Raw genomic sequence first — 61294 nt, 5'->3', positions numbered from 1 at the left:
AAAATATCTTGTAAAAATTTGTTGTTATCCTGGAATTATTGAATTGCCTTTTAGCATTGCCAGTGAGGAATATGTATCTTATATATAGGGGTATATTTGTGTGACATAATACATTGTGAACATAAACAGAGGGCTAATTGGTTGAAACCAATCAAATGGTAAACAATCTTTGATTTAGTTCTCTCTTTTTGTCCAAAAGAATGAAGAATCAGGTTGCCCAGATTATCCAATTAGTTGACCTTTGACTAATCAAGAAATGGACCCCACATATCTTAACACTGTTTTCATGCTCTTGATTCTTTGCATGTGCCATAAATATATCGTTATATATATCCTTATTGTGTTATAAATGGTTATTTCCTGTATCAAAAAAAAAAAAAAATGGTTATTTCCTTTTTGTAGGGGAAATTAAATGTGCCCAGGAATATCAATAATAATAAACAAGGATAATATTCAGCAATGCGAATGAAATATTCCACAAACTTTCAAGGTGCATTTCACTTGGCAGCATCTTTGTGAGTTTAGGTGGTCATTTTGGAAGGGAGGAGAATAATACTTAGTATATATGTATTTAAATTTTAGATAGTTTCAGAGAAACAAAAATGTGGAATGAGAAGTAACTTTATGCGTGGGATTGAATTATTCTAGCATATATATACGTATAATAAATAATTAAAGATGATGAAGAGCTCTCAATGCTTGGTTTCTAACTATCATACATAGGAGCAATTAAGAAGAGCACAATAATAGAACGACATTCCTTGGCAATAAAACTATCAGATCCCAAACTAATCACCTATTTGCCATCCCTATATAGAGCAACAGAAATAAAAGAGTTCACAATCATTAATTACCAACAATTTATTAAAATAGTAAGTTAGGATTGATGTAATGTCATTTTTACATAACACCACTGATAAAGTTTTTATTGTTTACTAACCATAACATATTACCTCAATAATTTAACATTTTTTGTATCACTTCACTTATTGTATGCATAAACGTATTTTACTTTTCACCCCCAAAAGTCTCTTCCCCATTTTATAATTTCATTGGGTAATATGCAAAACTGACCCTTTAAGTTTCTTCAGATTTCATTTCAGTCCTCTAACTTTATTTTTGTTCATATTAGTCCTCTAACTTTCATGTTTATTCAATTAATTAAGGTTTTTCTATCAACTTTTGTTATATGTTGTGGTTAATTTTTCAATTTTATAAAATTTTCTTCAAAATTTTTTAATTAAAAAAATTCATTAATGATTGAAAAATATTTTCCATTTTTTTTTTCAAAAAATTTTAACAAAAGTTAATGAAAAGGCTTTAATTGAATAAATTTGAAACTTAGAGGACTGAAATAAATGAAAGCAAAATTAGATGACTGAAATGAAATTTGAAGAAAGTTAGAGGACCAGTTTTACATTTTAGCCAATTCTATTTCTTCAACTTTTTTATTTCTTTCTTTTCTTTTAAGTTGCTAAATATTTTTAAATAACAATTTTCAGACTAGAGATTGGACTAATTTGATATATCTTGGAAAAAAATTCCAACTATTCTCAACAAAAGTATTAATTATGATATACTAGAAAAAATAAGTTGAATTAGAGATGACAATTTTACCCTGCCCTGCTTAACCCGCCCCTCCCCACTTTGCCCCGCACGGGTTTTACCTACCTCATAAAAGTGATAGGGTGGGGATGGGGCAAGATTTTAGCCCCGCATCACGGAGCTAGGCAGGGATGGGTTTAGACTTTTTTGACTCACCCTGCCCCACCCCTCCCAGTCCCCATCCCGCCCGCGTTGCTAGGGGTTATAATTGTGAATTCTTCATACCTTAAAACTCTACTATTTAAACAAACATATCAATGTGTTATACTATGAGAGTTTTTTTTTTTTTTTGGTGATTGTCTTGTTAAATGCTTGGATATATTATTCAATTTTTTTCTAAAAATTTATTTGATTTGATGAGATAATTTTAGTTGTAATTTTAAGTATATTTTTATTAATGAAATAGGTTTCATTAAAAAAAAATTGTACTAAGTGTTGGGCAAATTAACAAAAAGTAGAGTTTTACAAGGTGGAGCAAGGCTTCGCGGGGTCCCAAGGGTGGGGATGGGGTGAAAAAGTTTTCTCCATCATGCTAGGCGGGGCCAGGCGGGAATGGGGCAAGACAAAACCATGCGGGGTAGAAACAAAGACCTCATCCTTCGGCCCCCGCTCCGCCTTATTGTCATCCCTAAGCTGAATAACCAATAAGAGTATACTGCAATGTACATGGACTAGTATAATAAGTGATGATATCCTAGATAAAATTAAAACTTCACACAAATGCGGCTAGGAGATAATAGGTCGCATGTTTTACTGATGAATCCAACGAAATTAAAATCTTCCGAAAACCAAACCGCTTGAAACTTAAGCTAAAAATTAAGAAAACTATTAAAAAATTTGTCATCATGGCATTTATGTGTTTTCAATAAGATTGTTGGTGTAAAGGGTTAGTTGTTAAATCAATTATATATAAATCCTTGGGAAAATAAAATCAGCCTTGATTGCAGAATCCTCTACGAAAATTAGCTATTTTCATGTTTGTCGTAAAGATAACTTTTAACTCACAACTTTGTTAAATATATCCCACCATACCTTTCAACTATAATTCAAGCTGATTGTTTCTCAACAAAAAAAAAAAAAATCTTAATAGAATTTAAAGCTTCTCAAAAAAAAGTGGGCAAATAAAATTAACTGAAAATGTAATGTCAAAAATAGACGAGGTCAGAGGTAGAAGCTGGGAAAGAAAGAGAGGAACACAAGCAAAATAGGGTAAAAGAAGGGGGGGAAGAAATCATGTAAGAAATGTAAGCCGGTAACCAACTTAAAATGTTTAGGAAGAATATGGAAACATAATCAATATGCTTGCCTACGCAGTGAGAGAGAAACATTTAGGTTTTTAAAATGTGAGTTGGGTATGACTCTTGATACGAGGAGAAAATTTTTGATGTTAGGTTTATCTAATATTGGCCTTTGCTTCTATTACACTCCATTTACTGTTTTGACCATAGATTTTCCTTTCTTTGGCATGGTGCACACCACGTTTGTTTCTTCACAAAATTCATCCACATTTCCAAGTAGTTTGATAGAATTCCGAGTCATTATATTTAGGCATTCCTAACTCACTTGGTTTCTAAATCAATAAAATTGGCTTCTTCATTTTCTCCTATGATATTTGAAACATCTTTACTCTTGAATTTTCCCCTCAGATATTTGAAACAATGACTCCGGCTCTGAAGAGGACAAAGAATTAACAAGTGATTTTAAAATGGGGTGTGGGAGTGAAGAACGGGATTAGACAAAATACATGTAAAGATAAGAACCCTCACATTCCAATCTTTAATTTTTTTTTTTTTTTTAAACAATAACATTAGGAGTAAAGTATGAGTCGGATCATAAATGAGTTGGGGACATAATTTTTTATTTATGTATAAATCAAATACCTATTACTCACCAAACTCATTTAATTTAATAAGCCATCTATTTAACCCAAAATGACCCAAATACCATCTTGACCTTCAAAATGACCAAAATGCCCCTGCACTTCCAAGATTTCTAATCAAGGTTGGCAATCATATTATTGGCATTTGAACTTCTATGAGAGATTTTGTGTGGGACAAGCACACACATGTTACTGGACAATTGCATGTTCTTAGATAAAAATTTGAATACTTAACCTTTAATGGCCGGCATTATTACTTGGAAAACGTTTTTTATTTTATTTTTTTGGATGGAACCTGGATAACATAATCTTTTTTTCTTTTTTTTTTTGATAATCACCTGGATAACATGATCAAAGTATGGTGGTGTGACTCCTTTTTATTTTATTTTTTATTTTTTTTATTGTCGAACTTCTACTTTCTTCTTTAGCCTAGAGTCGGTCCAGTGCACAATCTGCATCTCTCTAGTAAGGGACACAAAATTAGAACCAAGTAAAATTAGCCAAATCCATGAAATAAAAACTAAATCAAAATCTGTGGAATACAAAAGCAATTCATGAATGACGGCTGTATTCCTATCCATTCATCTACCATACATGCTTATTTTCACCAATTAAAACTATCTAAGACCACTCAATGCTTCAGATTCGAAATAAGTCTAGAAAATTCATCTGAAATTCAACCTGAAGTGAAATAATAAACAAGGACACAATTGAATGGTGGAAATTGGTGTAGTCTAAAGTAATCTCAATTCCAAGTATAGCACGAAGTGCAAAACAAATCCTAAAGAAACTAAGCAATAGCAAAGCTGTTTTGTAGAAAAGTCTACCCAATGCCTTCTAATTTCATACACCTATTATATAGGTCTAGAATTAACTTCAAGTTAGTCAAATTAGCGGGAGTTTTAGTTCTTAGTTACAACCAAATTTGTAACCAAATTTTATCCACTTATTTATAGTAATTGTGTAGTAGATTTCAGTCAACTTTTAAACATGACTTACACCATTATATCTAAGTAATTTTAAAAGTCTTAAGTGTAAGTCAGACTAAAGTATCTATCAAACAGTAAAAAGATTAAGGTATTCAGTTACACAAGCCCTAGAAATAAAATGTCAATTAACAAATTAGCATAAACCTGACCTACACAATGAAAGATAGCCAAATTTTAAAAGGGACTTACTAGAAAAAAAATGACAAAGGGCAATTTTTTTTTTTTTCCAAGAATCTACAAAACTCTTCACCATACCTAACTTAGCCGCCTCGCAAATGAGTTTTCTCTTGCATTACCAAATCCCCCCTTTGCCTTCGTTCACACAAGAAATTATAGCAAAAACCTCTTCTTCTTTTTTTCTTTTTTTTTTGTTGAAAACCCTAAACCCAAAATTATCGAAAACCCTAATTTAGAACCAAGGAATTGGTTGCATTACATGAGAAATCTGATGCAAAGATAGAAGACCCATAGTTCATGTTGCACTTTAATTTAGAACTCCACCCAAGAATTGGGTGACTTACCTGAGAAATATTATACGAAGATTGAAGACCATAGTTCGTGTTGCACTCTAATATGACATTTGACAAGTTACGAAAAGTGAGGAAGGGAGATGAATAGATATGTTTGGCGGTTGAGAAAATGAAAGAAAATCATCAAATTTAGAGTAATATTTTGATGTCAGGGAAAGAGTGAGCGCACAAATGCTTTGTGGTTTAGAACTTTGAAATTTTTTTTTAATATTTTAATTTTAGATTTTTTTGTGGTTTAGAACTTTGAATTTTTTTTTAATATTTTAATTTTAGATGGGTATCCACAAGGTATTAGTGGATTTATCTATTAAAACTCATTTAATTAGATTATCCAATGAGTCTTTACTTATTTAACCCAAATGTTTAATTTAGTTGAGTCAAAACTTGCATAAATTAGGTGGGTTGTGGGTGGATTAATGAGTTTGGTTAAAAATTGCAACCCTAGAAGTCACAAAACTAGTAGAAAAGTGGAGAAACAAAAAGCCAAAATATGAGTTAATTGTAGATATCCACGAGAATTACAAGGGAAATTTGTATTTGTAGTGTACATCCTAAACTTCAAAACATTGTATCCAAGATCCTAGATTATCCTAATTAACCACAAAATTAAGATGAAGAATGATGTTGAACTAACCATGCGTGACAATTATCATACTACAAGGACCAAAAACTACAAGGGATAAATATTAGATTTCTGACATGCAACTTTAAAGTCTAAATGATGTAACAACTATCTAACAACTAACTACCTGACCATCTGTAATTAACTATACGTCTCCTACCTGTTTCTCTTTTCATAGTATAATTCTTATTTTAACTTTCCAAAGCAATATTCACAGTAAATTTAGTACTAATTCTCAATGATCAACCATACAAATAATTAAGCATGTATGTCCCATTGTCACATCGTGAAACTGAAGGCTCAAAAGTAACACCACTTTCAGCGGCCTGGCCTAGCCTAGCCGCTTTATATACTAGAAATCAGAACGTCAGAACTTCCTCACTTTTCAACTGCAAACAAGGGTATGAGAACTTGAAGATATGCACATGTTAAATAATATTTACTACAAGCAGTTTTTTATACATGAAAGCCACTTCATTTAGAATGGAACTTGCTGCTGACAGAATCATAGGTTGGAACGTAAATAACTGCAAAACATGATAGAAGAATTAAGAAAACAATCACCACTGAATGAATAATACCCTATTAAATAAAACAAAGGGAAAATTACACTTTGCCCACCAACACCTTGTTTAACTGTGATTTCAAAAATGACACTTTACCCACCTAAAATTAGTTCCGTTTGTTTTCCGTTACCGATGTTAAAAACATAGGTAAATTTGTATTTTTGTTACCTTTTTATGTTTCTCTCATCTTAAAACATAAAAAACTAAAAAATCAAAAGGAAAAGAAGATCAAAAAACTAGGTTTAGTAAAAATTAAAATCTAACTTTTACATTTTTTTGTCATGTATCAACTTTTAGATCTTCTATTTTAACACATTAAAAATTGAAATTATGCATTTCAAGGTGAGTACGAAAATGATGACTCTCTCTCAAGACTACTCGCTGTCTTGTGCTCCAAGATTTGACTGTAGGAAGACTTGATTTGAATCATGATTTCAATTTTAAAATCATTGTATCTACAATTAAAAGAATATATATATATATATATATATATATATATATATATATATATATATATTTTTGCAAGAGGAGGCGGTTTACAAACTTTTCATAAACACCCCATGGCATAAATGCCCCAGTTCTGGAATACCTTGATTTCAAAGGTTATCTTGTTGAACATGTTTTGTTGGAAAATCTGTCCAACTTAGTTGAAGCTGTTGTCGATGTTGAACCAAATTTAATATTAATTGATGATATAGAAGATCATGGTAATAGTATGTGTAAGTGCACAATTGCACCTGGCCCCAAGAACAGTTACGGGCCCAGGCCCAATGAGCCTTAAACAATATGAATTTGTAGAGTGTGGGCTTGAAACCCAGGTTAGAAGTATGTGGGGATTAAATGACAAACTAAGGATTTCGAATATTTGGAAACAATAAGGAATATTGTAAATTGGCCTCCTCGGAGGTAAGCCGAGAGCTGTTCTTATATTATATCCCTTTCTTAGTCTTTTCTTTCTTTTTAGGTTACAAAAAGTCCTCCTCTTTTCTATTCCAGGTTTCTCCTTAAATACTCCTCTTTTGAACACTTTGTACACGTGTTGCCCCACCTCCCCCTTAGCCTAGATATTTCCCTTCTCAGTGCCTTTGAATAGTAACCAGAAGTTTCTCTTCTACGTTCGGGTGTCACTTCCCATAAATGCGGCGGGGTGGTAGGTGCGGGGTTTTTAATGTGGAGGTAGCGGCCTTTATCTTTGACATTTCTTCAACAGGATTATGCAGGGGCGTTCTAGGGTTCACCCTTTTAACCATTGGCCTTAACCATGTCATCCCCTAATCTTTACTATGAAATCCCGAGTTCTTCAATGTTCATCCGAGGATAAGGTCACCCTCGAGGCTGGATCCTCGGATCCTCGGCGTATGCGGCCGGCCCATAGTACTAACAATTTCTAAACCCGGGATCGGGTCGGCCTTTCTTAACACGGCCAAAAGGCCCACGTTCCCATCAGGATCTTTTTGCCCCCCACAATAGCCCCTCAAAACTCTAATTTTCAACGTCCGAGGAGAAAAATAGGGTTTTGATCCGACGAGAACCTACTCCAATCATTTTGTGAGTAATGGCACGTGTGGAAATCGTTTCGCGTCCCAGAAAATGCCATTTGGCGGTTTTATTTTGAACGACGCGCGTATTTAATACTGCCAGTTACACTTTGTCCCTCACGTTCAACGGTGAGATGGGCATCCAACGGCCTTCATTACTCCACGAAATTTTAGGCGGGACAAATATAATTTCGAGGCCGCCTTTTCGCACGTCGTGACGCTTCGGGAACCTGCGCCTTCATTTAATTCCTCAGGGATCAATCCCATCAAAACACCAACAATCATCATTTACCAGCAGAAAACCGTGGAAATCTGTACCTTCAACTTTGTAAGTTCTTGCTCTCTCTATTCTTAACCCTTTCTCCTCGGATACAGTCTTCGGCTGTCTTCGTAAACACTCTCCCCTTTAGAGTTTATCATTTCGTTCTTTTCCAATGGGTAAGTTTAAGTGTCTAGTTGATACCGCCGCTGGGATGGAAGGCTTTAGGGCCAAATACCGTATTCCCAGCAATGTAGGACTAAAATCTTGCGCGAACGGGCCGTGGCCGGTTATAGGAAATAGTGAGAGGTTATCATTCCTATGATAGCCTTTCTAGAGGGTGGGATGACCCTTCCAATGAAACTGTAACTAGGGAGTACCTTCGCAACCACGGTTGTGTCCCGATCAATGCCTCGAACGTTTTTAGAGTTCTAGGTAGTGTAGATGCTCTAAACGAGCGAGATGGGTTTAAACCTCACATGGCACGATGTCGTGTTCCTATATGAGTCCCATAAACTTTCTAAAGTAGGTTATTACATTAAATCTCGGTCCGGCACCGTTAGGCTAATCTCACATGCCCAAATCAAACAAAGGCATGAAGGACGACTACTTGATCGTGTGCGGGAAGCGGCATGACGGCTTCCACGCCGGTTGAGTGGGGGGATCCAGTGCGACGCCGTAGGATTAATCTCCCCACGAGCACAACTTCTCCTAACACACACACGAAATGCGTATTCGTACTTACTTAAATTTGTTAAACATCTATGTAAATCGACCAAGTTTGTTTGTTTTGACGTCTTTTTTGCGGATAAGCAACACGTGCGTCCTCGTCGAGTCAGCTGTAACATCGCGGATCTAAATCGGGTACTTCGCTCCGAGGTGTTCGTTAGTGAAGACCTACAACTCCGGGCTGCTCACCTTATTCTTGGGTACACCCCCTTTCCAAAGACTTCCGGGGAGATAGAGAACGCCATAATTGCGAGCGACCGAAGACGAAAGAGGATAAACGTAGCTCGGCCCCACTTTTGGACGACCGTGACCTCCGGACGCTCCTAACACCATTTTGTACAACCGGCCGATAGCGGCGAGTCCCCCTCGCCGTGCACTCACAAGCAGCTGTCATTCCGGAAGAACGGGTGTCTTCTTCACACACTTGACGACGAGATAGACCAATTCCATCTCGATGACACCGAGAGACCTCGCGGGAACCGGTTTGTGGTACTTTCGAAGCGAGGAGGAAGAAGCCACCGAGGCCTACGGAATTGCGGGGGTTTGTGGTTGCCCTTCCGAAGACGAATTAGAAGAAGACATGGGAAGAATGGAGGGGTCTCCTCACCAATAGGGGCGCTAAGGTTGCGAGAAAAAAACGGGGACGTCCCGAAGTTCCCCCAACTTTACCTCCTCCTCCTCCTCGGTGAGCCAGCGCCGGCCAGGAGGATCCCGAAGAAGAGGAAGGGGATAATGAGGGGACGATTAATAAAGACCCCGAAACCACGCCGACAACTCCCCGCGGCCCGGCGGCGAAGCTGGACAAGGGCAAGGGTAGAGCCGTTCGGTTAAAATCGGGGAAATCGGGGACGAGGTGAAGTGCGCCGAGCACCGACCACGGTCCCCGATTGGGCGGGACCCGGCGCTCCCATCTCTGCCGATCCGGTATAAGGGCGGTTCAACAAGGCCATGCCCACCACAGGCCGGAGTCCTAGAACGCCCTCTCTGCCCAAGGGACATGGAGACCTTGGAAAAAATGGGCCGGCCACAACTATTCCTCTCCCTAAAAAGAGACTTAGCGGTAAGTGTTTCTCCTTTTAACAATATTTATAAGTAAGTTTGTTTCTTATTATTCCTAACTCCATCATACTTTACTACGAGCTATTCGGAGGTCTTCGTAGGCGAGAAGTTTATTGAAGACACTCGGAAAATAGCCGGGGCGAGAGCTCGAAATCGGGATGGGGCGAAGTCCTTGGGCACGGCCACTTGCTGCGAATGAGAAGTTGACCTCGGAGGTCGTCGAGGAGAGAGAAAAATGAGGTCGAGTCAAACTTGAAGACCATGAAGACCCGGATAGAAGGACGGCGCAAGCTCCTTCATGAAAGAGATGAAGAACTCTCCCCGAAGCTCGAAAGGGAGTGCTCGGATGCGAAGAAGCAGCGGCTCGATGAAGGAAGAAGCCGGCTCCTTCCAACTCTCTTGGCGCCAAGCGAGGGCAAGTTTCGATGAAGGGGTAGCGGCCACGAGAGGAGCGGCGACGAGAGGAGTTCGCGGCTTTATGCGTGAATCTGTCAAAAAGTATGGGGGGAAGCTTTAAACGTAGCAGGAGTTCCCCAATCTTCGGATTTGAGGAAGTCCGAGAATGTTTGGCTTCCCCTAGAAATACAGGAGATTGAAGAGGCTCCTGCTGCTACTCCTATCCCCGAGACAACTCCTCTTGCTCTACCTCCGGTGGTCCCACAGCAAATTCCTGATCCTACAGAACCTTCTGGTTCCAATAAAGAAAAGGAAGGAGGAGTGGATGCAGAGGACTTGAACCAGACAGTGGAACCCAACGTCCTTCCAACAAAGACAGCGGATAAAGGAAAGCAGGTTATGACTCCTTTTGAGTTGGAGTTGAGAAAGACCGAGGGCACTAGTACCTCTCAGCAAGATCCTCCTCCAACAGCTTAGGACTTAGCTTAGGGCTTCTCTTTATCCATTTTTTTTTTTTTGAATTATATATTGTAATGCATACTCAACTGATTAATGAAGACCGATTTCGTTTACTTTTCACTTGGATTGTATCTGTTTTTACTTTATTCTTTTTGTACTTATTACAAAAGTTTCCCATTAAGTCATATCAAAAATTTCTCAGAGTATAAAAATCTAACTCCAAGGATTGCACAATCATAACTTCCACATAATCATGCGTATATTATTAAAGATTTAATACAAGGTGACATGGTTAATTCATTTGAACAATGCCTCGATTAAGAAGAAGAGGCCTCGCTAAGAAGAAGAGAGGCCTCATATAACGATTAAACCCTTGTAATGCGTAGCTGTTTCTAGTAAGATGTAAGATCCAGAGGACCATTCCTTACACAATCAGAAGTTAACTTTACGATCCGAGTTAATAAACAGTAACGTATTAACATCCAGACACAATCAGAAGTTAACTTTAATCAAAGTCGTAGTCCGAAGATAAATATTAAGCAATCTTTCGTTTAATTCTTAAAAATTGTAAGCTTGTAAATGTTAATTTTCCCAAAGTAGGAGGTCGAGGACCCGCATAACTAAGGTTGTTTAACAAATGATAAGACATCAATTTCCACAAGGTTTGTGGTCAGAGGTACACTTAACCAAGTTGTTTGATTCTTTAGAACAATAACTTCAAATGTTAATTTTCCCAAAGTAGGAGGTCCGAGGACCCGGCATAACTAAGGTTCATTTAACAAATGATAAGACATCAATTTCCACAAGGTTTGTGGTCCGAGTACACTTAACCAAGTTCTGTTTTGATTCTTTAGAACAATAACTTCAAATGTTAATTTTCCCAAAGTAGGAGGTCAGGACCCGGCATATAAGGTTACGTTTGCTTTAACAAATGATAAGACATCAATTTCCACAAGGTTTGTGGTCCGAGAATCACTTAACAGCAAGTTCTGTTTGATTCTTTAGAACAATAACTTCAAATGTTAATTTTCCCAAAGTAGGAGGTCCGAGGACGGCATAACTAAGGTTCGTTTAACAAATGATAAGAGATCAATTTCCACAAGGTTTGTGGTCCGGGGACTGCACTTAACCAAGTTTTGTTTGATTCTTTAGAACAATAACTTCAAATGTTAATTTTCCCAAAGTAGAGGAGGTCGAGGAATAGGCATAACTAAGGTTGTTTAACAAATGATAAGACATCAATTTTCATAAGGTTTGTGGTCGAGGACTGCACTTAACCAAGTTTAAATTTGTTTGATTCTTAAAATTGATAATTGCGAGCGTCAGAGCTACTCATAACTTTGAAATACAAACTGACAAAAGCTCATTTCATTAATAATAATACCTTCTAAGATTACTTACATTCCATGGACGTGGAACAATTCGTTCGTCTAGATCAGCTAGCCTATATGACCCTATGCACACTGCGGAAACAATGCGATAGGGGCCTTCCAGTTAGGTCTAGCTTACCCCGTGCGGGTTCTTAGAAGTGCCTACAACTTTCCTTAATACAAGATCACCAGTGCAAGTGGCCTCAGCTTCACGTGGGCATCATATCCTCGTTTTAGCTTCTGCTGATAATAAGCCAATTGGACCATAGCTGCCTCACGCCGTTCCTCAAGTAAATCAAGATCTTTCTCTAGAAGTCCCTGGTTATTCTCTGGGCTAAAAGAACTTGTCTTTAAAGTAGGAAAACCAGATTCTAGCGGTATCACCGCCTCGGCTCCATAAGTCATAGAGAATGGCGTCTCTCCAGGTGGACTGCGCGGTGTGGTCGATATGTCCACAGGACATGAGGGAGCTCTTCTGCCCGTCGCCTTTCGCATCGTCCAACCTCTTCTTGAGCCCGTTAACTATGACCTTGTTAGCGCCTCGGCTTGTCCATTTCCTTGAGGGTAAGCGGGGTGGAATATACGTTTATGATACCCATATCACCACGATACTTCCTAAAAGCCCTACTATCGAGCTGGACACCATTATCGAGAGATGAGTGTGTGTGGTATTCGAATACGGTGACTATATTTTTCCATATAAATTTCTTGGAATCAATATCTCGTATATTGGCTAAGGGCTCGGCTTCAACCCATTTAGTGAAGTAGTCGTTTCCCACGAGCGACCACCTTTTGTTGCCGGCGGCTCTCGGAAATGGCCCTACAATGTCCAAGCCCCATTGTGCGAAAGGCCAGAGGCTGGAAAGAGGGTTAAGAACCCCTCAGGTTGGTGGATATTAGGGGCGAACCTGCGACATTGATCACATTTTCTGGCATAGTCCGAGCCTCCTCTGCATATTGGGCCACCAATAGCACGAGTCGGGGGCTCTATGGGCTAAGGACGCTTCCCCGAGTGTGGCTCCCACAAATTCCCTCATGCAATTCCTCCAACAATGCTTCTGTTGATTCGGGGTGTACACACACAGCAAGTACGGTCTGAAAAGGATCGTTTGTATAGCTTGTGGTCCTCGGACGACGAGAAACGCGGCGCCTTTCGACGTAACTTTTACGCTTCGGCCTTGGCTTCGGGAAGAATGTCATTTTTAAGAAAAGATATGATCGAATCCATCCAACTAGGACCCGAGCCTTATTAGATGGATGCGAGGTGCGTCGACGATTACAAGAAGGTTCTACCAAATCTGAACGAGGATAACCCTTGAGTAAACCAGCGAGGATGTTGCCAACGTAGCCAAGGAATGCTGCATGAGTGTTTCCACTCCTAGAAACGTGAGCTAAGGCAAAGGAGTCAAATTCGGCTGCGGCGTTTGACACAGGCCAAATATTCACACGTGCAGGGGTCTCTAGCCTCCATGGTTCCCATGACACCGGCCGACCACTGGCCGAGTCCGAGAACACGTGGATTTCCTTGCCACCCATCTTATGTACCATTTGCATGCCTACCAAGGCGCTTCATACTCGGCCTCGTTATTAGTAGCCGAGAAGGCCAATCTCGAAGATTTTCGAAGACAATTCCTTCGGGGGACATTAGAACAAGTCCAACACCGAGACACTTTTTGATTAGCGGCCCCGTCCACATAAACTCTCCAAACCGAGGCGATACGTACGTGATCACACCAGGCGATTTTTCACCCATGTGTGCTTCTTTTGAAGTTTCTTCTAACAATGGTTCGGTAAACTGCGCACCAAATCGGCGAGGACTGTCCCTTCCGATGTGCGAGGCATGTATTTAACATCAAAGGCTCCAAAATGGTTCCCCATTTTGCCACCTGCCCGAGTAATCGGCACTACGCAACACGGCCTTAAAGAGGCAATGGGTCAAAACAACCACGGTATGAGATTGGAAATAATGAGGAAGTTTGCGCGTGGCGTGGACTACGGCCCGGAAGTGCTTTTTCCAAGGGCGGATAGCGCACCTCGGCCTCGTTCAAGGACTTACTAACGTAGTAGATCGGTCTCTGTACCCCGCTTTCATTCCTTATAAGGACTAAGCTCACGCGTGAATAGCCACGGCCGGATAAGCGAATAAAACCTCGTCCACTTCGGGGCGAGATAAAATAGATGAGAAAGATATTGCTTAAGTTGTTGGAAAGCTAATTCGCGAGTCCTCGGTCCATTGAAACCCTTTCCACTTGTGCAACAAGCTGAAAGAAAGGACGACACCGATCAGTGACCGAGAAATAAATCTATTCAACGACGGCAATCATTCCGAGTCAATTTACGAATCTCTTTTGGGTTCCTAGGCGAGTGCAAATTACGAATAGCCTTAACTTGCCTTTGGGTTTACCTCATTGCCCCTATGAGTAATCATAAATCCCAAGAACTTCCCGGATCCTACGCCAAAAGAACACTTGGAGGCGTTAAGGCGCAATTTATACTTCCTTAGTATGCGGAAGGTGTCGGCCGGATACGTCATGTGTGTGAAGGTCTTGTCTTACTCTTCACCACCATATCATCCACGTACACTTCGATGGTTTTCCCCGATTCTTTGTTCAAACATTCGGGTCATCATTCTTTGATAAGTAGCCCAAGCATTTTTTAATCCAAATGGCATGACCTTATAATGATAGTTCCGGTTGGAGTAATGAAAGCGGTCTTCTCCACGATCCTCCCAACGCCGAGGGAATTTGGTGGTAACCTGGAAGGCGTCCAGAAACTCATCAGAGGATGTCCAACGATAGCATCTACCGGTTGATCAATCCGTGGCATTGGGAACGAATCTTTAGGACGGGCCTTGTTCGGATCGGTAAAGTCCACACATACTCTCCACTTGCCGTTCTTCTTCTTAACAACAACGGTATGAGCCAACCATTCGGGGTAGAAAACCTCTTTGATAGCCCCCGCCCTTTTGAGTTTAAGAACCTCTTCCTTCACGACGAGAATGTTCTCGGGAAGATCGCCGAAGGTGTTGCCTCCTCGGAACAATGGCGAGGATTGACGTTTAAACGATGACAAATAAAGTTCGAATCTACGCTGGAGCCTCATGGGGTCCCACGCAAAAACATCTAAATTATCTTTCGAAATTTCAACAACTCCATCTTCTCTTGGTGTGGCAAAAGTATGCCCGACTTGGAAAAACCTCACTGGATCATGTTATTACAAACTTCTCTAACTCCTCACAAATAGCCTCGTCTCCTGTCATCGCTCCGAGGTGCCTCCGGAGACATGGTAATTGCTATGACTCACGGATGGGCAAGGTTGATGACTCAATTTCGTGACGAAGCACCGCGACGGATATGCATTGCCTAGCCACTACCAGCAGCTGAGGATTTCCTCGACATGCTCCCAGAATTTCACCTTAACATGTAAGATAGAGGAGACGGCTCCCAGGCGTGCAACCATGGCAGCGAGGATGGTGTATATGGAGAGTACGCGTCAACCACAATGAAATCTACCTCAACCGTTTCGGTGCGGATTGAACGGGTAAACGGATCTGTCCTTCGGCATAACGGCCCTTCCTTCGAAGCTTATAAGTGGGGAGTCATAAGGGGTTAAATTTTCCAACTCCAATCTTAGCCCTTTAAATAGACCGAGGTACATGATATGCACGCATTGCCACGATCTATCATCACCCTTCTCACATCATAGTTCCCTATTACGAGGGTAACCACAAAGAGCATCGTCATGGGCTGGATAGTCCACACCTTATCCTCCTCGGAGAAACCCAGAGACGAGTAAAGTGCTCTTTAATCTCTTCGGCCTGCTACCCGCGTCCTCGGCCTAACGGATGGAAAACCGCCATAACCCTAGTGGGACTGTTGGTCCTACCGGGTGCGACGAAGATAACATTAATTGTTCCCAATGCGGCGAGATGAAGCTGTTCCTCGATTGTTTGAACCAACTTGACTGCACCGGTGGGGCTGACACAATCTTTAACTTTCCCTCACGGAGGCTTTCTAGATGGTTCCACGGTCGACGGTTCTCGGTAGTGTGGCCCACATCTGATGGTGCGAGGAAAAGGTTTTGATTTCTTCTAGCGAGGGTCCCCTGCCATCTTGCGGAGCCATCGAAGAAGGGCTCTTTACGAACTTTTCTAATAGCGATGCCTTGGTTCTCGGAACACGATATTCTGACTGAGGTCTTCTTGAGCCGGATTGTCAAGTAATCCCTCCTCGGCTTGTTGTGATATCTGTCAGCACGAAATCCCTTCTCTCTAATGGGATAACCTTCTCCTTTCCTTTCTCCTTCTGTGGTCTTCCTCTACCCTCTTATATTCATCAATACGATCCATAAGACGGCGTACACGCGGACGGGCTTTTTCGTCAAAGACTTTCTCGGGTCGTGATCGATAGGGGAGGCCCGCCTTAAAGGTATTAAGCGCCACCTCGTAAAGTCGCCGTCTATTTCATTAAACATCTCCGGTATCGTCGGAGTATGCTTTCGGTGTCTCCCCTTCCTTCATGACCATGGATAGCAACGAGTCCAATAGCGGGGACTGCGCTACACGTAATGAACCGCGAAGCAAATGCCCCAGTTAGCTCCCAAATGACCCTACGGATCCCGATTTGAGACCGATTAAACCATCTCATAGCCACGAGGTCCCAGCTGGAGGGGAAGACTTTACACATCAAAGTCTCGTTGTGAAGTGCCTGCCATCCTTTGGTTGAAGTGACTCACATGCTCCACGGATCGATCGGCCATTATAGATGGTAAAGGTGGGTGGGGTGAACCTCTGGGAAGCCTCCCCTCTCAATCCTCCGTGAAAACGGAGATTTAGAAGTTGGTGCAACGCCACTACTCATGGTATCGTTGCCTAAGCCCCTAGAACGAAGCTTCTACGTACGCGGGTTGGCGGGGTCGTCCTCCTCGCGGAGGATGTTGCGGCGGGTGGGGAACATGACCTTGAGCCTGCCCCGACTCCTTTATCCTTCTGCGAGGAAGAACTAGACGAGGACGGGGAAACCTTACGCTTCGCGCGGCGTCTTCCTCTTCAAACGATTGATTTCCCTGCATGGATTTAGAACCCTCGCCGTAATGGGTAGTGCTACCCCCTGTTGAGTATGGCACAGCCCACAGGGTATTCGTATGGACGCTTCCCTCACGATCCCTACGATGTTCAAGACGTTGGAAATGATCTTCGGTTGTGATCCTTGTGACTCACTGCATGGTGAGAGCCTAAACTGCCATAATATCCCTACCTCTTCTAGACTAGATTTCCCACGGACGGCGCCAATTGTAAGTGCACAATTGCACCTGGCCCCGAAACGATTACGGGCCAGCCCGATGAGCCTTAAACAATATGAATTTGTAGAGTGTGGGCTTGAAACCAGGGTTAGAAGTATGTGGGGATTAAATGACAAACTAAGGATTTCGAATATTTGGAAACAATAAGGAATATTGTAAATTGGCCTCCTCGGAGGTAAGCGGAAAATTTGTTCTTATATTATATCCCTTTCTTAGTCTTTTCTTTCTTTTTAGGTTACAAAAAGTCCTCCTCTTTTCTATTCCGGGTTTCTCCTTAAATACTCCTCTTTGAACACTTTGTACACGTGTTGCCCCACCTCCCTCCCTGCTTTAGATATTTCCCTTCTCGGTTATTGCCTTTGAATAGTAACCGAAGTTTCTCTTTTCTTGTTCGGTGTCACTTCCAGCCATAAATGCGACCGGGGTGGTAGGTGCGGGGTTTTTAATGTGGAGGTAGCGGCCTTTATCTTTGACATTTCTTCAACAGGTGCTTACGGGGCGTTCGAGGGTGCCCCCCTTTTAACCCGTGGCCTTAACCATGTCATCCCCTAATCTTTACTATGAAATCCCGAGTTCTTCAATGTTCATCAGGATAAGGTCACCCTCGCGGATCCTCGGATCCTCGGCGTATGGGCCGACCCATAGTACTAACAATTTCTAAACCCAGGATCAGGTCGGCGTTCCTTAACACGGCCCAAAAGGCCCACGTTCCCATCAGGATCTTTTTGCCCCCCACAGTATGTGCAACCTCATCAAAGCACTCTGTCATATTGAACGGCTGCGTTTGTCCAGAAATACAATAATGGTAAAGCAGGTTTTTTCATTTTCTATTATTAAATTACTGAAAAGTTCTTCTTGGACGAGCAATATTGTTGTTGTGACTTGTGATTGTTATGTTGTGGTGCAGTGCCTCTGCAATGCTTTTGAATTTGATCCTCCCATGTTTCATGATTTGTCCTTTTTAAAGGTTGAGGGTTCTTACATGTGCCATGTGCTAATGCTCTTTCTTCAACAGGCTCCTAATCTTGCAATACTTGTCTTTGTTAAGGTATCTTATGTTCAAATGATGAGATCTAAAAGTTGATACATGAAAAAAAAAAATGTAAAAGTTAAGTTTTAATTTTTACAAAACTTAGCTTTTTGATCTTCTTTTCCCTTGATTTTTTAGTTTTTTATGTTTTGAGAAGAGAGAGAGATAAAAGGGTAACAAAAGTACAAATTTACCCCTGTTTTTAATAGAGGTAGGTGATGGGAGACAAATGGAGCTAACCTCAAGTGAGTAAAGTGCCACCCACAAGTAGGTAAAATGTTTTTTTGGACAAACCACAGGTGGACAAAGTGTAATTTCCCCTAAAATAAAATAAAGAGGGTTCTCATTGGTGAAAAGAAAAAATACCATCTCCATATGATGCCATTGTAAGCGGGGAAGAAAGAAGCTTTTGGGCAACTGAAGTAATATCCTTCACAGTAATTTCATCAACAGCTTTCATGAAATGATCCACAGGTTTCCTAAGGAATGAAAAACATACATCTTAAGAAAAAAAATATTATATCACACCTCTTTAAGATGCATGGAAATGAAAACAAAAAAGCAAGATATTATTCATACCAAAAAAAAAAGAAATAATAGGTTATAATAGAGGTCAAACTGAAAAACACTTAGGTTCTCCAAATGACTTGTATGTAGAGAAATAAGAATGATGTGGGCAGGTACATGATTAAGTAAACTAAAAAAGCCCAATCAGAGAAGACATTCTGCCTTCAGCAAGTGAAGAAGTCCCCAAGCATAACAGTAACAAATTTCACTTGTATCTTTAGGGTGTGTTTGGTTGGGGTGAAAACAGGGAGAATCGAAAATAGGGAGAGGAAAATAAGGTGGAAAATATTGTTTTCTACTGTTTGGTTGAGGAAAGAAAATCGGAGAGATAGAAAATAGGGGAGAGAATTTTCCCTCCCAGGCCCACTTTTTTTATCCTCCCAAATTGGGAGGAAAATGAGGAAAAAGTGATAAGAAATGCATTTTACACAAATACCCCCACTTTATTACACTCACCTACCCCTCTTACTTTCCCACTAATATGTAATAAGGACATAATAGTCAATTTATATAAATTACATTTTCTATCCTCTCCTTTTTCTCTCCAACCAAACAAAAAAGTTTTCCACCCTCCAACCAAACACACAAGGGAAAACCAAATTTTTTCTATCCTCCCACTACTTTTCCATCCTCCCACTTTTCTACTCCTCCAACCAAACGGACTCTTAATGAATCTCAAATAGGGTGCTAAAGCCTGAAAAGAAGGATAAAATCAGGCTCCATTGGTGGGCATTTGCAGGGGTGCTTCAGCTTTATTAGCTTTTTGTACAAGGGAAGAATTCCCCTTCAAACCATTTTAGAGTACAGTCTCTCCAACCCACTACAGGACGATTTATATGATCACGTACATGTAATTTCAATTAATTAAAGTCTAGAAAAAAATCTAGGATAAAATTGATCATTTATGACACCAGATTCTGTAACATTGCAGTCCTAGAATGAACTTTCCAAATCCACTAAATGTCAAATAGTTCTTTTCTTCAGGAGGGTGGGTGTTTAAACTCTTAACCATGTACTATGACAAAGGGGTTGCCATCATAATCCTAACAAGCATCTTATATGCATTTAAGGCAATTAAAGTAACCTTCACGGTCCTAAGATGGTTCCTCAGATTGTAATGTTTATATGTGCTTCATACCTAATTCTAGAATGATCAATGTAGTGATATTCCAGTTAACTAAATGCATACTTTCCCTATACTGTGTTTTTACACCTACAAACCAACATCTCATTTCTGTGGTACAAAATAAGAAATAAAAAATGTGCACAATTCCAACTAAACCCTCTAAACTTTTTCTTTTTACATGAGGGTAAAACCACCATAATTCACATCAACCAACTAAATCTCCACCTAGTAACACAAACATATTGAGAGCACCCAATCGGCATGCAGAAAATGAAAATATAAAAGAGATATCCTTGTGCACTGCACGGCATAAACAAATGAGAATAAAGTGGATTAATGCATATAAAGATGTCTACAAGTTCCTGGACGGTCATGAGTCAGGCCTTACCTCTCACCAGAAGTCAAAATTTGTCTACCTATATCTTCTGATGCACATATCTACAAAAGACACTTCACAAGTAAGCATATGAGTTATAAAAAATAAATAACATACATATGGAAAATATATAGCATACTCTTGACTCCAAATTTATTAGGATGTCAGACTTTGTTGACTGTTTAGCACGACCCAGCTGTACCTGGTCAACTGAAACAAGAGAGGGGAATAACATGTCAGAAACAGGATTCAAGATTACATGCGATGATAAAAAAACAATGCTAGGCAACATAAAGGTGCAGCAGCAACCTTCTCCAGGTGTTGCAACTGCAATAAGCTCCTTAGCCACTATATCAATGGCTTTTGACACAAATTTGGAACCCTGAATTCAGAAACATTAACTCTTTAAAGACGCGACAATATATACAAATAGGATCCACAGATAGGAACATCACCAGCCAAGCATTGTACCCTCGAAATAATGATGTCAAACTTTGAGAAACTTCACCATTCTAAACACTTGCCAAAAAATAAAGAAGTCCTTCCGCATAACCATTGCAGGCAAAGGCCCAAGGGCTACAGTATCTTTACACAAACTAACAGAGAAGAGGGCTATAGTATTATAAAAATTTCTCATAGATCACAACAGACTAATAGCATAACATAACAGCTTGTAATCTTGATGGGCCACTTAACCATGCCAGAGAAGGAAAAAGGCTTGCATTCATACAATTTTGTCTGTAAAGAAGGGAGAAAGGGGAGGGGAGCAAAAACTTCACTCAATGTAATCACACCTATGCAACCCGTGTTCCAAGATAGATTAGACACCTTCATTTATGGTATTGTCAAACACCACAGCTTTCCAGAGTACTGATTGATCATCAGACTTGCACAATTCTGATAAGCATTTCCCCTCTTGAGTCCAAAGCATAAAAACTTAGCATCGATTGGCCCATCCTAAATCATCTTAAGTGCCTATTCCTTCCTAATCAGCATGGAATCGACCTCAAGAATGAATTGAACCCTTGATTATTTAATTTAACACTATAAAAACAGGATTTAAATATAATATTTACAATGCCATGTGCTTTCCACCCAAAGTGACAAGGTTTGTGCAATAAAAACGATCTTTTAAATATATCAAGAACTATAATTTGCAGGTCTACCAAAATGATAGGTTAGAAAAGACACTTACAGTGGTAGCTTGGACGCCAAATATACCACTATTTTTGTAGATGCTGCTGAATGCAGAAATTGACTGAAATTTTGGGTGCTCATTCAAAACATGAGTGTCTGCTCACCATATAAGTATATATTTAGATGCCAAAATTACAAGAGGTTAAAAAAAAAGGATAAACAAATGCATCAAGGATCTAGATGCAGAAAATTACTCAGAAAATAGAGAAAACTAAATCATTTTTATATTTGATAAGGAAGCTTTGGCCCGAGGGGGGAATGGGAGATTTAAAATAGTGACCTCTGCTTTATAAGGAGTGGTCCCAGCTGATTGTACTACCCTTGGAGAAGAAAACTTATAAATATATCTACTAAAAATCTTAGAACCCATAACTTTGAATGCATTATGAGGTTTCAAGCTCAGTTGCATAGCTGTCAGAGGTAATTAAGAACAACTTACAAAGGCGTGAATACATCCCTTTTCCTGGTCCACCAGCTGAGAAGCATCCACCACCTCCCATTAGTGCCTATAGTAAAGTTAGATTTACTATCACAACCCATTAAAATGATCGTGAGCAAAAGAACATGAAAATAAATATTGAGGAACCAAGTAGATAACATATTCCCAAAAAAAAAGGTAAGTTACACACGACTTACACACACGCATGATGGGTTTTGAACCTACAACCTCACCCTTAGTCTTATTCTTACAAAGGGAGGAGGTGTCATTTGAGCTAGAGCTAATTGTCCATTCCTGAGAATATTTCAGTTTTTAACCACAGAAAGTTACTAGAAATTAGAAAAACTCAAAATCCACACCTCAAGCACAGTTAAAATTACAGCCTCCTTCTCCTTATGCCAGCCACCAGGGAGTTCAAATGCAAGAGCAAAATGGGTTCTCTGATCATGCAAGGGAACATCAGTGTTAACATAATGCTAGATAGACAGCAAAGACAGGAGAGAAAAACTTAAACAGAACATTTACAATACACACCCCAGATTTACTTTGACAACGATAATCACCTCCAGTATAAACAGATTTTGGCTCCTCGGTACAAGAGACACTAGGTAGATCAGACAAAAGTGGTTCTGCAACAGATAACAGTTCATCATTTTCAACACCAGTAGCTGCAAGTACCAACCGAGGAGCAGTATAATTGTCCTGAAATTGTTAAAGAAAACCCAAGTTTAATACAGATGATTCAATAACTAGGCCAATAAATTTGTATAAATTTTAGACTTACAGAAACAAATTCCTCCAGAATTGTACTATTCAGTCTATAGAATACAGACTCTGAGGCTAAAATTGGATTAGCCAGGGCACCAGAATATCCAGCAGAATAAATTGCATCCAAAAGCAATTTTTTAGGGTTTTTAGAAGTTTCGCTAGTCTCAGCTTTCAGCTTCTGAAGCTGCAGAATGTAGATTGGACTCAGTAATTCTAATATATTCCGCACATTACAGACATGCTAGCCAATGCACAGCCTGATGAAAAAAATTTACCTCTTCATTGACCTCCCAATCCAGGAAAACAGGATTCCTCACACTGTCAATAAGAAGCTCTACCATTTCAGGAACATAAGTCTTTAAAGCATTAAAGGTGTAACTCATCTGCTCCTTAGAAGATGAGGCTTCCACATTGCCACCAATAGCCTCCACTTCACGCACAACACGCAAGTGGCTCCTGTTTCTTGTGCTCTTAAAGGCCATACGCCGTAGCAGGTCTGTGGCCCCAATTGATGCCGGTGTCTCATAGTTTGAACCACAATCAACATATAACCCAATTGAGGCTGTAGGATTCTGGTCAACCAACATAACCAACAGCAATCCTGATAAATAATTAAAATTTGAATCCATAATACATCAAGAAAGAATAACTCCTACACCCATACTCACTGCCGATGTTTCAGAAGCGATCTTGACACCATTTGGGAGAGTAGTAATCTTGGTTTTACTTGGTTCAACGTAATCTGGCAATGGTGGAGGGAGCGTGACACCTGCAAGTGGGAAGTCCAGAGGAGGTAAAGACTTTGATCCTCCCCCCGTCAGCCAGCCAAAGAGAGCCCCTGAAGCAGAGGATGGATTTGTGGCAACCGCACTAGAACTTGCAAATCTGGCCAATGCCCCATTGCACGTTTGACCCTAATCATGGTTTAATCACAGTACAGAGCATGACGCAATTCCATTCTATCAGACAGCCCATATATAAATATAATAAAGATTATGTGGGAAAATAAATAACCCCACTCCATCGGCTAAATTACCACCAAAAAGACAATACAAGCAAATTTAATCAAAATCAACACAGTAGCATCATATAGCGACACAGGTTTGTTTGTTTGTTTGTTTTAGCTTAAAATACCAATTTAATTTGTGTGTAAATACATGTAGGTTGTTGTAATATGTAAGTGATCCTACTTCAGTGATAGAAGAAAGAAAAGTGATTAAAAGAAAGAAGAAACTGAGATTTAATTAATGGCTAGCTCAAGCCACTATTTAGAAACAGGAGGATTCCTAGATCGTTAAACAGAGTAATTTACTGGATAAAAAAAGCTCGCTCGATCAGCACAGCACTCAAAAGAGGATTTTATGATCAGTCTCTACTCTCTAACAGCTAGTAGTAGCCAAAGTCACCTTTCAACTCTGCCTTCTCTAAGCCAAAGGTAACTATTTATATTTATTATTTAGAACTAGTCATCCATATTCAGTTATTTACAGATTTTTTTTTTAAGCTTGTAAATTTTTTTAGCACACTATTAAAGAGAAAGTCTCAGGCTTCTCTAGGATTAAAATCCAAACTTAGGTGATTTGCCTAGAACCCATTAGCAAAGCTCTATTGAAGCCTGGCTCTAAGTAAGTATACTTCGATTTCTTGTTTTCCATTGATTCCCAAAAGCACTAAAAGTTGCAATATTTCACAGAAATTAAAATTATCATGTTTTCGATTATTAGATAAACAAAGTTCTAATCTTTTCTTGCAAAAATTAAAACAAAACCCTGGTCTCTGAAAATTCAACCTGAACTCCAATTTTGTTTCCATAAAACCATTTTTGAGATTGATATTATTAGGAAAACCAAGTTTTTTAAATTAAAAAAAAAAAAAAAAAAAACCATTTTCGTGATGAGATCTAAAACTAAGTAATGAAGGAAATCGAAAGACAAGCAGCGAATTTTGGGAGGGTGGGGAATGAGAGATGAGAATCCAAGGCAAGGGTGTTGTTGGGAAGGAGCATACCTTGAGAGACCTGAGCCTGAGGCGTGAGGCTGCGGCTCTGTACATGATTGGTGGGAGACTTCTACTCTACGACTCGCCTACAATTACAAGTGCCTGGTTGGTCTCTGTAGTCTGTACTGTTTCTGTCTGTGCAGATGTTGTCACTTTGTCCTTTGTGAATGTGGGGGACCACACACGTTTGGGGTTTGAACTTTGAAGAAGCACCTGCCATTCTTACACTATTCACATCAAAGTTGTAAGAGTATTCACAGCCACACTGCCGTCTTCTGTATGTAATATACCAGATTGCTTGGTCCGATAATAACGTTATTTGTATTGGTTAAAAATATGTGCGTATAAAAAAATATATATAATATTATTTAAAAACTGAAAAACACATGTGTTAAATGAAATTCTAGTTATCAAGTCTTGTATCTTAAAAAAATTTACAATTGTGCTCATTTCATCCATTTCATAGTGGTGTTAAACTAGCCTTTTAACACTCATTGAGCATTCACATCTGCCATCTTTGTACTATTCTATTTTATTATCTCAAAAAATTATTTTATGAATTATACCATACCACATTACAACACCCAATATCTTAACTTTTATTTTTCTATTCAAATCATTAAAATAATATATACTACCCAATAAAATAATGTAATCCAATTTCTCTCTCAATAAATAATATATATTACCCAATAAAAAATAAAATTTAAGTTTGCAATGGGAGAACAGTGACTTCTATATGTTGAAATCCACTGTAGCACTATTGTTAACAAGTACAAGATCGGGTAATGAGGTTGTTTTATGCTTCGATGCTAAAATTCCCCTATATATACCATTTACATTGCCCAATGTGAATGCTCAACACCCATAAACACCCAACATCGATTGTATTGTGCTCAAGCTAAAAAATTTGACCAACTTGTGATAGGGAATTGTTATCAATATTAAATTAGTTTCTCTCTCTCCATTCTCTCACTCTCTCCTCTATCACTTCCTCCCCTCTCTTGCCTCTCTCAAAAAAATGGTGATAAATGGCTTAGGGCATTCACAACAGAAATATTTAAATAGCTCTTAACATCCCAAACACTAAAGAAACGCATTTTATTGGTGGTGCCAAAGCTAAAAACTTTTAGCAACATGCTATAGTAACCTGCTAGTAATATTAGGCCACTTTAGCAAGTTGCTACAATTTTAATTATTAATTTCTCTCTCTCTCTCTCTCTCTCTCTCTCTCTCTCTCTCTCTCTTAGTCTCTTCTCTCTCCTCTCTCCTCTTGTACTCTATGACTCTCTGTTGGGGCCTTTTGCGTGTTTGGGTGATGGCCCTTCTACCGTACTAAGGTCTGTGAGTCTGGAGTGAGGGAGTTGGAACTGGCCTAATTTGGGTTGCACTGTGCCAGCTTGTGCACGAGTTGGGCTCACCCAATGTCAAGACAAGCTGTTAGAGGCACTACAAAATGAATGCAAGACGTAGTCGTGACAAGATAACTGTTACAGTAGAAACAACAAAAATATGATACGACAGAGTGTTATAGCTAAAAAAAGGCATAGTATGAAACTAACACCGTAAGCAAAATAAATAGAGTTATAGTAGAATAACTTTAGCAAGTTGCTACTATTTTAATTATTAATTTCTTCTCTCTCTCTCTCTCTCTCTCTCTCTCTCTCTCTCTCTCTCTCTCTCTCTCTCTCTCTCGTGGCTCTCTCTTTCTCAATCTCTCTCTCTCCTCTATTACTCTATGACTCTCTATGGGGGCCTTTTGCATGTTTGGGCTTTGGCCCTTCTACCATACTAAGGTTTGTGAGTCTGGAGTGAGGGAGTTGGAATTGGCCTAGTTTGGGTTGCATTGTAGGCCAGCTTGTGCACGAGTTGGGCTGACCCAATGTCAAGACAAACTATTAAGGGCACTACAGATTGAATGCAAGATGTAGTCGTGGTAGGATAGCTGTTACAACAAAAACAATAGAAATACGCTACGGTAGAGTGTTATAGTTAAAAAAAAGGCACAGTAGGAAATTAACACCATAAGCAAAATAAAAAGAGTTATAGTAGAATAACTGAAACAACAAATAGGAATGAAAGGGAAATACTACAGCTAAACATGTAATACTAAAACAAAACAAGTAATGTCAATATTGTCAACATAAACTGAAAGGGGATTGTCACAGGACGTCCAGTGATGCAATGAGAATAGCGACGTCCTCCCTAACTTACTTCATCTTTACCTCTTATTCTCCCTATAGGCATGCTGACTGTTATTCCTGCCATGTCGGCCCATTGGGTTTGCTACCTCTTTTCTTAGGCTTTCTCGACCCACTTACTTCGTCTTTACCTCTTATTCTTTCCATAGGTCTGCTAGCTATTATTATTGCCATGTTGGCCCATTGGGTTTACAAACTTGCTTTTACCATTTTTTTTCATTTCCCTTATTGTTGGGCTTCTTCTACTATTGGGCCTTTCATAACAAAAAATGGGCATCAACACTCTCCATCTCTCTCCACCTTATCCTTCTCTCTCTATTCCTCCTCTCTTCACCACCTCTTCGCCACCGATCCCCACCTCTCTCTCTCAGTCTCTTCTCTTTCCTCTATCTCTCCATCTCTTTGCTTCATTCCTCTCTCTCTCTATTCCTCCTCTCACCACCACTTCATTGTTGCATACCTTCAAGGCCATCATGGTAGTAAGTCCATCTTTTTTCTCTCTCTGCTGTGACAATCGGGATTGAGATCAAAATTTGGAACTGTGTCGGTTGTGATTAGGTTTTTGTTTTATGTGTGTTCATATGGGTTTGAAGGTTATGGGTATGGTGGTGGTGGTGGTTGATTTTGGCCATGGGTTTCATGGATTTTGGCTGTGGTGGTTGATTTTGGCTGTGTGTTACATGGATTTTGGTTGTTGTGGTGATGGTGGTTGATTTGGCTATGATTGTGGATTTCATGGGTTTGGCTATGGCGGTGGGTTGTGGTAGTGATGTTAGGTTGGTGGTGGCGGTGGCTGGTGGAGATGGGTTGTCTTTTTTTTTTTTTTTTTCTTTCTTCTTTTTCCTGCAATGGGCTGTGGCTGCCACAGTGGTGGTTATGGCTGGTTGCTATATGTTTTTGTGGTGGTTTTTTTATTTTATTTTAATGAGTTTTTTTTTTTAGATTATTTTAAATGAAGTGGTAAAAAAAATAGATTATTTGATGTGGGTGTATTGTAAAAGTAAGATGTTAGAATAGATAAAGTAACTTTTTGAGTTGCTAAAAGTGATGTGACTGCTCTTAGAAATTGGTATGCGGCATGGGTATGCAGTAGGGGTTGAGATCAACATTGGCATTTTGTATTCGTGGATTGGGGTTGTTTTAGCATCTGAGTTTGGTGGAGATTGTTATTTGGTGGGTTGTGTTGGAGATTGTTGTTTGGTGGGTTACTAGGTTTCGAGTGTCGTTTGGTGGAGATGGTGGTGGTGGGAGTGGGTTGCGGTTGTGGCTGGTGGTGGCAGTGGATTATGGTTGTGGCTGGTGGTGGCATAATTATCAAAATGTGAATTGTATCGTGAATCGATTTTTTATTTTTATTTTTTGTATCATATATCATAAGATAAACAAACACCTAATAAAATTTGATAGGGAACTGATTTAGCCTATCTTCGAGTCGTCCATACAGGTCGTCCATAACCCACCTACCACCGTAAACACCCTCAGAAACTTGCCTACAATTACCTCGTCCAGGGAAGAAGAGCTCTGGACGAGGTAAGCACCACCAGAGTGATGCACTCGTCTAGAGTGCCGACAGCCTTGTCTTGAAGGAACTTGCCCGTTAGACGAAACAGCCCCTGCGCGTGCCAAAGCACACCCAACTAAGGAACTCCAGGACGAGGGTATCGTACTTAGGAAAATCTCTAAATAAGGCGTGATAATCCCTTATCCCACGCATAACCGCCAGGTATCCATTGTGGTACAGAAGCATAACTTCCAAACGGTTATTCAAGTTACGTTTGATTTCTACCTCTCCTTGAATCCAGGAGAAGTTCCAATTTTGATAACTGCCTATAGGAACACTATATAAAGGTTGTTTCAGACAAGGCCAAGGTATGTTCATTTTACTCCCAAAAAGTTGGAACTCAGATAACATAGAGAGAAAAACTAACTTTGCCATCGGAGGTTTTGACGGCAGCCCCGGCCGCCTTTGATTCGCTTTTCTTTCTTTTTCAGCCGCAGAGAGAACCAAGAGTCCTTTGAAGTCCGAAGCATCCAAACCACCGATCTTCTTTGCATCATCAGCTTGGCGCCGTCCGTGGGAATAAACACTACTCGGTCCCTTTTGGTTCAATCGTGTTCTCGTTGTAAAAAGTTGTTCTATCCCGTACAAAAGGCCGAATGGTTCGAATAAGATCAAGGGCTACCACCAAGCCACTGTGAGAGTAGGATGCATCCAGCAATCCCCTTCGCGATCGTAGATCAAGACTCGTAATGCAACCGCCTTCTATTCAAGACATACAATCCATGGCTGCCGCTTATGCGGCGTAACCGACACGTCGTAGAACCGGGAGTTGAATAGGGAGATCAACCTCGGAGGCGCGTCAAGAAGGGCACATGGAGAGAAGGGCCCCCAAGTCGGGGAAGGAGAGAGGGGAAAATGTAGAGTCCGAAGATCAAACAAGGGTACCGCTTCAAGAAGGGTGCCGCACTTGGAGAAAGAGATGGACCGGATGAGAAAGGCCATGGATGAAATGAGGGAAAACATGAGGCGAGCGAACCCTAAAGGATGATATGGTTCACCGAACGAACTCCCCCTTCATGCTCCTCCATCAACAAATACCCTTTACCCTTGAAATTCAAAATGCCTTCTTTAGACTCATATGATGGAAATCGCGATCTTGCGATCACATTGCAACTTTCAAGACGACCATGCACCCGCAGGGGGGTCCCGTACGAGATCATGTGCAGAAGCTTTTCCCACCACACTCAAGGGACCGGCCGCGAGCGTGGTTCAAGAAGATTCCCCTAAACTTAAGGGGGATCATTTAAAGAATCGAGTAAGCTGTTTGTCAACAACTTCATTGGAGGACACAATCATAAACGTTCCTCCTCTAGCCTCGACTATAGAGCAAGGGGACAATGAGAGTTTGCGATCTTTTATCACCCGGTTTAACAGAGAAGCCTTAACGGTGGACGAGATGGATGACAAGCTATCCGGCCGCTTTCCACAACGGGGTCAATTCGACTTGTTCATTCATAAGCTCTACGAGTAGGAACCACGTACTATGGCCGAGCTTGTCCATTCGGCCCAAAATTTTATGAATGCCGAAGACGCTATCATAGCCAAGAAAAGAAAAGGGCGAGCGCTCGGAAGCTGGGCCACCATCGTTATCGGACTGTGGACCTCGTCCAAAGAAAGTTCGGGTAGACGAGAGAGGAAAGATAAGGATGGTAAGAAGGCCGCTCCTCCGCGAGGAATCGCAATACACGCCCCCGACTATGCCATTGCAGAGCAGTGTTCTTATGCGCATCAAGAATGATCGGGCCTCCTTGAAGTGGCGGAAAATGAAGGGAGACCCCAACAAGCGTAATAGGAGCAAGGCCGCCGTTTTCACAAGGACCGTGGGCATGATATGGACGAGTGCTTCGACTTGAAGCGCAGGATAGAAAATCTCATTAGACACGGAAAATCGAGGAACTTCCTTGGACGAGACCGTAGAGATGAGAAAATGAAGGCCAAGGTGGAAGAGTCATCACGCCCCCACTAGGAGAGATAAGGGTAATTGTAGGAGGAAACTCGACGGCGCCTCGTCCAAGTCAAGGAAGACATACCCTGAAGGTGGTGCAGAATATCCAACCGTTGTACCGGACGACCTCCAGGACGAGGAGGTAGACCAACAAAGTTACGTTCACGGACGAGGAGGCAGGACGAGTTCACCACCCACATGATGACGCAATAGTCATCACCCTACTCATCTTTGACTATACGACCAGGAGGGTATTGATAGACAATGGCAGCTCTGTAAACATTCTCTACTACCCAGCATTCCAACAAATGAGGCTAGGACGAGATCAACTTCGACCAGTGAACTCGCCGTTGGTAGGATTCGGAGGAATGAAGGTGCAACCTGTGGGCACCATCACATTGCCAGTGGGCGTCGAAACGTATCCGCAGCAGATAACCAAGGAGGTAAATTTCTTGGTTGTTGATTGTGCATCGTCATATAATGCAATTATTGGAAGGCCAACTCTGAATAGCTGGAAAGTGGTAACCTCTACCTACCACCTATCCGTCAAATTCCCAACCGAGCACGGAGTAGGCCAGGTACAAGGAGACCAGCTGGCCGCCAGAGAATGCTACTTAGCTATGTTGGCCATGGACGAGCACATGCAGGTGATGAGTATAGACGGAAGAAGGGTCGTGGCCGAGCCCACTAAAGCATTAGAGGACGTCCCACTGGACGATAACCAGCCCGAGAAGTCTACTAGAGTTGGGGCGAGCATGGAAGAGGGGGCAAAGCACGCTTTGATTCGGTTTCTGAAGAAAAACCTCGATGTCTTTGCATGGAGTCATGAGGACATGCCTGGCATTGATCCGAGCGTCATTACCCATAGCCTGAACGTGTGTCCCTATTCGAAACCAGTGCGTCAGAAGAGAAGAGTTTTTGCTCCCGAGCGGGACAATGCCATTAAGGAAGAGGTGCAGAAGTTGGTTGCCGCGAAGTTCATCCAAGAAGTTCACTACCCAAACTGGTTGGCGAACGTAGTTATGGTCAAGAAAGCCAGTGGCAAGTGGCGGATGTGCGTGGACTTCACTGATCTAAACAAAGCTTGCCCTAAGGATAGCTACCCATTGCCGCGCATTGACCAGTTAGTGGACTCGACGGCAGGTCACAGGATACTTAGCTTCATGGACGCTTTCTCAGGGTATAACCAGATCTAGATGAATGAAGCAGATCAGGAGAAGACCTCATTCGTCACGAGCCAAGGGTTGTATTGCTACAAGGTAATGCCCTTCGGTTTGAAGAACGCAGGGGCGACCTACCAAAGGCTGGTTAACCATATGTTCAATCCTTAAATCGGGCGAAATGTGGAGGTTTATGTGGACGACATGCTGGTGAAGAGCCAGGACGAGGATAAACATCTGGACGACCTTCAAGAGACTTTTGATACGTTGTGACGGTACCATATGAAATTAAATTCGAGCAAGTGTGCTTTCGGGGTTTCATCGGGTAAGTTCTTGGGATTTATGGTATCGCACAGGGGAATTGAGGCGAATCCGGATAAGATCCAAGCAATACTGAACATGGAGCCACCGAAAAATATCAAGGAAGTCCAGTCTCTTATTGGACGAGTCGCCGCCCTCAACAGGTTTGTATCAAAAGCTACTGACAAATGTTTACCATTCTTTAAAGTCCTTAGGAAGGCTTTTGAACGGACGGACGAGTGTCAAAAGGCCTTCCAGGACTTGAAGACGTATCTAATGACGGCACCACTGTTGAGTCCGTCTGTACCTGGGGAAGAGTTGTACTTGTACTTGGCAGTATCCCCACACGCAGTAAGCTTAGCGTTAGTCAGAGAAGAGGGGAAAGTCCAGAAGCCGGTCTATTACACAAGCCACGCGATGAGAGGGGCAGAAGGACGATATCCGATGATGGAGAAACTAGCCTTCTCATTAATCATGGCTTCCAGGAAGCTGAGACATTATTTTCAGGCACACGTCATCAACGTCCTAACATACCATCCTATAAAAAAGGCGATGAGCAAGTTGGAAGCTGCTGGACGGCTAGTACAGTGGGCCGTTGAGCTTAGCGAGTTTGATGTCAGGTACCTCCCAAAGAGCACGATAAAGGCGCAGGCGTTGGTAGATTTCATTGCAGAATTTACCCCTAGTCAGGACGACCTGAACAAGGACGAAGGAAATGAAATGTGGGTGGTTAATGTAGACGGATCGTCCACACTGTATGCAGGAGGGATTGGAATTGTACTGAAGTCCCCTGAGGGCGACAAGCTGGAGTATGCGGCCCGTCTGCAGTATCCAACTACCAACAACGAGGCTGAGTACGAGGCTCTACTCAAGGGGTTGGAATTAGCCAAGTCTTTAGGGGCGGAGTCATTAACAATCAGAGGAGACTCTCAACTGGTCATTAACCAAGTAAATGGGATGTGTGATGTCAAGGAGGATCGAATGAAGAAGTACCTCAACAAAGTGAAACGCCTTGCCCAAAAATTTTCAGCCATAAGTTTTATTCAACTTCCCAAGGAGGAGAATGCGGAAGCAGACGCCTTGGCGAAAGCCGCCTCGGCAGGGGTCATAGACGAGTTCGGCGACATCCATTACATGCCGAGCATAGACATCCCTGACATACAGCAGATAGGAGGAGGAGAGAATTGGATGAGTCCGATAATAATTTACCTCAAGGATGGAGGCTTCCAGAGGACAAGGATGAAGCGAGAAAGTTAAGGGTCAGGTCGGCCAAGTATGTCCTCATTAATGAGGTGTTGTACAAGCGAGGCTTTTCCCAACCCTACTTAAGATGCTTGGCTCCTAACGAGTCAAACTATGTTCTAAAGGAAGTTCATGAAGGATCGTGTGGAAATCATTCAGGGGCAAGGTCCCTTGTCCATAAGGTCATCCGTGCCGGCTACTATTGGCTAACAATGCAGGCAGACGCTAAAGCCTATGTCAAGGTATGTGACCAATGCCAGCGTTATAGCAATGTGCCTAGACAGCCGTCAGAATACCAAACCCCAATGACGGCCCTATGGCCCTTCGCACAGTGGGGCCTGGATATCCTAGGTCCTTTCCCCGTAGGAATCCGGCAGATGAAGTTTTTGGTGGTAGGAATAGATTACTTTACCAAGTGGGTAGAAGCCGAGCCTCTTACAGCAATCACTCAGCAGAACGTGAAAAATTTTATATGGAAGAATATCCTATGCAGGTTCGGAGTACCCAGGGTATTAGTATCTGACAACGGACGTCAATTTGACAACGCACCCTTCAAGGACTTTTGCAATCATTTTGGGATCAAGAATCACTATTCTTCACCCTCCCATCCATAGGCAAATGGGCAAGCAGAAGTAGCAAACCGATCCCTGCTGAAAATCATCAAGACTCGGCTTGAGGGGGCAAAGGGATATGGCCGTACGAGCTACCGGGTGTTCTTTGGGCCTATAGGACGATCGTACGAACTCCGACAGAGAGACCCCTTTAAACTAGCCTATGGGAGTGAAGCTGTCATACCACGGAGGTCCATATGGCAAGTCACCGAGTGATGGAGTACCGGGGGAGAAAGACAACGGGGAACAACTTCGCCTTGACCTCGATCTTATTGATGAGGTAAGAATGGATGCGGAGCAAAGGACGGCAAGGTACAAAAATCTCATGGCCAGACAACATGATGCCATGGTGAAACTCAGACGGTTCGGTGTGGGGGACCTTGTCCTCAAAAGGGTCTCCTTGGCAACCGGTGAACCCAGCTCATGGAAAACTCGGGACCCACCGGGAAGGACCTACAGGGGTCATCAATCGCAAAAGGCGGGGTCCTACTACCTAGAAGCTCACGGACGGGCGGAAGCTGAGCATCCTTGGAACGTGGAACATCCGCGAAGGTACTATCGGTGATGACGAGGGCAAGGGAAGTCAGTGGCAAAATTACAGTCGTGATTTGCGTGTTTGCTTATGTTTATTTTTGCTTTTACTACTGTTATGGTGTGTTATGAATAAAAGTGCACTAGTTCTTAAACTTTTGCACTACTTACAGACTAACTTATGAAAGACGATGCTATGTACTTGAGTATCTTAATAAGACACTAGCTTATAAGCATGTGCCAAGTTTGTGAACAATGTTCATGTAATAATATGGTTTGGATTTCTTATGTATTTGAATTCCAGTTTCCCTGATAATACCCACGGACGAGGCAAAAGCCTTGGACAAGTAAAATCTCTGGACGAAGACAAACTCGTCTAAGCTTTCCTTAAAAAAAGAATGAGGATAAAGCAAAGAAAAAAAAAAAGGGCCAAGGCATGCTCGTCCAAGCTTTCCCTAAAAAAGAATGAGGATAAAGCAAAGAAATAATGCTAAGGCATGCTCGTCCAAGCTTTCCTTAAAAAAGAATGAGGATAAAGCAAAGAAAAAATGCTAAGGCATGCTCGTCCAAGCTTTCCTTAGCCAGGGCCTACTCGTCTAAGAAGGAAAGTAGGCATTAACACATGCATTCCAACGACGAGCATATGGTCGAGACGATTGTGAACTCGCGAAAGTACTAGTAATCGCCTAAAGAGTAGGCAAAATGATCATCATCGTCCTAAGCTAGTCGTCCATAAGGGCATCATGTAAACAACCACCCAACACTTAGGAACATTGCTTAAAAGGCAATTGAATAAGAAAATGATACACACACTCGTCCATGGAACAACAATAATGATAAGCGAAGATAAACATTCATTAAACAATAAAGGGTGAACGACCACCATCCAAAAACCCTTAAGAAATAAGCCTTGAAAGGCACTGTTTATAAACCCGTCAAAAGTACTCCAGACGAGACAAATGTACTCTTATACATTTAAAAAAAAAAAAAAAAAAAAGAGACAGGAAGAAAACACTTGAACAAATAATAAAAATCTTCAAATAACAGGCATCAAGCATTAGGGTCGTCTTCAGCGGGCTTGGTCGAGGCATCGTCTTCAACATTGACGTCTTCAGAGCTAGTCTGAAGAAAAGAACTGGAAGCACCTCCTAGTTGAAGGACGATGGGGCTGAAATCAACTTCTGGAAACTTTTCTTTTGCCTCCATGCGAAAATCCTCAAATCCAGCTGCATAGTTGGCGTCCAGAAGGTCAGTGAATGGCTTCGAAGCCTTGAATTCGTCCACAGCTTCGTCCTTAGCCCTCACAAGGGAGTTGCTTAGCTCGTCGATTTTCCTTTGAAAGTGGTCAAGACGAGAGTCTTTCTCCACTACGTCGGCCTTCAGCTCCTCGACGAGGTTGAGCAAACCCTTGGCCTCGTCCTTAGCCTTGGCAGCCGTCTCAGCCCAACCCTTGCAATCGTCCTTGACCTCCTGGATCCTCCTCTCCAACGACGGCGTCCCGTCTAAATTTCGGCTTCAGTAGCCTGCCTGGACGCAGCTATAAACTTGGACATGGCCTGCACAAGCAAATAAAAGTTTTTGTATTAAGCAAAGTCGACACGCATAAAAGCAAAACTAGTGACGAGAATAAATTCATATCACTTACCTTGAAAAGATCGTGAACACCTGAGTGTTCAAAATCTTTTAAGGACATGTTATAGCAGGCAGCCACGTCCTCGTCAGACACTGCTTGTTGAAACCTCTCCCAAGCCAAGCCCTCACTCTCAAGGAGGTTAGGCACAACTTCAACGGGAGGCTGGGACGAGGTAGGAACATTGGTTTTGGACGGAGGAGGATGAACAGGCTCAGACGACTCCACATCGACGATCTGGACGGACGGCGAATGAGGAGGAAGAACAGGGACAGCGGGAGAGACGACCCCAGGCTTGGACGATTTCCTGTGCTTGGCTCTCTGGCTGGGGAGGTTTTCAAGGTTGATAGCCTTTGACAGGCTTCTCTTATCACCGGCAGCAGGACGAGCCCTTGCCTCGGAGTCTTGCTTAGCAACCTCGTCCGCGACTCCCTTGCCCTTGTTTTCCTTCATAGTAGCCATCCCTAAAACAAATAACAATAATAACAGGTATGGGTGAATAAGTTAACAAATCTGTCTAAGACGACAAAAATAAGAAAATAATAAAAAAGAGAAATTCAAGACGAGAACTCACGTCGACGAACTGTGATTTCGTGGGCTAATGCTTCCGGAGAGGGCTCTGGGCCAAGTCCCCAAGTCGCAAGACGCTGCAGGGTGACCAAAGAGTGGAAGTCCCTCTCTGGGTGAAGACGAGCCTTCTAAACGCGTCCTAGATAGAACTTGTTCAACGAGGGCCTTCTAACACCTGCAATAAAGATGAGGAGTTTAACATAGAAAGATGTATAATAAAGGTAATGTTACGGTAGTGGTAAGCATACCTTCAGAACGAAGGTTCCCTATGTCTCCTGTATAGGGGGGAAACGAATCCCTGCTCAACTCAATAGGGCGTCCTGCCCAAAAGCCGGAGACGAAGAAGAACTCCGTCTTCTAGCTCTTATCTGATGTAACCAGAGATTTAATAATCCTACAATATTTTCTCCTGGCTGTGAACTGATAGAAGCCACGAGATTGACTAATTTCAGAGGGTTTATAGCAAAAAAGGAATTCGTCCACAGTAAGAGGACAATCCCCTTCAAAAACCTCTCTCCACAAAACTTGCATAGAAACGACTAGCATCCATGCATTAGGATTCAGCTGACATAAACCTAAACCTAACCTACTAAGTAACTCCCTAGCAAAAGCATTAAGAGGCAGCCTAAGACCCCCTAGAAGATAGGCTTCATAAACCCCAATGCCAAAGTGAGGTTGGCAACACCACTCACCACGGACGACTAATCTAGGATTTAGCTCGTCTGGGATTTGGTACCAGCTTATAAGGGACGCTAACTTCCTCTCGTCTGTCTTGGCCGGAACCCTACGGCGCAGAGCATGGTCTCAACCTCGTCCATTCCAAAGGTGGGCGAGGGCGCGCCAGAGGACCAGCCCCGCACCCTGCACCCGGACCCTCTACCCTCGTCCTAAGTTCTTCCCGGAAAACTTCTAAGGGAACCCCGGGAACCCGTAAACATACTCGTCTGTGGTATTGCCACTGCTCCTACTGTCACTACTAGAACCACTATAGCTAGTTGTGTTACGATATTCATCTATCTCCCTATCAACACTGTTGCTAGACGAAGAAAAACTTTCGGACATTTTGGAAATATAAGGGAAACCTAAAGACAAGCGTAGAGAAAATACTTGGCTCTAGACGAAAGAAACTAGGGACGCTGGAATACTCCTAGACGAGGCGATGGACGAGAGATGTCAAACGAGAGAATTCGAAAAATGGAGAGGGTAGGGGAGGAAATCCACTATTTATAGGTGTTGAAAAGTAAAACCCAGAACGAAATGACCAATCAAGAAGAACCACGTGGCAACCTCCTCGAAAACCCAAATCGACGCAACGGTTAACCCAGGTGAGTAATGACACGTGACATAATCTGGGGCTTTGGAACCTCGTCCTCTGCCTTGAGACACGTGGAATAATACGTTGAAACGAGTCCAGAAACCAAAGAGCTTTGGACGACCTTAGAACAAGGGGCAACTGATAGGGAACTGATTTAGCCTATCTTCGAGTCGTCCATACAGGTCGTCCATAACCCACCTACCACTGTAAACACCCTCAGAAACTTGCCTACAATTACCTCGTCCAGGGAAGAAGAGCTCTGGACGAGGTAAGCACCACCAGAGTGATGCACTCGTCTAGAGTGCCGACAGCCTCGTCTTGAAGGAACTTGCCCGTTAGACGAAACAGCCCCTGCGCGTACCAAAGCACACCCAACTAAGGAACTCCAGGACGAGGGTATCGTACTTAGGAAAATCTCTAAATAAGGCGTGATAATCCCTTATCCCACGCATAACCGCCAGGTATCCATTGTGGTACAGAAGCATAACTTCCAAACGGTTATTCAAGTTACGTTTGATTTCTACCTCTCCTTGAATCCAGGAGAAGTTCCAATTTTGATAACTGCCTATAGGAACACTATATAAAGGTTGTTTTAGACAAGGCCAAGGTATGTTCATTTTACTCCCAAAAAGTTGGAACTCAGATAACATAGAGAGAAAAACTAACTTTGCCATCGGAGGGTTTTTGGCCGGCAGCCCCGGTCGCCTTTGATTCGCTTTTCTTTCTTTTTCAGGCCGCAGAGAGAACCAGTAGTCCTTTGAAGTCCGAAGCATCCAGCCTACTGATCTTCTTTGCATCATCAAAATTAAATTTTTTTTTTATAGATATACATATATAAAAGGTATATTAATTATATACAAAACCCTAATCGGGTATGGTCGAAAAGTTTACTTTTTGATCCGATCATTAGATTGTGTTGAATTTTGGATCGTCTCGTAAGACATATTTTTCCCTTCAAAATAATAGTTTACAAGCCAAAATTGAAGTTAAAGCAGGTGAGATATCACAAAAATACCGAAACTCTAATAAAATCTTCATTGTATTTTTCAAGAAAGCTGGTAGTTTTTTACTCGACTTTGCGTAATAAACTATACCGATTGGGCAAGAACTAGGGCAAACGGGCTAGACCATCTTGAATTACAAGGTCTTAGCTAATTTTCACCAAAATGGCTCGATGATATCAGCTTCGAATTAAAATATATGAATTTTTCAAGAAAAGACTTTCAAATTTTTTTGGTTTTGCATCACCTCCCTTCCGAGTGCGGTATCTTGACAACCATAGCTCTAAATTGAAATGAGGACAGGACCATTGGAAATTAGACATCTAGAGCTTTCTGTGCATATGTAATTCAAAGAAAACGGAGCTCGAGAAGGCCTCCAAATAGCCGCACAAAGATTGGGCCAGAAATCAGAAAAAGACAAAAATTGTTGACAAGGTGAATGACATGGTGAATAAGAAGGGAGGCTAGCATTGGTGTATCAAGATACACTAATGCTAGTTACCTGTTTTTTAGGAGGCTAGCACTAATGTATCTTGATACACTAATGCTAGCCCCCCATTTTTCACCTTTTCCTATAAATACCACCTCCCCCCCCCCCCCCCCAAAGTTTTGTGGAAAATCATGAAGAAAATAGGAGAAGAAGAGTGGAAAAAATAGAGAAATAGAGAGAAAAAGTAAGGGAAAAGCAGAAAAAAAAAAAAAAAAAAGGTGAAGAAATTTTGGAAAAATAGCCTTAGAAAAATATAAAAAAATTCTCTCTCTCTCTAAGAAACCATACACTGAAAAACCTCACATTGTTGTAGTTTTTGTGGGTATGATTTTGGGATGGGTTTAGTTCTTTAATAGCAAAACTCAATCCTCCCTTTTTACTATATTGTAATCATCTTTTCATATATATATATATATATATATATATATAATCTTTCCTTTACTTTGTTGTGTAAATAGTTGCTTTATTTTACTATGTTCTTGTATATTTTATGCTTGCTTCTAACCCCTTTCTTTTAATGCTTTTCATATTAATGTTGGATATTATATTTGTATTGTTCATCTTAGATGGGTATTGGACCATCATCCTAGGCCATGAATGGGAAGTACCCTTAGAGGGAAGAAATCTCATCTCACCTACGCATCTAGGATTTTATTTATTACTTTTACATAATTTGTCATCCCATTTATTTTCTTCCACTCACCCTCTCCATTTTACACTTCCTTGTCATCCCTTTACTTTCCTAGCACATCCCCAACCCCCTTTTAATTTTATTACTCCTAAACATATATATATATATATATATATATATATATATATATATATATATATATATATATATATATATATATCTAGACACCTAAAATCTTCTATTATCCTCTTTAAATGGTGTTTAAACCCCCATTAGGGCACAATATAGTTATGTCTCATAAGAGTGGTGATGGCTTAAGAATTCTCACTTCTTGATGTTGAAGGACCCATAAGGCTTGAAAGGGATTAAACTCTATTTAGGGAGGAAAAAAAAAAAAACGTTTTAACCAACTTTACAATACTCCAAGCTTTTACTTTTATGTCATTTACATTCCAAGTTTTTACTTTTTGTCATTTACATTCCAAGTTTTTACATTTCAAGTCTTTATTTTTCTTACAATTTAAATTCCAAATCTTTACATTTCAAGTTCTTTACTTTTCAAGCTTTATTTTTCTGCACATTATCTTGTTGTTGTCTCTTTCTCTTTTACTTGTTGATAATGTGCCATAAAGAAAATGCTTGGGTATGCATCTCCCCAATACCCCTATTCTAAGAAAATGTTTTTTTTTTTTGGTTTTAAATCTCTTTCCACCCCTTTCTAAAAATAAAGTCTTTTTTAAAAAGGTTTTTTTAGAAAATGCTTTTTGTCTTTTAAAAATTTTCAAAACAAAATCTTTTCTTTATGTTTATCCCTCCTCTAAAAAAAAGTTTCACAAATTTTTTTTAAAAGGAAACCCAAAACCCTAGAAAGAAACACTCATGTTTCAAATGTTTTTTTTTTAATTTAAAAAAAAAAGGTATATTCCAAATATTTCTCTTCAAAATCTTTTTCAAAGGGGCTTTTAAAAATAATAATCTTTTTTTAGGGGGAACCAAAATTTCAAAACTATAAAAAAAATTGTTTTTCAAAACTTTTTTTTAAATTGTTTCTTAAAAAAATTTGTTTTTAATAAAAAATTGTTTTCAAAATCTATTTACAAAAAAACTGTTTTCTGCATTAAATCAAAATTTTTTTTAGAGTTAAATAAAATTTGTATATTGAAAACTGTTTTTTTTTTCTTTTATAAATAAAATCTTTTTTTTAACGAGGGCCGAAACTTTAAAAAAAAAAAAAAGTGTTTTCAAAGTTGTTTTTAAAATGTTCTTCAAAGTATTTACAAAACGTTTTTCACCATCGTGCTCCCTTGACACAATGATCACTACAAAAGTATAAGTGCTTTTGAGGTGTAGGGGACAAGGGTCGGGGCTTAAGTCTCCAAGAGGGAGCTTCACACACATATACACTTAAATTAAGCTAGAGTAGAATTTCTATCATATATCAATAAAAGTTTTTTTTTTTTTCTTTCTAAAATATGATGTTTTTGAAGTGTTTCTTTTAAAGTATGTTCTTTCAAAAAAAAAAAAAAAAGTTTTTCATGAACCTTTTTAAAAAAAAGAGTGATTTTCTAAAATAATAATGGTAATGTTATAACCCTTTCTTTTAAAGCCTTTTTCTTAGAATAATGGTAGTTTGTGGATTTGTATTCAAGACTCACTTTGTTGAGTCTTTGAACATCCCATAAGTCGTTCCAAATAAATTTGGCACTAACAACTTTCTTTTTGTCATTTTTTTTGCATGAACACTGATGATGCACGAAAATCAGTAGGATGAAATACTTCGGGCTACAGTAATGACTGTGAATCCTAAAAAGAAAGAAAGAACTGTCAAAGGGACCAGTGTGACCCGGCCATGGACCCTCCGACAGTTAATTCAGATTTCTCTGTAGGACACAAGGAAAGAAAATAGTGAATGGTCAAGACCTACCTTAGGTGAATGGGATTTACTCCCTTTTATAGAGAGTTAGTCGTGGGTCTATTTGCTTGGATCCACCACTATGATGGATGATGTTGGTGGTTAATGAAGAAAATGGGTTATATGGAACGAAGTGTGTGGAATTCCTTCCATGTATTAAGCAACGTGTCGTGTTTTGTTTATGTGAAGCTAATGGAGGATTTTCTGCAGAATTCACGAAGTACAATTTGGTTGTACATGTACTTAGTTGTCTGTAGATTAACTTGTCTATGGAGAACTTCCTTCATCGGATCATTTGGTTGTCAATGGATGAGCATTTGTGCTTGTTCTCGTTCTCAGGTGACTTGATCTAGGCATGGTTAAACTCTGGACGACGACCAAGGACGAGTGATACTTACTTAATCCCCATCAGTTGCTCCCTTGTCCTTGTGTTGTCTATCATTATTGCCTTTGTGCGCTCTTTTTTTCTTTTTCTTTTTCCTTTTTTTTTTGAATTTTTGAATTTTTGAATTCTACCTTTGATTGTTGACATGTGGCAAGATCCTGAGGTTCATCTGTCATGTCATTTCGTCCTTTAAGAAAATGCCACGTGGCTTCTTTTGTTTGGTCGTGTCATTTCCTATGACCAGCTTTGTTGCCTATAAGTAGTAGAATTCCTCTCCTACCTTCTCACATTTTCCATATTTTCTTCTTTGACACTTGTCGTCCAGCGCCTCATCTAGAAGTCTTCCTCCGTCCTTAGGCCCTCTTCGTTTAGAGCCAGGTACCCTCTCTATCTCGTCTTTAGGTTTTCCTTTAGTTTTTCAAAATTTCTGAAATCATAGTATCTTCGTCTAGCAATAGTGATAATAAGGAGATAGACGAGTATCATAATAGCTCTAGTGGTAGTAATAGTAGCAGAAGTAGTGGTAGCAGTAGTAGTGGAGGGAACACCATGGACGAGCGATATACGTTTGGGGTTCTTGGGGTTCCATTAGAAGTCCTTCAAGAGGAATTAAGGATGAGGACGACCTTTGGGTCACATGCTAGTACTTCCATCAGTGCTACTCCGTCTACCTCTCCAGAAGAAGTAGAAACTGTATAAAGTTGTGCTATAGGTATCCCTTATAAGACTGATGAAAGAGGACTTACTTCCCTTAGGAGTTGGTATCAAATCCTAGACAAGCTTAACCCTAGATTAGTCGTCCATGGCGAATGATGTTGTGACCTTTGTTTCGGGGTAGGTATATATGAGGCCTATCTTTTGGGAGGACTTAGGTTGCCTTTCAATACCTTCGCTAGAGAAATACTTTCTAGATTTGGTTTAGGAATTTGTCACCTCAATCCCAATACATGAAGGCTTATCGTCTCTATGCAGATTTTATGGAGGGAAGTGTTTGAGGGGGATCGTCCTCTTACTGTGGATGAGTTCCTCTATTGTTACAAATCTTCCAAAATTAGCCAATCCCTGGTGTAAGAGACCTCGCTTGAGAGTGCCTCTCAAAAAAAAAGAGAGAGATTTTTATAGTGTGCTTTTTAAGGTACCTTTCTTTTTGGGTAAGTGGTGTGGAGTCGCCACTTATTTTTTATGTACAAAAAATAAGAAAAACTAATATACAAATACATATCTGAATTGCTTCGTTTCATTGATAGAATAAAATATAAAAATTTGAAAAATTTGAACTTTACATGGCTTTGGGTCCTAGTTAAAATCTACCAAATATACATGGTTTTTTGTTCTAGTTACAATTTACCCAAAATAAACTATTAGGACATATGTGTTTCACTTGTTTAGAACATGTCATTCATTATTAATGTAATTGGCTAATTCTTTGTCAAAACGCACTTTACTTGTAGTTGGGTAGATTTAGGATGAGGATAATGCTAAGAAACAAGGTTTCAAGATCAAGTGTTAAAGCCATGGAAGTCTGTCCAAGAAACAAGTTGAGAAGTGCTCTTCATTAAAGCTCGATAGCTAGCTCGACAGTTGCATCTATCGAGCTTTAAGAAGCTGTTCTAGCCCCGAGGCTCGACAGCTGCTCGACAGCACCTCGACACCTGTAGCTGTCGAGATTTAAGAAAAACAGATTCCTAATTTTTTTTTAACTCTAATAAATGGATGTTTCTTTGGGCCTTCTTTTCTCCTAACCTTAGATATATAAAATGATTATTTTAAGGGCCGTCAAAGAGTGGCAAGTTGCACAAGCATTGAGAATTCCTTGCTCATGCAAATTGTAACTTGAGACGAAGTTCTTGCCCTAGTTCATCTTTCTTGTGAAGAAGTTGCTGTGTCTTTGCACCATAGGGTTTTGTAACCAAGCATCTTCTTGATCTTCATCGTGTGGATGAATTGAAGAACTTTGCAGCCAACAAATCTTCTCTAGTTGGTGATTGAAGTCGCGTACTATGATCCGCGCAATTAGTTAGTCACGTAGTTGGGAGCCATGCATCAAAAGGAGAAATTGTCACTATGGAACAAGTCCAATTGGGTATTGGGGTAAGGGTTCAACTGTAGGTTGGTAAGGTACTTGGGATTCCTTTACTTGTAACCGCTTGTTGTGATAATAGTGGAGTTTCAGGAGTGGTGACCTTAAATTCACCCAGTGGGGTTTTTGCCGTGTAGGTTTTCCTCATTCGTAAACAAATCACCGTGTTATTTATTTTCTGCTGTATACTTTAGTTTATTGGTGATTTGTTTGTGCTACCATGCTTTGCATGTTAAATTGGTTAATTAATTGAATTTGGCTAATTAATTAATTAATCCATCACAAGGGGTCAATACGTTTTTGGCCTATCAAGTGGTATCAGAGCAGGCACACTCTGTTTAGGGTTTATCTTTGTGTGTGATCTATTGACCCCTGTTTGTCATGGATAGAGGTCAGTTTCTTATTATACCTCCTTTGTTTGATGGTACTAACTATGCATACTGGAAAGTATGCATGCGAGCTTTCTTGCAATCTCTAGATGAAAAGGTGTGGCAAGCTGTGGAGATAGGCTGGACCAAGCCTGAAGAAGTGTCGGCCGATTGGGATGAAGCCAAGATTAAGGCGGCAAACTTCAACAGCAGAGCATTGAATGCCTTACTCAGTGCGGTCACTAATGAGGAGTTCAAGAAGATATCCTCCACTGAAACTGCTAAGGAAGCATAGACCATCCTCCAAACAACCTATGAGGGAACAAAGGCTGTCAAAGATTCGAAGCTACAAAGGCTCACTATAAGCTTCGAAGAAATTAAGATGGAGGAGGATGAGTCATTTGATGAGTTCTATGCCAAGCTCAAGGACATAGTGAACTCAGCCTTCAATCTTGGGGAAACCATTCCTGAACCCAAGATTGTGAGGAAGGTGCTTAGATCTCTACCTGAAAGATTCTATGCCAAGATCACGACGATAGAGGAATCAAAGGATATTGACAAGATTCCTCTGACTGAGCTGGTTGGTAATTTGCAAACCTATGAGCTATGGTTGACAAGAATTGGCAAGTTGGGAAAAAGCAAAAGCATGGCACTAAAAGCCAAGAGCAGTGAGACAGATGAGTCATCAGACGAGAAAGACTCTAAGATGAAGTCCTACATCACTAGGCAATTCAAGAAATTCATGAAAAATGCCAATGGAAAGGGCTTCGACAAGGACTGTAGGCAATCTAGTTCTTCTCAGTTCAAGAGCCAAGATAAAGGGAAGAAGGATGCAAGAGATGGCGGTCAGTACACTGTTCCCATAGGACCCAAGTGCTTCGGATGTCAAGGTTTCGGTCACATGAAGCAGGAGCGTCCCACATATCTCAAGAGTATTGGGAAGAGCAAGGCACTAGCTGCTACCTTGAGCGACACTGAGCCTGAGGATGATTTCGACAATGAAGATGACGGAATTTTGAATGCCTTCATTGCCACTGTCAATCCTACTGAAGGGATTTTTGAAGATGTAGATGAAGAAGAGGAATTGGTGGAATCCAAGTTTGAAAAGATGGATGATCAAGATGATATCCATACAGCCTATGAGAAATTGTACAAGCTTTCTGAGAAGCATGAGAAACTCTATAGGCTAGCCACCAAGAAGCTCAGTGATGTGGAACTTAACCGTGAGGAACTTTCCACAAAGTTTGATGAAGCTAATTAAACCATTGGGGCACTAAGATTCGAGAATAATTTCTTGGCCGAGAAGATCAAGAAGCTTGAAGCGGAGCTGTTTCAAGTTAGAGCTTAATTGGAGAAGGCATCAAGTGTGAAGCCAGATGAGATGCTCAGCATTTAGAAATCTACTTCTGATCGAACAGGATTGAGGTATGAATTCTCTTCTTCTATTATTGCTTCTGCTAGTACTATTGTTTTTGTTCCTCCTGCTAATAATATTAAAATTAAGAACAATGATGTTAGAACTGAATTAGTTAGTGAGAACTTAGACAAGGGTAAATCTATCTTAGGAGCACCCCCTAAGCTTAAGAAGAAGAACACTAAAAACCCTAGGACTAAGAAGGCTAACTCTCAAAAGCCTAAACAAAAGAAGCAGCATCTCTATCATCCTTGTGGTGTTGCCGGTCATACTCGACCAAATTGCTATAAGTGGTTAGCCACTCAATAGAGCAATGGCATGATAGCATATGGGAACCATAATCAGCTTTAAACCTCTCTTGCTCCTCTTGGAGATCTTCTTAAAGCTCTCATGTTCCTTTCGAACTTGAACAGTTTCAATCCTTCCCCCACATCATCGGTTCAAGGATTTGCTAAGAGGAAAGGTTCTTCCAAGGTGTGGAAGGAAAAGGGTTCCAAGTGATTTATTCACTTTTTCTCTCTCTCCCCTTCTTGTTTGTGTTTTGCATTACTTATGTGTTTTGCTTAAATGTTTTTGAGTTAGTCTAGTTTTATACATTGTTTTGTTTAACATGTTTTTGTTTGTGTGTTTTCAGTTTTGTTTTTGAAAAAAAAAACTGGAAAAAAATACAAAAACAGTGTGTGTTTGTGTACATCGGTTCTTGTGAACCTTAAAATGGCCATTGAAATAGAGTTTTCTAAACTTTGTATCTTTTGTAGCTTAGATGAGCATCTCTATGCACAACTAAGCAAGTGAGCTTTGTAGCTCTTTGTTTGTGATGAGTAAGGTTAAGTGATCTCTTGAACTTAACACTCGTATCACTCTTTTTGACGGGTTGAACTAGAAAATCCTAAGAGAAAAGCATAAATAACCATCTCACCACTATTACCCACCAATCATGAAATGATATCTGTATGCTTCGGCATAGCAAAAGTGCAATGTCAATGACATCTATATGCTTCGGCATAACAAAAGTGCAATATCAAAAGCTTAACATAATTGGGTATTTCTGTTCTCTCCTTTGTATATCCATGCATGGTTTGCTTAATAAAAAGAAAATATGCAAAGAAAATAAAAGCAAAAAGAACAAAAAGAACAAAAATGCTTTAAATATGATTGTCAGCGTGGTTTTTAGGAGATGTGGGAGTTAGAGGATGTACCTCTAAGGTGATAGTCCCCATCAAAAAGTTATGATTGTGTGTGAGTTAAAGTGATTTTCTCATATCTCAAATCGTCATAACATAGAGACACTTGTACAATCTTGCGATATTTTTCACACACAACATGCAATATTCTTTGCTACTTTTGATACATGTGCAGGTATAATGTGATTTGGCCATCACAAGGTTTACATGTGTTGATGTGTACTCACTAAACTGTCTTAACTTGTTTTTGAAATATAAAATTGGTTAGACTTGTCTAGTGTGTGAGTGCGTGTTTTGAGATCCATGTGCTTAAGATTATTGTTGAGAGATGTTTTTGAGAGTCCTATATGTTGATCGGATCATTGGTTGAGTTGCATGATTGATTGCATTCATGTTTGTGTTTTTCCCTTCTCGAAAAACTATTTTGAAAAGTTGGCTCGACACCTCCTCGACACCTGGCTATCTGTCGAGCTTCTCAGCTTTTTCTTATTGCAATCTCGATAGCTTCTCGACACCTTTTGGATAGATCGAGAAACTTTCTGTCCTCTCGATAGCTTCTCAACACCTTCTGGATCGATCGAGAAACTTTCTGTCCTCTCGATACCTTCTCGACACCTGGTGGATCAATCGAGCTTCAACTTTCTTGTTTGTGTTTGGTTCTCGACACATTCTCGATAGCTGGATCTATCGACGTGTATTTCTCAACACCTACCTCGACAGATGTCTCGACACCTCTCGATACCTATATCTGTTGAGATTTATTGAGGTTTTATATAAAGGTTCTGTGTGATTCGGTTCTCATTTCTCTCGATCTCTCTCTCGACAGTTGTGTCGTTTCAACTTCTCAAACTCTCTCTCTCACTCCAAATATTTTTCTCAAGGTTTCTCAAAGCTTCTTCAAATTTTTCTTCACTTGGTAAGCTTCTTATTCATCTATCTACATGCATTTCATGTTTTTGAAACCTAGATTTTGGGGTTTTTGAAAATTTTGGGGTTTTTCAAAATTGATAAGTTTTTGTTGAAATTTTTGGGATAGGTTTTGTAGTTTTTATCTTCAAAACTCCATGTATTGCATCACACTCGCATTATAACAGTATTTTCATGCATTTAGATGTGTGAAATATGTTTGTGTACTGGTAGGATTGGATTGGGCTGAGCCCATGATGTTTTTCATAGTGCATGTCACATATTCATGCATTCCCCATGCATATGTCCTTTCTTTTCAATATACTTGTTATATTTGAACTGTTTTGAGACTTTTCTGATTATTTCTGTCTTCCCCCTTCTCTTTCTGTTTGTTAGTAGTGTCTATGGCACCTAAACGTAAGTCTATTCCGACCTAGAACCCTCTTCGTTCTAGGGTCTCCTCATCTTCTAATTCCATTCCTATCTCTGTTCGGTTCCGTGATGAGAAATCCCATTAGAATTTCTTGGAGAACTTCTCTAAACGAGGTGTTCATTCGGAACACCACGTTGTTCTGGCAGACTTTGCCGACACTGACCTTCCCAATGTCTTTCACAAACGGGAATGGGAGTCACTGTGTGACGTCCCGGTCACTTGTCCTTCCGTGCTGATTTAGGAGTTTTACTCCAACATGCATGGATTCGATTATTCATTACCTCTCTTTACCACTCGCGTTCGAGGTATGCGCATTGTCGTCACACTGGAGTTGGTATTCGATATGTTCCATGTTCCGAGGGTTGCGCATCCTGACTACCTTAGTTGTGAGCGTCTAAGGACTGTGTCCAAAGATGAGATGATTTCTGCTTTCTGTGAGCGCCCTTCTATTTGTGGTGAGCACCAGTTTACGTCATGTCGACCTTTTGCTAAAGGTCCTCGTTTCTTAAACATGGTAATGACTTTTATTTTACATCCTCTCTCTCATTACAACTCTATCAAAGAGCCTCGTGCTCGTTTTCTGTTGTCTCTTATTGAGGATCTTACCATTGACTTTCCTTCACATTTCATCTTTTCTATTTTAGATGTGTATAAGGATACGGCTACCCTTGATAAGCTTATCTTTCCTTCCGCTATCACGAGGATTCTACGCCATTTTTTATTATCCCTTTTCTTGTCTCCGAACCTTTTTCTGTTATGGTTGCCATAGATGCAGCTACCGTAAAACGTAGTGAGGCATAGTTTCGGTCACGTCAGACAGGTTCAGTCCCTCCCTCCTCCCGTTCCGCTCCATCCAGATCTGCTCGTGCTGTTAGGATTTGTGCCCTTAAATCCTATTGTATGATACTATGAATGATATTATGTATGACATTATGTATGACTTAATATTGTGATTGATAAAGTTATTTTATTATTATCTAAAATAATGGTAACATGAATATGGGACATTATCATATAGTCCATGAGATGCATTGTATGTGATTTATGTGAAAAGTCACAGAAGATGTAAATCACAAGTTCTTTGTAAACTCAGAATTTATAGTTCGTAGTCGGTGATGAAATTGGGCATTTCATCTGCGAAGACTATAACGTATCAACTAAGATGAGTTGTCTTGATCATGGAAGTGGAGACTTCTAGTTGATATGTTGATATGTTTTAAGAGTTAAGACATATTGAACAGGACCACTATGAGATTTATTATTCTCCTAACGACTGTCAAATGAATAATAAATCTCACGACTTCTATTTGCATGAACTCTTAATCCTGAGAGAATAATGGACCTGATCATGAGGTGTAGGTTGCTTTGATATATCAGGAGTGAGATTTAAAGTGACGGTCAAAACTTCAGTATGTTGGGCAGCCACATTTAGTGTTGATGGAACATATATTCTCAAGATGGAATTCATAGTCTCTTGATGGAGATATAAAATATTCCCTTGAGATAAGTTTAATGGGTTCAGTTATTCAAAGAGTTAGACCTAACCACTTTAGTAAGAAATTACTAAAGTATATATTTATGAAATTGGATTTCATAAATATATAATGAATAACTTTAAAGGATTAAACCGGGTACTCAAGGGTAAGATGTAGTAATTTACAAAGTGACAGTCTACATTTATGACTTTGTGTTACTATGAATATTTTATGAAGGGGTTGCATGTATAATAAAGTCTTGGGATATAATTTATTAATAAGGCCTAGAGTGCAAATATATTTATATAGTGGTATTAAATATAATTAATGGTAACTTTGGACTTGTCAAGAGTTGACGGAAAAGCCCAAGGCCCATTGGAGCTAGTGTCTTATTGGTCCATTTTGGTCCCACTCCAAGCCACACACTAAAACCCAATTGGTAAGGCCCAATAGGCCAGCCCAATTAGATAATCAGTTAGTTATAAAGGGAGAAATATACAGAATTTTTTATTAGTGAAAATTAGAAATGGTGTGTGAGTGAGTGTGAGACACACTTTCATTCTCCCTTTGAAAACTGATTGAGAGACCACACATCTTGGGCGTAAAGTGGAATTGGAATGAAGATTAAAAGTGTTTCCAAGTGCTTCTAATCTTTGTTTTGAATTTCTCCACACCAAGGTACGCCATCTTGTTCTTAAATTTTGAAATTTACATAGTGCACGATATCAATCATGAATGAAATAGATCCTTATTTGTTGCTTCCGCTATGTGTTTTGCATGAGATACAAAACCAGAATTTTTCCTTCACGTGCTTCATCTGCTCCTCCCTCCTCTTTGATCGATGTGTCACTAGGAGATATCATGGTGCAGCTTCAGCGTATGGATGCTCGTCTCGATGCACTCTCTACAGAGTTGTATCAGGTGAATGTTCATGTTGGTCACATTGCTAAGCGACAAGCGATCATGGGTGGTTTTGCTCCTGAGGCTTCTCCTCCACCACCTCCTATGGCTTCCACGTCTAGGGATGATGATGATGGTGATGACGATGATGGTGATGACGATGATGCTTCGGATGATGATGATGATGATGGAGATGCTAGCTCTACCGATGAGATGTCTACTTGACATTCTACCCTTTGTCGCTCATGACAAAAAGGGGGAGTAGTTTTGGGTTATGAGAGTAGTCATGCTTAGGGAGAGTTTGTATAGAGACATTTTTGTTAGGGGGAGTGTTGAGTGCTGAGGGATGTAGTGAGGATTACTTGTATCTTTTTCTTTTCTCTACTTTAGATACATTTTTTTTCTTCTTATACCTTAGGTCTTGTGACCATTATTACATACATTGTGCTTATTTTGTTATATATATATGATGCTGTATGTTTCTTTCACCTATCTCTACATGTGTTGTTTTTTTTCTTTTTTTATACACATGTTTCTTTATTTGTATGCAATCTATTATTTCTATTTCACACTAAGATGCCTTGATAAGTTTTGTTTAAAGTGTTTCAGAAATATAGGTTGTCAAAGTCTACTTGTCATAAACTCTCTTCTTGCAAAGTTTTTCAAGAGTTTGTGTTAGGATAGATTTTATTGTATTCAATAAGTGTATATGAATTGAGTGATTTATGACTTCTCTCATATGTTCATTTGTTGGTTGTGGTTTTGTCACGGATTGCTAAAGGGGGAGATTGATAGGACATATGTGTTTCACTTGTTTAGAACATATGTCATTCATTATTTATGTAATTGGCTAATCCTTTGTCAAAACGCACTTTACTTGTAATTGGGTAGATTTAGGATGAGGTTAATGCTTCAAGAAACAAGGTTTCAAGATTAAGTGTTAAAACCATGGAAGTTTGTCTAAGAAACAAGTTGAGAAGTGCTCTTCATTAAAGCTCGACAGCTGGCTCGACAGTTGCATCTATCGAGCTTAAAGAAGCTATTCTAGCCCCGAGGCTCGACAGCACCTCGACACTTGTAGCTGTCGAGATTTAAGAAAAACAGATTCCTAGTTCTGTTTTAAATCTAATCCGTGGATGTGTCTTTGGGCCTTCTTTTCTCCTAACCCTAGACATATAAGAGGATTATTTTAAGGGCCGTCAAAGAGTGGCAAGTTGCATAAGCATTGAGAATTCCTTACTCATGCAAATTGTAACTTGAGACGAAGTTCTTGCCATAGTTCATCTTTCTTGTGAAGAAGTTGCTGTGTCTTTACACCGTAGGGTTTTGTAACCAAGCATCTTCTTGATCTTCATCGTGTGGATGAATTGAAGAACTTTGCAGCCAACAAATCTTCTCTAGTTGGTGATTGAAGTCGTGTACTGGGATCCACGCAATTGGTTAGTCACGTACTTGGGAGCCGTGCATCAAAAGGAGAAATTGTCACTACAAAACAAGTCCAATTGGGTATTGGGGTAAGGGTTCAACTGTAGGTTGGTAAGGTACTTGGGATTCCTTTACTTGTAACCGCTTGTTGTGATAATAGTGGAGTTTCGGAAGTGGTGACCTTAAATTCACCCGGTGGGATTTTTGCCGTGTAGGTTTTCCTTATTCGTAAACAAATCACCGTGTTATTTATTTTCCGCTGCATACTTTAGTTTATTGGTGATTTGTTTGTGCTACCACGCTTTGCATGTTAAATTGGTTAATTAATTGAACTTGGCTAATTAATTAATTAATTCATCATAAGGGGTCAATACGTTTTTGGCCTATCATAAACAAAGACAAGACTAGATCTACTTAGTCAAAGATCTAAGTCCGAAGGCTAGGTTACGAAATGGGAATGTGTTAGGCACCCATTCCACCCAGACAGAGTCAGGTCTTCTAGACTCCTGTAACCAATTTACCATTTTATGTTTGTTATGAATGACATGTTAAACATGTGAAAAAAAAAACATAATTACATAAGTCTACTTTATGAATGAAACTTCTCCTTTTGAAAAGAATTAGATCTTTTTTAGTTGGTAAAAAAAGATGGATTTTGATTTGAAAAATATTAGATCTGTTTTGTAGTATGTAAAAAAATGGTTTTTTATAACAAAAAAATCAGACCTGTTTTTTGCCTTTGAAAAAGATATTTTTATGGAGAAGATCTCATTCATAAAATAATCTTATGCTAAATGATTCAAACAAAACAAACAACAATAAATGATCTCTTTCTTTATTTAAAAAATTTGCATGCATTAAAAAATCAGATCTATATCTAAAGAAGATACAAAATCTGTTTTTTTGTTTTAAGAAAAATTCAGATCTACATCTAAGGAAGATGTAGATCCGTTTTATTTTGAAGAAAAAGTTAGATCTACATCTAATGAAGATGTAGATCCATTTTATTTTGAAGAAAAAGAGTTAAGTACATGCAGATCTTTAAAACTAAGAAACAAATTATAGTAACAATAAAAAAATCAAGAGAATATTTTCACAATCTAAATTAACAAATCAGAATATGAATATTGGAAACAATAAAGCATGCATCATCATGATAGGAGAAGCATAAGAACAAAAGGGTTAGAAAGCAACCTCTTGCATAAGCACTCTTCTACTGAAGAGGATGTTTTAGGGTTCGAAGAAACTTATTCAATTTTCTTTGAAACCTAAAAACTGTAATTCTTGTAACAAATCTTAGAGAGGATCAACTAATATTAGCAATTTGAAAGTCTCAAAATGTATGCTTCTCAGAGTGTAAAAAAAAGCTGCTGAATTATGAGACCCAAACTTTATTTATAGAAGCCAAAAATCTCTAAAAAATAGGCACAGACGATTAGGATGTGAATCCAGAGTCATTCTTTTGCAAAAAGGTTGAAAATGGTATGCCTTATCGTCGCCTGAAGGCCGTTGGGCCAAAGCCTAAAGAGGGGCAATTCAGCACTTTCAAAGTGCCGTTCGGCACTCCAAAAGTGCTGAATTGGCTCTTGGATGCCAAACGCACTTCCGTGTTCGGGTGCCATTTGGACTCTCCTTCTAGGGTTTTTTGATCGGTCCTTGTATCTAGACTTGTTTTCATCCTCCGTCCATGATTTTTTTTTAATCTCTTTTCTGGATAATTCAGGCTTTTTAAGAACAATTATCTTGTGGATAAATCCCTTAAAATAAATCTTGATAAAGTTCAGATTATTCATAATTTTATTGTTATCCAATCATCCCTTTTATTCCTATGCATGCAACCCTACTTTAAATACTAATTATCAAACAATCACAAAATCATTTAATTAATTTTAATTGTTTAACCAATCAGAATTAATTTAAATTAATTGTGTGTGGTCAACTCTATCTAGACACAATGCATATGGACCGTGCAAACTTGATCATGCAATATCTTTTGATTTGATGGTTCAATTTAGAAACCAAATACACCGTTGTGACCATTAGAAGATCATTGTTATGATATGCAATGAATGAATTGATGCATGCAATGCAAGAATAAATTGATGCGTGTAATGCAAGAATAAATTGATGCGTGTAATGCAATAATGATTTTTTTGGTACATGGATGGACACTCCAGTCATCTTCCTTGATTAAATCATAGATGCAAAATCGAGTGTCTACGCCTCAGCTTTTACCAATTCTCAACCAGGGCACATATTGTAGATTTATTAAGTCCCTTCTTACGTCTGATAAGAATTGGAAGATGGAGTTCTTCTTCGTCTTTGGTTTTTGGACTGAGAACCCTGTCGACGTAGGCAGGGATCCATTTCCTCCTTATACTGGAGAGATAGGGAACCTCTGTCTAGAGGGTATGTTTCCTTCTACTCATCATCTTATATCTTTTGTTGTATTCGTCTAACCCCTCTTCTCCTCTTTTTATTTTTTAATTTTTTTTTTATTTTTACATCTGTAAGACGACCTTCTTTAAGTAAATTCTATCTTGAGTGCGCCTAGCAAGCTCGTCTATTTACTAACAAAAACTTCCACTTTTTGGTCACTCCACATCGTTTTGCCACTTAGGGACTTAGGCCCAAGCCATCTGCTGAAGTCTTAGCTCACGAACTCACTACACGTAGACGTAAGCTTTTTACTTAAAATCTTCATTACTTGTTTTACTCAGGCTCTAACATTTTTTTTGTTTTGTAGGAATGGCAACCACGAAAGAGAATAAGGGAAAGGCTTGGCAGACGAGGAGACCAAACAAGAGACCCATTCTTAGCCTCGTTCAGTTGCTGGAGATAAGAGGAAGACTTGTCTAAGACAATAGACTTAGGAAGTCTTCCAAGTCGTCAAGGCCACAAGAAGGTGAAACATGGGTTGTCTAAGTCTGGAGTTGTTAAGCCTGGTTCTGTCGTCCCTCCTACCTTTTCTAAATAGCCGTCTGTATAAGTTCTTGATTTGGACTGGTCCATCCTTGTTGAAACTACTTTGTCCAAGCTTGCTGTAACCACTTTGTCCCAACCTCCCAGAAGTACTCCTATGAATCTTCTTGAAAATGAAGATCTCGCCTAGGAAAGGTTTAAATAGGTTGTGACCAATAAGAACATTGATGTGTGCTATGACATGTCCTTGAAAGAATTTAAACATTCGGTAGTTCATGATCTCTTCAAGGTATTTTTTTATCATTATTTTTTATCTTGCATCTTCCATACTTAACATTCTCATCTAATCATCTTTTTCAACCAATTGTTTATATAGGCCATGTCAAAGTTTATGGCGGTGTCCAAGCATGCTACTGAGATGGATCATGAAAGAGTTAGGCTGGAGGCAAGGGTTCGTGAAGTGCAGGTAGATTGCAGGCGTCGAGCTGAGGAGACGGCCAAGGTTATGGACGAGGTGAAGGAGCTAAAGAACCTTGTTGAAGACCTTAAGGCAAATGTTGTTGAAAAGGACACTCTTCTTGATCACTTGCAAAAGAGGAGTGACTAGCTTTGCATCCTTTTTGAGAAGGCCAAGGGAGAAGCTATCAAGGTGTTAGGACATATGTGATTCATGTTAAGAACATATGTCAACATTTTATATAATTGGCTAATTCTTTGACAAAACGCACTTTATTTGTATTTGGGAAGATTTATGACGTGTTTAATGCTTCAAGGAACAAGGTTTCAAGTTCAAGTGTTAAAGTCATATAAGTCTGTCCAAGAATCAAGTGAAGAAGGATTGTTCATTAAAACTAGACCGATTCCCGATAGCTCTCAATAGATAGCTATCTATTGAGGTTTAGTGAGTCTCGACAACTCTCGATAGATTCTATCTATCGAGGTCGCGACAGATTCTATCTATTGAGGTCTTGACATCTACTTGACAGATGTTATTTATCGAGAATTACGAAATTAGAATTTTTAGATCTAATTTTCGGCCCATGCTGACGTATATGTGTAGGGCTTCCTTTCTCACAACCCTAGAAATATATAAGGCTTATTTTAAAAGCCGTCACATAAGAGAATACAAGGAGAACATATGCAAAAGGTGATCGATGCCTTATTCTCTCTAAAAGAAGCTCCTGCGTCTTTGTGCCTTAGGGTTTTGTAACCAAGTGCTTCTTGATCTTCATTGTTGATGAAGTGAAGAACTTTATAGCTAACATTCTTTTTCCTCAAGCTGGTGAATGAGTCACGTATTGGGATTCATGTAAAGGAGTTAGTCATGTACTGAAATCCATGCATCAAAAGGGTGGCCTTCATATATTGAAGAGTTCAGAGGTTCTGAAATAGTATAAGGTTTCTGCTGTAAGTTCATCTATGGGGATTATAGAGTCTAGGGACAAAGGTTTTGTACTAGATTTGAAACTTCTCTCTACTATAATGAATTGCTTCTCGGGAAGGTTTCCCCTCAGGTTTTTACTGTGAAACTAGTTTGTTTCATTGGTTTTCCTGAGTCATTATATCTTGTCTTATTTAATTTTTCGCTGTACATGATATTGACATGATATTGATATTTATTTTTTTTAACAAGGTTTATTCATAATGAATCTAATTAACAACTTGGGTTTAAAACTTGTTAATTCTATAACCTGGATCTAAATTTTCCAACAAGTGGTATCAGAGCGGGTACACTCTGATTGGATTAATTTCTTGAGTGTGATCCTTGACCCCCGTTATCATGGATCGTGGACAATCTCTTTTGATTCCTCATTTATTTGATGGCACTAATTATGCGTACTGAAAAATTCATATAAAAGTTTTTTTGCAGGCTCTAGGTGAACAAGTATGACAAGCTGTTGAAGTTGGCTGGATTAAGCCAAAGGAAGCGCTAGTGGATTGGGATGAAGCAACAATCATAGTGACAAATTTCAACAGTAGGACCTTGAATGCTTTGTTTTGTGGGGTGACCAACGAGGAATTCTAGAAAATATCATCCACAAAAGTTACCAAGGAAGCATGGACCATTCTTGAGACCACCTTTGAAGGTACCAAGATAGTAAAAACTGTGAAACTTCAAAAACTTACTAGTAGTTTTGAAGAAATAAGGATGGATGATGATGAGACATTTGATGAGTTCTATGCTAAAATCAAGGATATTGTGAATTTTGCCTTCAACCTTGGAGAATTTATAGCAGAATCCAAAATTGTTAAAAAAATCCTTAGGTCCTTACTTGAAAGATTTCATGCCAAGATCACTATCATTGAAGAAATGAAGGATATTGATCAACTTCCTTTGACTAGTAGGGAACCTTCAAACCTATGAGATGAGATTACGTTCAATGGGAAAAGATGGAAAGAGTAAAATTTGGCTCTTAAGGGTATAGAGGAAGAGATTGAGGACTTTGAAGATGAAGATGAAGATGATGATGAGGATGAGGATCTAGCCCTCATAGATAATGAGATTATCAACCTTCTTCAATTTAGGAAAAAGGATAAGGACAAATCTCCTAGAAAATCTAAATCCTCTAGGAAGAGCAAGAATGAGAAACTCCATATCCAATGCCATAAATGCAAAGGTTTTGGTCATATAAGTATAGAGTGCCCAAACTACCTTATGAAGGAAAAGACCAAGAAGTCAGAAGATAAAGGGTTGGTTGCTACCTGGAGTGATACGAATGATGACTCTTCTAATGAGTATGTGGATGAATGTGGTCACTTTATAGCTTTTGCTGTCTCAACCGATAAGGTGATTGTGGAGAGTGCTAGTGATAGTGAGGAATCTTCTGATGAGGAAGTACCCAAGAAGTTGACCCTTCAAGAAGCCTATGATAAGCTATGCATTGAATTCATAAAATCTGAAAAAGCTAATTTGTTAGTTAAATGAGACTACAAGGTTAGTTAAGACTCTTGTTGTGGAGAACACCTCATTAGAAGAGAAGGTCAAGAATCTTGAGGTTGAGCTTAGTCAAGCTAGAACTCAAATAGAGGATGTTTAATGTAAAGTTTGATGAGGTATTGAGTACTCAAAAGCCTACTTCTGATAAGACTGGCTTAGGATATGCTGTTTCCTCCGGCCTTCCTCTTCCACGACTTCTGGATCAAGGACTATCTTTGTGCCCCAATCTGAGAAATGTGAAAAATGTATGAAATTCAAAACTGATTTGGCTAATTCTAAATCCTTTGTTAGACCTCATGTTTGTTGTCATTGTGGTGTTTCTGGACATATTCGTCCTAATTACTTTAAGTTGTATCCTTAAAAGCAAGTGTTCAAACGGCCACATATTTTCTCTTAAGGACCTACACCTTTGTTTGGAGAGTTATTAAAAGTTTTGAGTTTTTTAACTCAATTTCAGGAGAATTTTAATTCTTCTATGTCCTTTAGTAGACATACTAGGACATGTGTCTTTTGATCTTCACGGCCAAAGACTCGTGCTGTGTGAGTGAGAAATGAGCCTAAGACTTAATTGTCTTTTCTGTTTGTCCTCTGTTTTAATTCTTTTTATTTATAGTAGGACTTTCTTTACTTGATTTCTTATCTGCTTTTGGAATCATGCTTTTATGCGTTTGCATCTTTCTTTCATGCATCTACATCCTTCTTTCATGCTTTCATGTTGTTTGTCTGTTTTTGTTTGGTTGTTTAGTTTTTAATTTGTTTTTTTTTTCAAAATAAAAAGAAAAAAATCAGAAAAATATAAAAACAGTGTGTGTTATGTGTACATTGGTACTTGTGTACCTTGAATGGCCAATGAAACAAAGTTTTCTAAACTTTGTATCTCTTGTAGCTTAGATGAGCATCTCTATCCACAACTAAGCAAGTGAGCTTTATGGCTCTTGTTTGTGATGGGTAATATTAAGTAATCTCTTGTATTTAACACTTGTATCATTCTTTTTGATGGAAAGGACTAAAAAAATCCTAAGAGAAAGGCATAAATAACCATCTCACTACTGTTGCTCGCCAATCATGAAATGACATCGGTATGCTTTAGCATAACAAAAGTGCAATGTCAAAAGGCTTAACATAATTGGGTATTTCTTTTCTCTCTCTCTTATATGCCTATGCATGATATGCTTAATAAAAGAAAAATATGCAAAGAAAAATTAAAGCAAAAGAAACAAAATGCTTTAAAATATGATTGCAAGCATGTATTCTAGAAGATGTGGGAGTTATAGGATGTATCTCGAAGGTGATAGTCCCCATCAAGCAGTTATGATCGTGTGTGAGTTAAATTGATTTACTCATATCTCAAATCGTCATAACATGTATACACTTATGCAATCTTGCGATGTTTTTCACACACAACACGCAATATTCTTTGTTACTTTTGATGCATGTGTAGGTACAATGTAATTTGGTCATCACAAGGTTTACTTGTGTTAATGTATGCTCACTAAACTATCTTGACTTGTTTTTGAAATATAAAATTGGTTAGACATGTTTAGTGTGTTTGTGTGTGTGTGTGTGTGTGTGTGTGTGTTTGGATCTATGTGCTTAACATTTTTCTTGATTGAGAAATTTTTTGAGAGATTAAAATGTTGTTTGGATCCTTGGTAGTGTAGCATGTTTGATTGCATTCATGTTTGTGTTTTTCTCTTCTTGACAAACTGTTTTTGAGCAATCTCGACAGCTCCTCAACACTTTTCGACAACTAGGCTATCTATCGAGCTCTTCAGCTTCTTTTTATTGCAATCTTGATAGCTGCTCGACAAATTCTCAATCTATCGAGAAACTTTCTGTCTAGTCGATAGATCCTCAACAGCTTCTCGATCCATCGAGGTTGGTTCAATAGCTGCTTGACACCTCTCGATCCATTGAGATCCTCCTACATGCATTATTTTTTCACATGTTTTGTATGTTTCTATTATCTTGTCATCTATAACATCTTGTTTCATTACATTCATGCATTTATATGGATTCCTTGTGCCCCTTGATCATCTTTGATTTTCTTTTTGTTTCTCGAGTGAAGTTTTCTAGCTTCTTGTACCCTTTGTCAATCATGACAAAAAGGGGGAGAATTTGTAGAGAACATGTGGTTTCTTTTTAAGATTCTACATGTTAGGGGGAGAAATACATACCCTTGTAAGGGGGAGATCTGTATTCATCTTGTTAGGGGGAGTGGTTACCTCCTTGTTGTTGTAGGAGCTTCTTTTAGCTTCTTCTTCTTGTACACCAGTCTTGTGACCATGTTTACATATATTGTGCTTATCTTTGATATGTATTTATGATATGTATGTTCTTCTTCACCTACCTTTACATGTGTTGTTTCTTTTCTATCTTTATACACATGTTTCTTTATTGTATGCAATATTTTATTTTTGTTTCACACTAAGATGCCTTGATGAGTTTTGTTTAAAGTGTTTCAAAAATACAGGTTGTCAGAGTCTCTCTTGCCATGAACTCTCTTCTTGCAAAGTTTTTCAAGAGTTTGTGTTAGGATAGATTTTACTGTACTTAACAAGTAAGTATGAGTTGAGTGATTTATGACTTCTCTTTACTATAGTGAATTGCTTCTTGGGAAGGTTTTCCCCTTGGTTTTTTACTGTGAAACTAGTTTGTCTCATTGGTTTTCTTGGGTCATCATATCTTGTCTTATTTAATTTTTTGTTGTGCATGATATTGATGTTTGTTTGTTTTAACAAGATTTATTCATAATGAATCTAATTAACAACTTGAGTTTAAAACTTGTTAGTTCTATCAACCGGGGTCTAAATTTCCTAACACAAGGAATTTAGGGCATCCAACGAGTTCACTGATCTTTTAGATAAGAACTACGTTGCTAGTTTTGAGGACTTTTGCATGGACACCGTAGAACGTTTCCCTGAGGTAGACTTTAGCTCTATTAAGCTTAATGTCGGTGCA

At 39.6% G+C, this 61294-nt stretch overlaps 1 protein-coding gene across 2 annotated transcripts; it reads right to left on the bottom strand.

The window, feature by feature from the left end:
* Nucleotides 1–5835: 5835 nt before the first annotated feature.
* LOC142620834 (mitochondrial-processing peptidase subunit alpha-like) lies at nt 5836–25061 on the bottom strand. Of its 2 annotated transcripts, XM_075794136.1 has the most exons (13): nt 24813–25061; nt 23474–23719; nt 23081–23377; nt 22822–22989; nt 22572–22739; nt 22397–22477; nt 22038–22104; nt 21597–21694; nt 20711–20783; nt 20541–20611; nt 20414–20463; nt 18699–18811; nt 5836–6152 (listed from the first exon to the last, which is right to left on the bottom strand). In XM_075794136.1, the coding sequence occupies exons 1-13, from the start codon at nt 24855–24857 to the stop codon at nt 6100–6102; spliced, it is 1530 nt and encodes a 509-aa protein (XP_075650251.1). In that variant the 5' UTR covers nt 24858–25061; the 3' UTR covers nt 5836–6099. The 2 variants fall into 2 exon arrangements, with proteins under 2 accessions (XP_075650251.1, XP_075650256.1); XM_075794141.1 differs by lacking the exon at nt 24813–25061 and having other exon boundaries at nt 23081–23406; nt 23474–23613.
* Between the last annotated feature and the right edge of the window lie 36233 nt (nt 25062–61294).

The sequence above is a fragment of the Castanea sativa genome, chromosome 1 (assembly GCF_040712315.1).
Source record: "Castanea sativa cultivar Marrone di Chiusa Pesio chromosome 1, ASM4071231v1".
In the NCBI taxonomy this organism is placed as follows: Eukaryota; Viridiplantae; Streptophyta; class Magnoliopsida; order Fagales; family Fagaceae; genus Castanea; species Castanea sativa.
The sequence above is the reverse complement of the archived record's forward strand: the minus strand, read 5'-3'. Positions and strand labels throughout refer to the sequence as shown.

Bases quoted from the DNA above. Each gene is read 5' to 3' on its own strand.
- LOC142620834 (XM_075794136.1), bottom strand. From the start codon at position 24,857: ATGTACAGAGCCGCAGCCTCACGCCTCAGGCTCAGGTCTCTCAAG. The intron at 22,478-22,571 runs GTGTGTATTGTA...TTGCATGATCAG, and splicing joins GTTGTCAAAGTAAATCTGGG to AGAACCCATTTTGCTCTTGC. The intron at 6,153-18,698 runs GTATTTTTTCTT...CATGTTTTGCAG, and splicing joins AATGGCATCATATGGAGATG to TTATTTACGTTCCAACCTAT.